Raw genomic sequence first — 72,089 nt, 5'->3', positions numbered from 1 at the left:
TTACAACAACAATATGAAAACTATCACAGAATCGAAATCACCAAACAGATTTAAAATTGGTCTTCTAGAAAAAAACACCGTATAACGATGTTTTAGAAAGGTACTGTTGTTTGTGTTTACATGATTACTTGACTATCTAAATACGCAAATTTCACCGAATCTTTCATTTAAATTAAAAAACAAATTACACACAAATGTTAATTAATACATGTCTTGAAGTAAAATAGAAACTTACGGTGTCTTTAGAGTCCCTTTCGCTTCACGAGCCGTCTTCTATAACAGCGGTTTTTTCTGAAGCGTAGCACCTGTATACAATATGGCGGCTTGTGTTATCGAGACTTCCGGTTCGGGTGCGCGCCGGTAAGACTTATAGGTAGTTTCCAATCTCTGTGTTATATACGTCTCTGATTCACTACACAACAGGAAGTGTCTAAATATGATAACGTCTTAATTTTTAAACTTGTTAACTTGTTATTGCTTGCATTTTTCCTGGTAGAAGGGGGATAACTCTTACTAAATATGTTGGTCTGTGACGCCATATATACCTACCATGATTATCGCTACGATGTTCAGGACCACTTCCACATAATTTAGTCTGAAATAAAGCGTAAAAAATCTTAGATAATACAGAAAAGTTTTGTTCATTTAGTTTTACTTGATAACTATATCGTGAAAGACCGTCACAGCTGCTCTTGGACCGATTACTAGGAACTAAACTATAACATATATGCATGTCTGTCTAATTTAACATAAAACAAATTCCGCCGAATACAGAACCTGTGTAAATTACGAATAGTGCGCATACAAAAAAACTTTTTAAAAACATAAAAAACTGATACAAATTTGATATACCTTATAAAAAATTGACCCAGCACATAATTGCATTAGTTAATTTTCAAATTATAAAAAGTATACCTTAAAAAAAAGATTAATTCACTTTACAAATATTGAGTGAACACAAAGTCTGTTTATCTTACAAACATCCCGATTATAAAATCTGCATACCTTACACACATTGCGGAAACACAAAATCTTAAAGCTCAGCTTGTACACATTATAGCTGCGACACTTACAAACTCTGGGCGAACACGAAATCGTCTTTGAGGTCAGAATATCTCTGGTCTACGGTCACGTAGTGTTTATCTACAATAGAAATATTACATTTAGATATGTTATTACTTTAACTGTAATGTATGCATGATCTTATTGAAAAAGATTAGTTTAACTGCTTCAAGATACAACATACAAGAATTTTTATTTAATGTGGCATATTTAAAACAACAAGAAAAATCGTGGAATGTATATCCCCCGCTTGCAGGACATATTGTAGGTAAACATGATTGAAGTTAGGTTTAAACATGTGAGTATCGTGCTGTTGAGACATAATGTATAGCTTGAAACTCGAAGAAAAAAAAGCCTTATACAAAAGTTAGACTTTTTATTGAACATGTAGGTATTACAGTGTAAATTAATCGTTTAATCCATCAGAGTTTACTTACCTCATTAATTATCCGTAAATATGCACAAATCACATCGGTTGGCAAACTTAGCATGAGTCGGATGTGCATACGGAATTTTGTTGAAATATCTGCACAATATTTACAACAATGTATCACATTATTGTATCACAAGAAAACCAAAGAGTGCCCGAGATGGGTGGAAAGACAGAGGAACACAAACATTGTTATCAAGTTTGAAGGAATTTGGCTAATATTTGATAGAGTTATTAAGCGGACACTGCAGATAATGACGTTTTTCGTTAATCACGGGACCATAACTCCGCCAAATGGAGTCCGATTAAAGTGGTCATCGAACTTTGCCGAGCCCTTAATTCGTTAAATCTGGTTACTAAGTTTGAAGACAATCTGATAATATTTGCGAGAGTAAATGAACAGAAACGGCAGATAATGACGTTTTTTCGTTATTCAAGGGGCCATAACTCCGCCAAATAAAGTCCGCTGAAAGTGCTCATCGAACTTGGTCGAGCTCGTAAGGCAGTTAACCCTGGTACCAAGTTTGAAGAAAATCGGTTAACATTTGTTGCAGCTATTGCTCGGAAACGAAGCGTGAAAGACAGACAGACGGACGGACGGACGGACGGACGGACGGACAAACCCAAATTAATATCCGCCGTTTCGGTAAAAGCGGGGGATAATAAAACATTAACACTGTAGTGCTATTCTTGCGACAAACATGAAGTATAATAACAATCACATGCAGGTAATTACAATAAATAGTTAAACGACAAAGTTATTGTTTTAGCTAAAACAAATTAGTGTAAAATCCAGTCGAAATAAAGATAATCGTGTCACAGGAAGGTTGGTTATTTAAGCATTTAACTGCTTTTGTATGGTATTTATGATCTATTTGAATGACACAGCTTTACAAGCAAACAACATAATGCACGCTATTTGAATGACACAGCTTTGCAAGCAAACATATGTTGTTTGCTTGCAAAAGCACGCATTATGTTGTTTGCTTGCAAAGCTGTGTCATTCAAATAGATCATAAATACCATACAAAAACAGTTCCATACTTAAATTTACATTTTATATGTCTATAGGGGTGATTTAAGTTTATCAATAGAACCCTGAGCTGAAAGTTATTGAAAATGTTTCGATTTTTTCCCGGAACAAATTTCGCACATGGATAAATGCAGTGAACACCGTAAATCCGACCTTGCCCTCCACGAGGGAGTTATTTTTGGAAGTTAAATGAGCAAAGAGAAAAGTTCCGATTTGTAAAGAATCCAGACGTGAATTTATTTGTTGATTGTATGGGAATCTGACTACAGTCGGTAGATTCTATAACAGCCTCGTTATTTGACATGTCGTCAGAAGCTGAGGAAACCGTGGCTGCGAGACGCGTGAAACTTATAGCGTTTGAAGTGAGTGATCTTTCGATCACAGGGGCACGCAACTACTTATAGGCTTTCAGTCGCTGGGTACGTATAACCTTATAACGTACCCAGCGACTGAAAGCCTAAAACAAGTCAATATTAATAGTAGTTGCGTGCCCCTGTGTTGCGATGGAGCACAGGGGTTCGTTACAAATGTCTGAAATGTTTATGTGTGCTGTGACTCATATCAGTAGGTCTGTAACATATGTGTCAGTAGGTCTATAGAATATGTGTATTTCAGACATGTGTAACGAACCCCTGTTGATCAGTGCAGTGTATCAGACGATATTTCCGATAAATTGCATGAGTGTTAAAATTGTTTCCATTGCCGGCATTTTGTACGATATTGCAGACCTTGGTCTTGCTTTTGTTGTAATAAAGTATTTTTTTATATTTTCTTTTTTCTTTTGCAAATAAATTTACAATAACATTGTCAAGTCTAACAATGCACAGCGATATTTCATCAGTCGTCATGTTTATTTACATTGGATATTGTAGCTCCGGTCAGTGTTGTATTAATGCGCGGAAATGCCCAATATTGGACCATATTTATATTCCGCCCATATGGCTAAAGCGCTCTCTCCAACTTCATTTAAAAAAAGGATTGTCTTGCCCATATGTTTCATACCGTAAACAGTAACAATCCATGCAATTCATCACGAGGAATGGGCCTTTATTAAATTTCTAATTTAAATATTTGTCTGATAATCTAGCTCTAACTTCCCTTGTCATACAATAATTCCCTGTCCTACTAATGTTAAATGCTACTTGGTACAGATCCATTAAACCCTTCTGGAGAAGGTAGCCTTTTGAAGGCCAAAATCCACCCAATTCTCTCTTTGTTGCCACGTCCTTCCACCCCAAGAGATCCTTTAAATAGCATTTGATTACATGATCCCAAAAATACAACTAAGCTAAATGAGTTGATGTCAGTTGTTCGATGAAGTCAAGTTTTACACGAAAATGTTGACGGACGGACTATGGACCGACAGATACTGCACCATGGCATAAGCGAAACATGGCAATCAAGTCAAGGGACATCATTTAAGCTGTAACTGCCAATCGCAACGTATCGGCCAATATCGTCAATGCCCGGATTCCGAGCTTTGACGGAATTGACCGAGATGCTGCGATTGGTAGCCTCGATTTAGTAGGTCAAGTACCTTGGTTGAAATATGATTTTGATTCCTGTCTGCATGATTGATAGCAGACAAGTGCAATACAAATGTAAATAAAAAAGATTTACAACTTAATTTACAATTCATGCGCGACTTATCAAAGTCGTCCACGGTCCAGTTGTGTTCAAAGCATAGTGAACTTTACTCAAAATTTTAGCCTTGTATATTTTTCTTAATTATTGAAGTCCAAAGCAGAAAATTATTTAAACACGTGTAATAGAAGCACAATCCATTTATCAGGCTCTTAGTGTCGCGTTAAGCTGTTCATACTTTACACAACGGGACCCATTAGTTTCCTTTTGCCAGGGTCGTAAAATGTAAATTTCACCTGAAGTGTAGACTCAATCAAATGTCGTATAGGTATAGAAGTTATACATATTTCAGTCGATAGGTGCAGGTGGTAGTAACAGGCACTGGAGAATCAATCACAGCTGAATGTTTCGTACCGATGCAATAAGTGTCAGATATGTCATGTATTTCGGGAGGAAACTGAGATAGTGTTTACGTAAAATGAACACCTTTTGGACGTACTAAGAAGGTTATCTTTTAATATAAACATTATCAATCTTTCAAACGATACAAAACATTTTTGTACAGTCACAAAAACGTGTGATTCACTCAGTTGTAGCGAGATCTTTAAATTGGGTCAATTTTCAGACTCCGAGAAAGTTTCCACACTCCTTATATCTTAACCTCTTAATCGGGGTAGGTCTAAACATACACCTTGTAACCGATCCTCGGGTCCCTGTGAATAGTAAATATATAATATGCACAATCAGAAAGAGACTTTGAACTGAGAACACTAACGTTATTTGTTTATTAGCTCCCGTACAGGACTCCGTCTACGTGAGCTATTACATGTAAAATAATTAAAAACTTGTGACGTTATTGTAGGGACATTATACGCGGCCACTATTATAAAAGATTCCCTACCCCATTAGTCGGACCACAGTCATTTACATTGCGATACAATGCGATAAAAGTATGTGCTTATCTGGCTTACCAGGCATAGACGCTACCTCCGGGGAGGCGTGTATATACTTACATAGGTACCAGATGTAGGCGAGGCTACCCCCGGGCAGAGAGTGGGGTCGGAAAACAATGAAGCTTGCATCCCAAGTGCAGATAGCGGCTGTTAAGTAGAACCAGATCAGAACCCAACCCGGCATCTGAAGAACACTCTCCATTGTTGGACCGTTAGTGGTTCGCCCACGCGCTGTGACAGTACCCGAGGTGGAATGTCAATACCACGTGTTCGAAAGTAGTTCACAAAGTCTGTGTTACAATCTCACACATACAAGCTTATTGGTGGTTTTTATAAGGTCGGGCTATCCAGGATAAGTCAAACCTGGAGTAACAGTTATAATGTAATATCCGGGTCACGCTTGTCTTCGACCTTAGGTAAATGTATGCTATATTTCTATTGGACACAAACGAGATAAATATTACGATGATATGGAGTTATCATCCAACGTATATCGAACTGACCTTGGTCGGATACGATAGCGTGGTCACGTGGTGATTGACCATTGAATTGATAACGCTTTGTTAGTTTGACGCGGTAAAGCTTGACACCTTGCTAGCTTCACTCTATTGTAAGCTGGTGCCAATTAAATCTACAAATTTAGAATCATCGAATTATTTTTCTTATCAGGGACCTTATATATTTCATTGGTTTATCACGGTGTCGTAAACACGTGCTTTAAAGTTAATACAGAGACGTATGTTGTAATATATACGTCTCTGGTTATACGTAAATAATGTGTGTTTGTTGACTTTTATCATGTAAGGTGGTATTACTTGAAACAGAAATTATATATAGTTGTGATAATTCAGGGTCGATGGAAACATGGTCTAGCTGTAACGTGACATAACTGTAACCTGAGTCGCACGGTTATTAAGTTACAACACGTGTTCATAGTAACAAAGATTTAGTTGTCTGATCGTACCAACGATAGGTTACCAAAACAGTGATATTTCATACCATAAAAATATACCGTGACCCTTACAAGATATGATTTTTTTTTTTTTTTTTTTTTTTTTTTTAGTTGGGATATTATCGGCTAACCAGCAGATGAAGATATGATTTCGTATGTGACAGATTTTAACTGTACATAAGAATACGTGTCGTGTACCCTCCCTGTGGTGACAGGAGAGTTAGAACCTGGGTTGTTGTGGTGTTCGAGACAAGGGTGGGTTGGGTTGGGTTTTTTGTTTTATTTCCCTTTAGCTAAATCGATAGAGCGGAGGCTTGATTTATTTGTTAAACGTCTTATTGACAGGTAAGGCCATTTAAGGACGTGTCTCCATTTTGTTGTGTGCTTGTGTGTATGTGTGCTGGTGGCAGGTTAGTGCTTACTCACTGAAATACCATGCCAAAAGCACCCAACACGGTATATACAAAAGGGTCACACCGTGTACGTCATTAAAAGCGGAGGGCTAGGAAGCTGGGAAAGCAAACTACACTCCTGTTACAAATGGTGTTCATGAGACAGGGAGTTCGATCCTGGGTTGGTGTGGTGTTCGAAGGCGAACACATCTAAATAAGGGGGAGTAGTATGGCAGGTTTTAATTGTACACAATATTACGGTCGGCTTCTAGCTTTCTACTGAGAATTTCCCCTTAGCTAAATCGCTAGAGCAACGGACTGGGAAGCTAGGGAGTTGCTGGTTCGATCCCCGATGGGCCTGTATCCCTTGGATTTTATGTAGGATGGGTTGTCAATAAATATACATGATTTATTTAATTATTAATATCTAAAACATAAACAGAAAATGATTACACAAAAGTGGAAAATGTTCATTTCACAAGCTAAATTGTAAAAGTTATCTCCCCTGCACTGTTAAATTGGATTGTTATGACAGAATATATGTAATGTTTGTAAATAAGTTTGGAAAGGGCTGAAATAAGCCTAGCCTGATGTCCAATTCAATCGACATATATAAAGTCAATAAAATCTGATGAAATGAAACACAACTGTACACAATATTACGGTCGCCTTCCAGCTTTCTGCTGAGAAATCCTTTAGCTCAATCGCTACAGCAACGGACTGAGAATCTAGGGGGCTACTGATTCGATCCCTGGTGGAAGCACACCACTCGCCCTCCTGTTCCGTAAGTAATAAATTGCAAAGAGGGGAAAATGTAAGATTTTGTGATAGCTTCTTGTATTCAGGTATCTTTTAATTTCCTGTTGTCATTTATAAAATATCATATTTTCGTGCACAAAGCACGGGGATACATTGAAAAACAGACTGTAAACTCATCATTTTGTGTTTGATAATTTAGTGTAAACACGTTCTTTTAATTAAGATTTTTTGTATTTCCTGTTCCTGATTATTAATATTTCACGATTCTTTTCTTCGTACAGTTTTCCCTTCAAATGATTATTCAAGAATCTGATAAAAGTTCACAATAAAAAGTGCATTAACGCATTTAATAAAAATGTTCTTTATAATCATGGTTTCCTGTTTTGGAACCTTTCGACGTTCTCCGTTTTCTAGGAGTTCTAGGGTTGTCTAGAACCGGAGCTTCCATCATGGGAATCTTCACCAAGAGACGAACGGGTTCTTCATTGTTTTCAACAATCCGATTTACCTCGGTCGCCATGCTAAGTTTCCCTTTATCACATATTTCATTAGCCATCTCTGTTTCGTCACACCTGCTGTTGTTTCTGATACTTTCGTTTAGGGGAGACTGGAACCCTTGGTACTTATGTCGTCTGCTGGGTTTGCCGCGGCCATAAACTTCCTGTAACTTCAGTGGCGGGAGTTTACACCCAGTTAACAAATTTGTAGGAGCTCTCGGTATTGCCCCCCTTTGAGTGTGAAATTTTGTCTTTTTCCTTTTCAATATGATATGGCCAGGTATAGGCGGAAGTTTCCTGTCGTCTTCACGACAAAGATCGGAAAGACGTAACTTCCGGTCCGAGGGTATGTGTTGGGGCAATAACGGAGGCAGTGAAACTCTTGGCGGACGTTTAGACTTTTTGAGATTCATTTGATGAGGTGAACAGGAGCTGTCGGGAAGGGGGTTTATAGGAGGGAGGTGGATACCCTTATGTTCATAACGTACATACGGGCCGGCACTAGAATTAATGCTATTTGACTTTTCCGGATGAGGCTCCGTTTTATTGTCATTTGTATTGGCAAGTTTCTTTTCCTTGACGCTACTCCTGCCAGTATACGGCTCAAGTCGATTTTGTCCGTTTTTAGAAAATGTATATTTTACATTATCTATTGAGAATATGATCTGACTGTTTGATCCGAATCGTTCGCACAAAGAACATTTCGCCAAAGCCGATGTGTTTGCTCCCTTTTTTACCGTAATCAATGCGTTTTTGGGCTGGAGACAGTCATCTGAGCCGGACAGGGCAACGAATGACCTTTGTGACGAGCTAGCCGTAGGAGATTCTTTCTCCATGATTGTTGGGAGGACCTCTACGATGCCACATCTTCCGTGACAATATGGCATGGACCCTACCTGATCGATGTCCTCCTCGTCATTCTTCTGTTGACGTTGTTTCTTACGTGTGTCCCCTGCCATACTGCTTTGCGAAGCATGTGGTGAACTCAGACCGTCCTGTTGGACTTCCGGTGTTTCCTGCAGGGTCATCCTACCGTCTCCATGGTTTGCCCTTTTCTCTTGGTATTGCTGCCATATAAAATTATCCCGGGGCGAATTCTTGGCCGACTGGTTCGGAGTCGTGTAGTGCTTAGTTTCCGCTCCCAAGGGTTTCAAATATCGCATCATATTAGCCGCGGCGTTTGTGTTCGATGACCCCTTTAAAAGCAGTAAGGAAGCTTCCTGGAAAATATCGCCAACGCTGACCCCGGCTTCACCTAGAAGCCCTCGGTCACCACACAACTGAAACTCGGAGAAACATTTCCGGATGGGCTGGCTGAGGATTTCTGTCACTCTAAGAGGTCGGAACTCCTTGCCATTTTTCCATGAGAGATTATTTTGAATGTTAAATGTTTTGCTATCAGATTCAATTAGGTTACAGTTTGTATACGACTTTGTTGTCCTGCTATCCTTCTCCGAGTCCTGACCGTTACCTTGTTCTAACACTTTGTTATTCCGCCATTCTTGGACGGCCTGCTGCGTCCTTGCTAGGTCCTCTTTGGCATCCAATATGGCCACCTGGTGTTCTGCCTCCGGAAGGCTCACCATTGACCTGTTCCGAGTAAGCACCTGATCTGTAGGAGAAACGAAATATGTACGTTTACGTACAGGCATAAGGAATTCCAGTATTTAAATATTCAGGTTTACAAGTCTGTCCCAAATTTTCGCAATTTGCTTTTTTTTAATTTTTTTTTTTATAACCAATGTAACCTCAAAAATTCAAAATAATAACAAGCACTAATTGTAATGGGAGACCATTACAGAAGTCTCCAAAACACCCCCTCAGCTATGTTCGCAGTGCCAAAATACACCTACATATGAAATTAGAGCAAAATCGACCAATATTTAATTTCGACCAATGAGAGGTTGTGGCGGCCATCTTTGTTGACCGATCGGAAAATATAAGATCATTTGCACACACCCTTACCATGATGAACACTTGTGTAAAGTTTCATTAATTTCCGTCCAATAGTTTTTGAGAAATGTGAAGAAGAGAAGAAGAAGAAGAAGAAGAAGAAGACTTATGAGAAATAAAATATATACTATCAAGCAATCGGCAACCGTTGGCACTTTCAGTAAACTACGACAATACATTCTTGTTAGCGGAAAGTGCCGTTGGTTTCCCATTGCGTAACAAGCAGACTTATTTTGATAACTTGAAAGTAAAGGTATTTTTGTAAGCATTTCAGCGACCGCGACGCTGTAGATGAATTGTCAACTTTTCAGATCGACCTACAGATGTACTTCCATTTCAAAACAAGACGATTACGATACATATGTATTGAGATGACAGAATTTGTGGAAACTACAAACGAAAATATCAAGTAAAAACAAGCATGTCCTTTAAGTGGACGACATAACAAATTTAAAAATAGGTTTGGAGAGAAAAAAAAATAAGCACAATGCTCATTCCCGTTTACGGAAATTGCCGAAGGTTCCCGATTGAGATCACAGAGGAACTTTTTGATCCGGACTGCGGTGATCCTTTCCTAAATTACAATACATACTTCATTAATCCGGAAAAGATAATCTTTGGTATTTTGTTCGGAAACTTAAGTGACTGGTCAAATCATGTCCCGCACTCAGTGATATTTTTCCGTGTACATGTACTTACATTTCATGGTCGTCTGCTGGTGGGTCAGGTCTTTTTACAGCCACCATTCACCTGTCACCAATAAATAAATATACTTATCAATGTGTAACAAAACTACAAGTGTCTCGTGCACATTCTCTAGTAATTGAAATAGATAAATATAAAATGTTGTTATAGACGGAAGATTTTTACTATTTGTTATACGACCACTGATGTCGAAGATAGTAATAATTTTGTATTATGGTTAATATCTACAAATAATTTGGGTATCGCAGTGAAATCCCTTATAGATACAATATTGTGTAAATAAACCTCTCTTTAGCGATAGCAAAGGCGAAATGGATAATTTGGTCAGAAACCACAGCTTGTCAGTAAGCTTGTCTTAATTTGGTCAGATACGACTGTATCATTTGGTCAGATACGACAGTGTGTAAATTAACCTGTCTTTAGCGATAGCAAAGGGGAAATGGATAATTTGGTCAGATACAACAGTATGTCAATTAACCTGTCTTTAGCGATAGCAAAGGGGGACTGTATCATTTGGTCAAATACAACATTGTGTCAGTTATTATGTAGCGATAGCAAAGGGCTGCTGGATCATTTGCTCAGATACGACAGTGTGTCTGTAAGGCTGTCTTTAACGACAGCAAAAGGGGGACTGGATCATTAGGTCAGACAGGACACTATGTCAATAAACATGTCTTTAGCAATAACAAAGGGGACTTGGTCATTTGGTCAGACACGACAGTGTGCCCGTTAGCCTGTCTTTAGCTAAAACAATGGGGAACTAATTCGTTTGATCAGAGACTGCAGTGTGTCATTAAACCCAGACAATTGCTAAAGATGATATAGATAATAGATACTATGAAAGAACAATGTAGTTTTTATCGTCTTTTCGAGAGAATATGATAGTTTTCAAACGCTTATTATCAAATGCCATGGTTATTCAACGTATAGTCTTTAGTGGTCTATATTTCCTTTTTCGCCTAGAAGCTAAGACTCGGATCAATAAGAACAAAATAATTACCTTTCGGGTCCCGCCATTCCTGTCAGCCTCCTCGCACAAATTGCTTAGCGACGACGTTGACGACAATACACATGACGTCACATTGTTTGTGACGCCTTGTCGATTGTACTGCGGAAGGATAATTAGCACTAGAACCATGGAATGTGAAAACTGTCGCTAGAATATCAAAGAACTCCGCATTGTTAACGTTTTTCAGGCGCTCTACATGCTCGTTTGTTTGTCTAATTCACGTCTCATGATTTTCACGTAAGATACGAAGGACGGAAGTGACATTGCATATCTATATAATACCAGACATACAGAGACGAAAACGACAAATCTAACTGTTTCATCCATAAGGGTCAAGAAAATATTATTTCTTCATCAGTTTGCCCGGAACTTAAAATAAACCCATACTTGTATACTTGACCCAGTCTTGTTTGTTGTCTGAAAAACGCCCGATAGTATCGTATGCAAATGAGGCGACAAGGTCAACATTTTGAAAAATAAAAGTTTCTTTTTTTTAAATGTACAAACAATATTTTGACACAAAAAAAAATGGCACAGCGAAACATTTGTCTGTACTCTATGGAAAATTTGTTTTAGTATACTTTCTTTGAACACTGGATAACAGTCGCCGCACCGAAACCGATGCTAGCCATTCTCGGCACTAAAGCTCGCCTAGAGATTGCCACGACTGTAAAAGAAGACATGAAGGTGTGAACAGCACAAGCCATTACAGCTATCCATTGTGTCTCACATAGCTTTGGCTGTCTTCCCATTACAGCTGTTTGAGACCGCGTCCCTTTTCGGTGCATATGCAGAATAGCAAGCAACCGCTGTGCAAAATAGTTAAATGAAAACGTGATAAATTTACATGTCAAACATGTTTCCTTGAAGCCGGCACATTTGGGAGATTAAAGCTGTATGATTTACAGTTTTTGTAAAGTGCTTCCTGACCTTTTGAAATATTTGTCTTGTGCGTTATTGGACCCACGGCATCGTCCCGACATGTTAGCCGCGCTGTCATAAACTTCATGTCAGATGTTTAAAATATTGGCCAATGCTATTTATCATTTCAATGTTTTGTAGTACTCGGTCCCAGTAAGCTACTGGCTACTTCCAGGGACTCTGGGACTTTTGGTTGTCAAAAGAAACTGTTAAAACATAATTGACTAATGTGATCTTGATTATCAACCAAACGTGTTAGCACTCACTCCATATCAGCACTGGAAACATATCAGCACATAACTGCAGGCCTTTTGGTTCTCCTTCAGAAGCAGTTTGAATTTATTAAGAGATTTGATTCTTGCGACCAAATATTGCAGCATGGACTCCATGTTAGCAAACAAGGAGCAGTATGTTTTGACTGTAAGCCTTTTCGTTCTTCAGACCACAGCAATCTTGAATATCTCTAATGACCATATTCTTTTGAAAACTTTGTAACTTTGCAAGCTACAGGCTATACTTATCATGATTCTAGGCCTGTTATTTCTTCAGAAACACCTCTTTGAGTATTTAAACACATCTGACCTTTGCAGCATACCATGCCAGTAAGTTACTGGCCAAATACCATTTCTTTTAGCCCTTTGGATTCTCAGAAAAATATGCTCAACTGGCCCTTTTTGCCAGGTAAACTAACAAATTGAGGGCCTGAAACACCACCCTTCACTGGATCCATCTAAGAGATGGATATCAATCAGATTTGGTTAGAAGCATTCTTATGTGGTACAGATTCAAAATTGTACTAATGGAAGGACCAAGGCGTTGGACAATTGGGCCATATTGCTCTTAGTGATTTTTTTCTTGAACAATGAGATGGATATCAACCATCTTTTGTTGGAAAAATTCTTTTTTTTTTCAAATATTTTATTTCCTCGGCAAGTGTTTACGGAGGAAGCCAGGGTTGAGGAGCCCTGGGATCTTCCCCCTTTACAATGTATTGTCCTCTCATAGGAGGGTTTTCGTTCAACATTCATCTTTCTGTCACTTTCTTTCATCATATTTCATAAATTTAGTAAATTTAGTTGAGATACTAAAACATTTGAACCTAACATAAAGGACGAACACTTACTTACACACTACATGTACATATAATAACATGTATACAAACAATTCTTAGGTGGCGGGGATTAAAATTTGTATCAATTGCATGACTGGCTCCTGTGCTGAGGGGTGAAACCAAAAAGAGTTTGGTTAATGTTAGATCCCGCCCTATGACCATATATACGATTGGCGAGTATATTGACATGAATACAAATATACTACAGAGAAGGCCCCACCCCTGGAGATGCCAAACCCCTTGTGACTTAGTTCCTGTGTCATACAATTGCTGGGCATAAAGCGACAAACACAATGGTGATATCAGAGTTGATCCTTGATTCTTGCCACACCCTAACAGACTTAGTTCCTGGGGTCACACTAAGAAGCAGTGGAGATTTCCACCCTCAACAATAAATACAGTTGCTGAGCATATAGACACAAATACACAGAGCTACCAGATTGGCCCCATACTTGGTGACTTAGCACTGTGTTTTAACTCCGATATGGTTGAGATTCCCATCACATGTTTTAACCATATACAATATGCAACTGTGTGGCATGAAAATTCTAAAACAGATAAGGTACCAGGATTGGACTTGGGATTTGCCCCACCCAACTTAGTCATACAAAAAGTCATGTACCACAGAAATGGTTGAGATCCACACCTTTAAAGCGGATATAAAATTGCTGGGCATGAAGAGACAAACACAATCGTGCTTCCAGATTACGCCTTGGATCATTAACCGGCTCATTAACATCTGAGATCCCCCCCCCCNCAGCATTAAGATTTGGACACACTGGGGATGGCTCCAGGGTCTGCCCGATCGATGGGATCCTATTTGCAACATTACTTTTCATGAGAATGTTTTGCAATTATTGCTTAAATATCAAGGTAAGGGATACTGGCACTCTTTCCCTCTTGTTGATAATATCCTCAAGTCCAACATCAGCCTTACTCACACCCGTGCTCATAAACAATTAATTTTAGAAAATCTCGTATTTATTTGTAGTAAAATGAAATCCATATTCTTTCAATATGATGATATTATTTATTAATGCTTATTGAAAAATATTTTGCTTAGAAATTCCCTTCTAAATCTTTGTTTTCAATTAGTATTTCTATCTCCAATTTGTACAAAATATGACAGAACATTTTTTGTGATTTTTTTGCTATTTTAATATGACATGATAAATAACAATTTGTATTTAAATGTTTACATGTCAGGACATACTTAGTAAACAACAACAAGACAAAATTTACTTACATGATAATATGCCACCTAATCATCTATTGTTAAAAAAAAAATCAACAGTAGATGCGATGAACAATAAGAATATTTTTCAGATCGAGGGGAGGTAACTCCTATTATTTAAACTACTAAAACTACATACTTTGGACAAAATTCATTTGTAATTTGGAAACCAGTCCAGCATGCATCATTGACAGACATTTAGCACTATGTCCTGTAGACATACAATTGACATTAATCATGAGAAATTTCCAGTCTTGAAAGCATACATATACCCAATTGTTTTTTTTAACTTTGTTAACTTAAAATTTCTCAGTTATCAAAGACTTAAATGTTTGAAATACCAGTAAATCAATTGCTTAAACACATTATCAGGATTGCACATGTGGATGCTATTTCATAAATAAAAACAACTTATTAATATCCAAAGACTATATATATAGCTTTTATACCAAATGAGTAAGCAATGTTATGTATTAACGTAGAAGGTGTTCTGCAGATACTGCATACGGAAATTTTTCGCCAAGTCAAACTTTAGCCCATGATATCAATTTTCACTTGATGTTAATTTTGCCCTCCACATCAAATTACTATGTTTATAATACTATTTACTTATATTCGCTATAATGATAAATTCGCCATCATTGAGGAGGGTGAAAAAGGCAATAATTAAACTGCAGCGAAAATTTCCCTGTATACAGTATTTTGTTGCATTTAAATAAGCCCAATAACAAAGCCACAATAAAGTCAATTCTAAAAGCCATTAAGCTCTTTCAAATGCACCAATAAGCTGAAATCAATAGTTTTTTCTTTGACCAAAATATTATCCAAAAAATGGAAGTAATATTTCAGAGTATAAATAAAAAAGTTGGTTGGTTAACTTGACCGTAATGATCCAGTGCGGAGGTTGTTGCCTTGTGAATGTTCCTCTGTATGGAAAACTTTCAAGCGATTGAGTTGTTTTCACATTGAAGTGGTTGCCTTGGTTTCTAAATCTTCTGCTATTTGACAAACTTTGTGGTGACCCAGCTTTTAAGCTTAAAGGTTTGTTGCTGGAGTGTAAACTTTCAACTGGTTGACAGTTAATACCTCCAGGTCTGGGTTAACAAACTTTCTGGTGACCCAGCTGTTCTAGTTTGGAGGTTATCACCTCCAGGTCTGGATTAACAAACTTTCTGGTGACCCAGCTGTTTTAGTTTGGAGGTTATCACCTCCAGGCCTGGGTTAACAAACTTTCTGGTGACCTAGCTGTTCTAGTTTGGAGGTTAATACCTCCAGGTCTGCAAGCATCTTGAAGTGTCCAATATCCACCACAAACACAGGAAAGTGCAGCAACTAGGCCAATAGACGACCTATAGAACATTGCAGTTTTCTCCCACCTTACACTTGGTATAGCTTCTAAGTTTTGCCAAATCTCATCATGTAGAGGTCAAAGTTCAATGTACACAGGGACAGAGGAAGTCTAGGCATCTGATAGGGCAGCAACACCTGGTAGGTTTTTACCTGGAAGACAAGAAGTGTATTTATCAGATCACCCTTTCAAGGTACAAACATTTTCTTTCACAGAAAAACAATGAATCATTTGTATAATAAATATATAAATATATTAGTGAAACCTGTCTAATCTGTCTCAAAATTAATATACAGAGTGTAACCTGTCTATCTGACCAAAAGATCAATATACATAGTGTAACCTGTCTAATCTGACCCAAAGGTCAATATACAGAGTGTAACCTGTCTTATCTGACCCAAAGATGAATATACAGAATATAACCTGTCTTATCTGACCCCGAGTATTCATAATGTCATGTTACACACAGCTGTAATCTGATTTTCCATTTTCTTATTTTAAATGGCTTTTCTTTTCACAAACTTCCTGTCAGAAAGCTACTGGCTAAATATTATAAAGTAGGCTTTTTTTGGTTCTTTAGATGTCAATTGGATATTCTAACAAATTTGACCCCTGTGACCTTGAATATGGGATAAAGTTACAGTTCTCTTAGCCAGCAAACTACCGGCCCTATATGATTTGTCCCTTTTTGTCCCCCATTCTCCTTTGCAAATCTGAAGCATCATCCCCTAGGGATATTTCCTACCAAATTTGGTTTTAATTGACCATGTGGTTTTTGAGAAGAAGATATTCATAGATAAGTATAAGTAAAATAAATAGATATATATTGTGTATTTAAGAAATAATCAACATAAGTATGTGTAATAGTGTGGAATATGTAACCAGGGTGAGAAAATGTTGGGAACAAATACTTAATTTATCATGTGATACCTTTATGTCGTAATTCCTAACAAGCTGCACGTTTTTATTATTTCTGACCTTGTGGGCAGTTGTCTTATTTTCTCTATTTAACCTGGATATACTAAGCAAGCATTTTTTTTCATTTTCAGTTGCCATTTGGTTGACAGACAGACCATTAACAATAATCACTGACGTCATGCGCTATGCCAGATGTTTATTTCAATCAATCAAAACCACCAATCTATTGACATCGCGCGCCAACACATAAAATCAGTATTTGACAGATTTTCAGACACTATTTCAAGTCATCATCGTGGTAAGTTAGGCAGACCATTTTGATCGTCAACTCAACAGTGTTTAAAGTATACCTAGAGGTTATATAGAAACCTTTTTTTGTTGATATGCTATCAAGTCAAAATTAAATACGTTGCCCTGGTTCAATAAAGGAAACCAGTCCTACGGTTCACTTGTTTACATGTGCAGGGGAGGTTTCTGGAAGAGTGTTAGTCTGTTGGAAAATAATACATGTATGCACACTGTCTATCGTCCAATAGTCCATGGTTATTGACCAATGAAAAGTGTTGTTACATCGAAGAAGACGTAGAAATCTGGATAATCTACAATTCATACTACGTTTTCCACCCTTCTTTGACCTCTAGATACCTAAACCATTTGTATTAATATTAGATTTCATTCATTTGACCTATAGATGACCTACCTTCCAACAGTTCGAGACTGGCTCCACCTCCAGTGCTGACGTGGCTGACCTTGGCCTCCGTACCGTACTTGGCTGCACATGTAGCTGTGTCGCCACCACCTGTTATGGCAAGATTCAAATTTTAAAACAAAAAAATATAAAAAATAAATATTACAAGCATTATGTTTTGTTTTCTCTTTCACCTTTTTACATTGTGCGTAGCCAATACTTTAAAATTATGACTGACAACTCATTATTGGGGTTTGAACTTTCAATATGCATCCTTCCAAACCCGATTGGTTGACATTTCAATCCTACCACTGGGTGTAAAGCAGGCTCCAGACAAGATTGAATTTGAAATCATTTACACATTGTGTTCCTGAATAATTAAAACAAGAGGCTCATGGGCCTTAACGGTCACCTGATATATTTATACAGAGAGTTGATGTGGTTTTTAACATGAACAGAAATATTATTCAAAGTGACAAAAAACAATAAAACCACCTTATTCAATATCTAGCATACAGATTTAAGACTAAAAAGTATTTGAAACTAGCACCTCCGATTCTAAACAAGGAAAATGAAGAAATTTTAGCACACTGACTCTTTTGGGCCCAACCCTACAGCCCTTGGGGTAGGGCTGGCTCAAAAATTTCAAAGTATCAAACTGTCAACTCAGGGTTATAATTCCAATCAAGTTATTAACATGTAATATTCAAAATATCATTTGCCATTATAAACCCTAATAAATTTTTCCCCCCCCCCCCCCCCTCCTTCCCAAGAGGGTAAACGTGAGACCCAAGGGTCATAAACCTTAAGACCCTTCCATCTATGAAGAGTGTTTGATTCTACCATATGTGGGTCTTGAGGAGAAGATTTTTTGAAATTTCAGTCAATTCAACCCTTTTTGGCCCCACCCATCAGCCCCTGGGGGTCAGTTAGGGCTCATATGTGCAGACTATCAAACTGCTACTTAATTCTGATAATACTAACCTAAATTGAATTACTTCCATTGGAAATTAAACAAATGTTGGTCCAAAATGTGATTTCCCTATATAAACTATAGTAAAGTTTATCCCCTCCCCAGGGGGAAACGTGAGACCCCAGGGTCAAGAAATTCACGATTTTGGTAAAGCACCTTAAGACCCTTCCATCTATGAAGAGAATTTGATTCAAACATATCTGGGTCTTGAGAAGAATTCTTTTGAAATTTTAGTCCATTTGACCCTTTTTGGCCCCGCCCCTCAGGCCCCTGTTTACGGACGGACGACGGATGCCGCCGGACAAAAGGCGATCGCAATAGGTCACTTGAGACGTTGAGCGGACCATATTGGAGATATGTAGGTGTAACTCACCAATGATGGTTGTGGCCCCACTTGTTGTTACCTTCACCACCGCGTCCATAACAGCTTTTGTCCCGGCAGCGAAGTTAGGGAACTCAAACACACCTGGGGGACTGTAACAGACAGGTGTGACTTCAGATATATTTAAATACTGTATACATTGTACCAGGAAACTTTCATCAGGTCAAATATTCACCCATTGCTGATAAAATCCATGTTTGCCTAATGTTAGTTTTGCCATTCACATGTAATTACTATATACTGTATGCTGTTTACTACTGTAATTACTATATACTGTATGCTGTTTACTACTGTAATTTTTATATACTACCGGAGCGCACTTCAAACTGATATTTTAGAAGAAAATCGTCACTTTCACACACATGTCGCACATGGATCGAACGATCTAATCTTTATGCACAAGATGAACATACATAACATGCCTCAAACAACCAATACAATCACTAAAAACATATTTTTTCTAACTTACTCTGTTTTACTCTAGTTTTTTGATAGCCCCGCCTTCTAATGCCACGTGACTAAAACCTCGCCGGCCTACGTCATAACGTTGGGAAATACCTTCGGTAACGCGAGATCTCGTCAAGTCATGTGACATTGCTCATGGCCTAATTTCCATTAAAAACATGGGTTGGTATAGAAAACGTTAGAAAATACTTTTCGTAATGATCTTTGAAACATGTTATTGATACCACCTAGTGCATAAAGAATAGATCTTTAGATCCATGTGCGACATGTGTGTGAAAGTGACGATTTGTTTCTAAAATATCAGTTTGAAGTGCGCTCCGGGCGCGGGTCGCATATTTCCCGCATATTATAGAGGGCCTGAGTTCTGACGTTAATCGACGACAGACCGATATGAAAAAGTCGATAAAACGTCAGAATAATTCGGACTACCCAACCAAATACTCATTTACAGCTGAGTAGACTGGAAAATGCGGGGTAAAGAATCTTGTTCAAGGATACGACACGGTGCCATTCCGTGCCGTGACTTGAACCCGCAACCCTTCGGTCACCTATAAGCTTTGTAGCTTATCACTTAAATACAGACAGGTGTAACAGCATTAAATTGTTACCAGAAGAGAAAAGTATTACTTCATTCATTGCAAAATAAAATGTTCCAGCTGCACAGAAACATAGAGAAATTATTTTTCATTTTTTTTTCTTCATTTTTCACCTTACCCGTTCCAGACGATAGTTTTAGCTCTTCCTATAACTTCAGTGAAATCTTTAGACGACTTTTCTCCTATGTCCAGCCCCTGTAACAATAAAAGATAAAGATATTTATATAAAAAAAACTCTGGTTATAAAACCTATTTAATATGCTTCATCTACACATTTCTTGCCAAAAACTCCATTTCATTGCTTTAGTTATTTCTTTTACTCCCTCCTCAAATTTAGAAGATATATATATATACCCTTTCTTTATTTATTTGCTGGTCTCGGCTACTCAATTTCCAGTATTTCTGAGTGAAAGAAGCAATCTTTTTCATGACTCTCCAACATGTGTGAATTTTTTAAACAAATTTATATGCTATGAAAATTTCGGACCAACCCACTTGCAGTAATAAATATGATACTCTGACAAAAAATTATTTTGATATATCAATTTGAGGCAGAGCCCCAGGGAGAAAGAAATTAGGAAGCTCTGTTATATTAGTATAACTTTTAGAATATCTTAAAAGAATAACCAAATCTAAGCATGGGAAACTTTTGTTGTTGTAAAAAAATAATAGATATTTAGTTTAAATATGTTTTTTTCCTACTGAAATTTACAACATCCTGTTTTTACATGAATTGGGAAAATATAGCAAAGTTTTATTTGAAGTTGGGATGAAATTCATCAGTTTTTCTTCATTTTGGAAAAATAAAGCACTTATTGCTGGGGGAAGCAGCCAGTACTCGGCTGCCCAACTGCTGTGTACAGGAAGGAAACACCAACTCTGCACAATGCTATGAAGACTACCATATGTCCTGAAGGGATTCCAGTGTCGACAGTAGCCTGACCAATGGCTGCATCCTCTGCAAACTTGTCGCCCGTCACAAAGTCTACGGGGAGGTGGATCTTCACACCTTTGGCCGCCGCCTTATCCATCAGCTTCTGGATAATCTTAGATCCCTCATCATCAAACAGAGAGTTCCCAATCTGTAACGTAAAATCACAATCAAACAGAGAGTTCCCAATCTGTAACGTAAAATCACAATCATACAGAAAGTTCCCAATCTGTAATGTAAAATCACAATCATACAGAGAGTTCCCAATCTGTAACGTAAAATCACAATCATACAGAAAGTTCCCAATCTGTAACGTAAAATCACAATCATACAGAAAGTTCCCAATCTGTAACGTAAAATCACAATCATACAGAAAGTTCCCAATCTGTAACGTAAAATCACAATCATACAGAAAGTTCCCAATCTGTAACGTAAAATCACAATCATACAGAAAGTTCCCAATCTGTAACGTAAAATCACAATCATACAGAAAGTTCCCAATCTGTAACGTAAAATCACAATCATACAGAAAGTTCCCAATCTGTAACGTAAAATCACAATCATACAGAAAGTTCCCAATCTGTAACGTAAAATCACAATCATACAGAAAGTTCCCAATCTGTAACGTAAAATCACAATCATACAGAAAGTTCCCAATCTGTAACGTAAAATCACAATCATACAGAAAGTTCCCAATCTGTAACGTAAAATCACAATCATACAGAAAGTTCCCAATCTGTAACGTAAAATCACAATCATACAGAAAGTTCCCAATCTGTAACGTAAAATCACAATCATACAGAAAGTTCCCAATCTGTAACGTAAAATCACAATCATACAGAAAGTTCCCAATCTGTAACGTAAAATCACAATCATACAGAAAGTTCCCAATCTGTAACGTAAAATCACAATCATACAGAAAGTTCCCAATCTGTAACGTAAAATCACAATCATACAGAAAGTTCCCAATCTGTAACGTAAAATCACAATCATACAGAAAGTTCCCAATCTGTAACGTAAAATCACAATCATACAGAAAGTTCCCAATCTGTAACGTAAAATCACAATCATACAGAAAGTTCCCAATCTGTAACGTAAAATCACAATCATACAGAAAGTTCCCAATCTGTAACGTAAAATCACAATCATACAGAAAGTTCCCAATCTGTAACGTAAAATCACAATCATACAGAAAGTTCCCAATCTGTAACGTAAAATCACAATCATACAGAAAGTTCCCAATCTGTAACGTAAAATCACAATCATACAGAAAGTTCCCAATCTGTAACGTAAAATCACAATCATACAGAAAGTTCCCAATCTGTAACGTAAAATCACAATCATACAGAAAGTTCCCAATCTGTAACGTAAAATCACAATCATACAGAAAGTTCCCAATCTGTAACGTAAAATCACAATCATACAGAAAGTTCCCAATCTGTAACGTAAAATCACAATCATACAGAAAGTTCCCAATCTGTAACGTAAAATCACAATCATACAGAAAGTTCCCAATCTGTAACGTAAAATCACAATCATACAGAAAGTTCCCAATCTGTAACGTAAAATCACAATCATACAGAAAGTTCCCAATCTGTAACGTAAAATCACAATCATACAGAAAGTTCCCAATCTGTAACGTAAAATCACAATCATACAGAAAGTTCCCAATCTGTAACGTAAAATCACAATCATACAGAAAGTTCCCAATCTGTAACGTAAAATCACAATCATACAGAAAGTTCCCAATCTGTAACGTAAAATCACAATCATACAGAAAGTTCCCAATCTGTAACGTAAAATCACAATCATACAGAAAGTTCCCAATCTGTAACGTAAAATCACAATCATACAGAAAGTTCCCAATCTGTAACGTAAAATCACAATCATACAGAAAGTTCCCAATCTGTAACGTAAAATCACAATCATACAGAAAGTTCCCAATCTGTAACGTAAAATCACAATCATACAGAAAGTTCCCAATCTGTAACGTAAAATCACAATCATACAGAAAGTTCCCAATCTGTAACGTAAAATCACAATCATACAGAAAGTTCCCAATCTGTAACGTAAAATCACAATCATACAGAAAGTTCCCAATCTGTAACGTAAAATCACAATCATACAGAAAGTTCCCAATCTGTAACGTAAAATCACAATCATACAGAAAGTTCCCAATCTGTAACGTAAAATCACAATCATACAGAAAGTTCCCAATCTGTAACGTAAAATCACAATCATACAGAAAGTTCCCAATCTGTAACGTAAAATCACAATCATACAGAAAGTTCCCAATCTGTAACGTAAAATCACAATCATACAGAAAGTTCCCAATCTGTAACGTAAAATCACAATCATACAGAAAGTTCCCAATCTGTAACGTAAAATCACAATCATACAGAAAGTTCCCAATCTGTAACGTAAAATCACAATCATACAGAAAGTTCCCAATCTGTAACGTAAAATCACAATCATACAGAAAGTTCCCAATCTGTAACGTAAAATCACAATCATACAGAAAGTTCCCAATCTGTAACGTAAAATCACAATCATACAGAAAGTTCCCAATCTGTAACGTAAAATCACAATCATACAGAAAGTTCCCAATCTGTAACGTAAAATCACAATCATACAGAAAGTTCCCAATCTGTAACGTAAAATCACAATCATACAGAAAGTTCCCAATCTGTAACGTAAAATCACAATCATACAGAAAGTTCCCAATCTGTAACGTAAAATCACAATCATACAGAAAGTTCCCAATCTGTAACGTAAAATCACAATCATACAGAGAGTTCCCAATCTGTAACGTAAAATCACAATCATACAGAAAGTTCCCAATCTGTAACATAAAATCACAATCATACAGAAAGTTCCCAATCTGTAACATAAAATCACAATCATACAGAAAGTTCCCAATCTGTAACGTAAAATCACAATCATACAGAGAGTTCCCAATCTGTAACGTAAAATCACAATCATACAGAAAGTTCCCAATCTGTCACATAAAATCACATTCATACAGAGAGTTCCCAACCTGTAACGTAAAATCACAATCATACCGAGAGTTCCCAATCTGCAACGCAAACAAAAACAATCATTATATAGTCGAACTTCGATGTTTCGAACTTTGCTGGACTATCTGGAAAAATTTGAAAAATTTGGACTTCGACTCACGAATATAAAACATCAAGATCCTGTAAAATGTTGAGGAGGCACGGTAATCTAGTGGTAGGACACGGGGCTCATGACCGAAGGGTAGGGAGTTCGAGTCACGGCACGGCACGGCACTGTGATGTACCTTTGAGCAAGATACTTTACCCTGCTTGTTCCAGTCTACTCAGCTGTAAATGAGCACGCGGTTGGGGAGTGCTAGAAATGTAGAATGATAGCTGTGAGCACCGAAATGGCAGCACCGGCTGTATGCTCCCCAGGGAGTTGAGAAAGATATTGGCTGGTTGCAAAGGCCCTATAACCACGGATAATAATTTGTGAACCACTTTGAGACGCCCTACCAACTAGGTTGTGATAAAGCGGTATATAAGAACCTCAAATCATTATTATTATTAAAAAAGACAGAAAGAGATTTTTTAAATATGTGATGAAACGCAGGCAAATACATTTAATTTTAAATATGAATATTGGATTTCTTATAAAATTCAACATTTCTTTGTCAATAAAATTTCTGAAGCCTATGCTATTAAAATAACCAGTGGACTATTTCACTTGGATTAATTAGTTGTAACTGTCAATGTTTTTATAACGAATGAGCCTTGATTAGTGACTATACTTTGAAGCAGCGTGAAATTTGAATTATAAAAAAATTGATTCAAAAAAGAATATTCGTAGTGGTATGTAAATGAAAAATTCTTGACTTTGCCATTAGTTCGACACATCGAGAAGTTCACCAAATCATTAATTTTTTAAATAATCACTTTTGTGTCATACATTTTCTATGGAAATATCTTTAATATTAATTTTTAATTAAAAGAAATAGTACATATATCTCAAATATTGTAGGTATCAAAGGTACTTTTTCATTTTTTGTTTGACGAGATTCAAACTTTGGTTTGTATGATTTGAGTCTCACCTCCATGTTTTTGAGGACCTTGAGGAAGGTGAAGGCCATACCACCACCCACAATCATCTCATTGACCTTGTCCAACATATTCTCAATCAGCTGGAGCTTGTCTGCCACCTTTGCCCTTTAACAACATTTGTCAATTTTTAATCATTCCGACCTATCATAAAACTAAAATCACTCCGACCTATCATATAACTTAAATCACTCCGACCTATCATATAACTAAAATCACTCCGACCTATCATATAACTAAAATCATTTCGACGTATCATCCAACTAAAATCACTCTGACCTATCATACAACTAAAATCACTCTGACCTATCATACAACTAAAATAACTCTGACCTATCATACAACTAAAATCACTCTGACCTATCATACAACTAAAATCACACCGACCTATCATACAACTTTAATCACTGCGACCTATCATACAACTAAAATCTCACCGATCTATCATCCAACTAAAATCACTCTGACCTATCATACAACTAAAATCACACCGACCTATCATACAACTTAAATCACTCTGACCTATTATCCAACTAAAATCACTCTGACCTATTATCCAACTAAAATCACTCCAACCTATCATACAACTAAAATCACTGCAACTTATCATTCGACTTAAATCACTCCGACCTATCATACAACTTAAATCACTCCGACCTATCATAATTTAAATCACCATATCATGAAATTTACACAACCATACAACTATTCATTCTGCCTATCATACACAAACACAATTTTTCAACTTCAACTATCATTCAATCCATGTTTCCATTCAACCTACCTTACAGCCTTAACATTCGTTCAACCGATCATACAACATACACCATTGTTCAACATACAACATCGTAAAGTCTAAACTATCATTTAATCTACATCACCAGTCTTATAGCCAAAATCATCATTCATACTCATAATATTTAGCACATTTCAACTTCACTAAAACCTTAACAAGCATTCAACAAATATCTTCATTCAACTACATTAAACCATTGCTAATTTTGGTTTCCAGATATGAATACATTTATATTGTTTTAATAATCATTAAATAGCAATAAATAAATCCTTAAGTTCCAACATCCAATCAAACTTACGTTGGTGCCTTTCTTTGAACACATGAAAACTGAAAATCATACCCTCACTGGGCTTTCCCTTAAACAGAAAATTCACCTCTATAGATGCTGTGTTAAAAAAATCTGCGGAACTTGATATTCTGTTAAAGTCTGGTATTTTGTACTTAAAACAGGTCCTTACCCTCCAAGAATGGCCAGGAAAGGTCTTTCAGGATTGTCCAGTGCCTTGGAGAAATAGGTGAGCTCTTTTGCAAGGAGAAATCCTGAAGCTCTCTTTGACAGCTGGCAACCTACCATAGAACTGCAATAGAATTTCAAAACTATCATCACCAAGCAATCATTAACATCGCTCATCTGCGGAGCCTACAAGTAGCCATTTACAGCAAACATGGACTTTCAATACTGAGTAAGAACTTATTGTTACCAAGACTTTGTCCATTGTATATCTCAGTAACTGTATTGTGGTTATCATGTGATGAAGACAATTTTGATGACGTCATAAAATTCAACTTAACAGAATCCTAGGTGTTGATGCTTCAATAGTCATCTACTTGCATTAAATATCTTGTTAAACAGATTTCATAAGAATTACCTGTGTGCTCTATGGGCAGTGCCGAAAGCATCGTTTACATAAATATCTCCGAGTTTAGACAGTGAGGCCCTAAATGCATCGACAGCCTCCTTTCCAGCCTTCACCTGTAATACCGTATATTAAAATTTCACCTGTAATACATTGCATTAAGATTTCACCTGTAATATAGTATATTAAAATTTTACCTGTAATACATTGCATTAAGATTTCACCTGTAATACAGTATATTAAGATTTCACCTGTAATACAGTATATTAAAATTTCACTTGTAACACAGTATATTAAAATTTCACCAGTAATACATTGCATTAAAATTTCACCTGTAATACAGTATATTAAGATTTCACCTGTAATACATTGCATTAAAATTTCACCTGTAATACATTGCATTAAGATTTCACCTGTTAAACAATACATTAAGATTTCAACTGTGATACAATATATATTAAGATTTCCCCTGTAATAAAATACATTTACATTTCACCTGTAGTACAATACATTCTGATTTCACCTGTAATACAATACATTCAGATTTCAGCAACTAGTTCAAAACAAGAGGCCCAGGGGCCTTAATAGCTCACCTGGTATTTTATTTTTCAATTTAAAACCTGCTGAGTACCATTCAGGTTTATCAAAGGAGTACAAGTAACAAAGTTGCATCTTCCATTTATAAATATTCAATTCCCTTTGCCCAAAGATTCTCTAAAACAAGTTTGGTTAGGTTAAAATCCCTTCAACGGTACAGAAGGAGAAGGATCTTTAATGTTTTCCTCTATTTCCCCTAATGGGCCCCACTAATCTGCCCCAAAGAAGGGGAATCCACACACCTCAGTTTAAACAAAATTGATTCTTTTCTCCCTAAGCATGCTTCAGACTGCATTTGGTTTAAATCCCTTCACTTGTATAGTAGGAGAAAAAAAATCCTCTATTTCCCCTATTGGGCCCCGCTCCTATGCCGCCAGAAGGCCCACACCCTCCGTTTATACAAACTTGAGTCTCCTTTGTCCAAAGATGCTCTAGGACAAATTTGGTCAAAATCCTTCAATTGGTTGAGGAGAAGATTTTTAAAGATTTACCTATTTTCCCCTATTTGGCCCCGTCCCTCTGCCCCCAGGGGGACCATACCCTCCGTTCATACAAAACTGAGAACCCTTTGGCCAATGATGCTCCAGACCAAATTTGGTCAAAATCCCTTCATCGGTACAAAAGGAGAAGGATATTTGATGTTTTCCTCTATTTCCCCTAATGGGCCCCACCCATCTGCCCTTAGAAGGAGGCCCACACACCTCAGTTTATACAAAATTGATTCTTTTGTCCCTAATCATGCTTCAGACTGCATTTGGTTAAAATCCCTTCACTTGTATAGCAGGAGAAAAAAAATCCTCTATTTCCCCTATTGGGCCCCGCCCCTCCGCCCCCAGAGGGGCCACACCCTCCGTTTATACAAACTTGAGTCTTCTTTGTCCAAAGATGCTCTAGGACAAATTTGGTCAAAATCCTTCAATTGGTTGAGAAGAAGAACATTTTTAAAGATTTACCTTTTTTCCCCTTATTTAGCCCCGCCCCTCTGCCCCGAGGGGGGGCTATACCGTCCGTTTATACAAAACTGAGAACCCTTTGGCCAATGATGCTCCTGACCAAGCTTCAGACTGCATTTGGTTTAAATCCCTTCACTTGTATAGTAGGAGAGAAAAAATCCTCTACTTCCCCTATTTGGCCCCGCCCCTCTGCCCCCAAAGAGGCCACACCCTCCGTTTATACAAACTTGAGTCTCCTTTGTCCAAAGATGCTCTAGGACAAATTTGGTCAAAATCCTTCTATTGGTTGAGAAGAAGAAGATTTTTAAAGATTTACCTATTTTCCCCTTATTTGGCCCCGCCCCTCTGCCCCCAGGGGGGTTATACCCTCCGTTTATACAAAACTGAGAACCCTTTGGCCAATGATGCTCCTGACCAAATTTGGTCAAAATCCTCTGAGCCATTCAGGACAAGTAGCATTTTAAAGGAAAAAGTTGACGGACGCCGGACGCCGAACGACGACGGACACTGCACCATGGGATAAGCTCACTTGGCCCTTTGGGCCAGGTGAGCTAATAAATAAATTATACAATGATAACATTTTTGAATTCATGAATTTAGGGTATATATATGATCGCCGTGGTAATTCCTTTCTACTTATTAAAGACAGCACAACGCTGATATACCTGAAAGTGTAATTGAAAAACTTGTCAGTGTTTTTGGTTACCATTCATGATCAACTTTTCAATGAATTAAGGTTCATATGATAACAACAAATCAATATTTAAACATTTTTGGCAACCTGGGGCTGAATCTGAGAAATTCTCATGATTTTTTCATCAGTAAACTGTGAATACAGGAACACATAAATAACAAAAACCACCGATAAAATCTCAAAATCAGGGAACACATAAATAGCAACAAGAGGCCCAAGGGCCTTAGCGGTCACCTGAGTTATATCATAGGTACTGGTAGCTTTATTTTATTGTTTAGATGTGATGTGGAAATCAGCATGTAAACTAAGTAAAATACAATACTTTTCATGTCATCAAAGGATAAGAATTTTAAAATATTGGTAAATGTTCCTTTTGGGGCCCCGCGCTAGCCCCTGGGGATCGGGCAGGAATCCTTATTTTACAATGTAATACCCTCATTCACCAAAGATGATTCTGACTACGTTTGAGTAATTTTCTGCTGAAAATGGATGAAATATACCCAAAAGTGTTATTTCCCTATATAAACTATAGTAAACTTTACCACCTCCCCAAGGGAGAACGGATAGCTCTGGGGTCCTGAAATTTACAATTTAAATAAAGCCCCAGATGATCATTCTTTTTATGCACTGAAATTGAATGTAGTACCTCTGAGTCTGGAAAAGAAGATTTTTGAAATATTGGTTAATTTTCCCTTTGGGGCCCTGCCCTGCCCTGGCCCCTGGGATTTGGGTAGGAATCGCAATTTTACAGTTTGAAACCATCTTCCTCCAACGATAAATCTCACCAAGTAAATATAATTTCCTACAGAAAGTTGTCAAAATATACCCAACCCAAAAGTGTTATTTCCCTATATAAACTATATTAAACTTAACCCCCTCCCCAAGGGAGAACGGATTGCTCGGGGGTCCTGAAATTTACAATTTAAATAAAGCCCACGATTATCTTTCTTTTCATGCAGAGAAAATTACTGTAGTACCTCTGAGTCTGGAGAAGAAGATTTTTGAAATATTGGTTAATTTTCCCTTTGGGGCCCTGCCCTGGCCCCAGGGGTTGGGGTAGGAATCCCAATCTTACAATTTGAAATTATCTTCCTCGTAGGATAATTCTCACCAAGTAAAAATAATTTCCTACAGAAAGTTGTAAAAATATACCCAAAAGTGTTATTTCCCTATATAAACTATAGTAAACTTAACCCCCTCCCCAAGGGAGAACGGATAGCTCGGGGGTCCTGAAATTTACAATTTTAATAAAGCCCCTGATGATCTTTCTTTCCATGCAGAGAAAATCACTGTAGTACCTCGGAGTCTGGAGAAGAAGATTTTTGAAATATTGGTTAATTTTCCCTTTGGGGCCCACCCTGGCCCCAGGGGTTGATGAGGGAATCCCAATTTTACAATTTTGTAGCCTCATCTACCAAGGATAATTCTGACCAAGTTTGAAAAAAATCCATCCACTGGTTCTTGAGAAGAAGTTGAAAATGTAAAAAGTTTACGCACGACGGACTACGAAACGGAAAGCGATTAGAATAGGTCACTTAAGCAAAGCTCAGGTGACCTAAAAATGGCCTATCTCATGTACCTTAGCACCTTCCTTATCCACGCCCTTGCCCTCTTCTTCCACATGGAATCGCAGATTCTCCAGTAGGATGACTGATCCTGGGGCAGGGTCTGCGCATGCGGCCTCCACGTCTGCACCGACACAATCCGACAAGAACTTGACATCCCTGTCAATGTAAACCAGTGAGGTAATTTAGAATTCAACTCAGATTTCCAGCAAAGCTGAAACAATCTATGAATAAGCAAAATGTCTAAAAAAAATATATAAATAAACTGGAAGCTTATTTTTTTATTAGTCCAGTATTTTGGTTTTTTCTGGAAAAATTATTTCTAATTCAGATTTATAAGATTCCACTATATAAGTTACTGTGGTTAGAGAGTTGATATTTTGAATTTGCATTGCAATTAAAGTAATTTGTTTACTATAGATTTTCTTCTGTTGGTCAAAACCTTCTGATATGGTGCTTGATGTCATGTCCATACCTGCCGAGTAGAGTTTTTAGCTGCTCTGCAACAGGAGCCAGTGAGTATTTTTCCTGGTGACGACCATCAGGACGTCCAAGATGACTCATCAAAACAACACTTTTAGCTCCCTTCTCCAAAGCATGTTTTACTGTAGGCAAAGCTGCTACAATTCTGATAAACACAACTACAAGTTGAGTATGGACATCAAAATGTGTTTTAAATGAACTAATAAAATAACATTTAGCACAAACTCTTCTTGGATATGATTCAAACACTTTAAGATAATCCAGGGTTCTCCCCGGGCCATTGTACTGAAGCTGGTTTTTAACTCAAGACAAAAATTCCTAAGACTAAGGTTAATTTTACAAAAAACTAAACGAGAGAAACTCTTCAATCGATTGGAAATGAAGAAAATTTTGAATCCATCTTATTATGATTGCTGTTTGAAAACCAAATTATTTATGTTTGAATATCTTTAAAGATGGTCAAGAATCTGCCATGTGATTTCCCCTTAATATTGCCATGATGAAATATGGTTTTACGCAACCAGTGAATAAACACTTCCGCTAAAACACTATTTCAAACACTGTCGAGAAACAATGAATATGCACACAACATAATAATACAGCTACAACAGGGTAACAGTACGGGTACTTAATGATACTGCCGTTAAGCCTAGAATTATCTGACGTCTGGCTGACACCTTCATAAACACAATGAGCATAGCAGACTCAAGATGTTTTTGACAATTATCAGCTTATATAAATACATATTTGCTTTGCATTTCTTTTACCTTTAACCTAGAGACGAATGTTCCGGTGACCTGAACTTGGTGCACTACACACCTTTTGTGGGTGATGCAGTCGGCATTGTTTAAGTTTCACAACAATATCATCTATGGTTCAAAATTTACAGTCCAGACAAGATTTTATTTAACTTCTGCATTTAATCGACTTTTAATCTGGAGGTGAAAGTCATTGTGTCCAAATTATAACGTACTGCGCACCTTGGTGCTCGGTTTGCAGAGTGGAGAGCGCACTCGCCTTTCACCAAGACAGCCGGGGATTGATTCCCCAATCGATCAGAAATGAAAAGGTTTGGAAACCAGAGTGTCCGACCATGTGGGGTTTTATCCAGGCACTCCGGTTTCTTCAGATATTTAGACCCCCTGTGTACTTCACCAGGCACTCTGGTTTCCTCAGATATTTATACCCCCCTGCGTGCTTACATCCAGGCCAACAAGAGAGCTTAATATAGGTTATAGTACTTGTTTCATGATTGTTATAAAATTAAAATTAAATTATACGGTGCACCTTATGTTGCTGATGCAACCATACCTAAGGTTTCATCAAAATATCTTCAACAGTTCGAAAGCTGTAGCTTGGACATTATTTAACTGATGATTTGACACTTATTTGACCTTTGACCTCAATAATGTTGCAGGAAAATTTGCAAGATTATGTTTTTATAGAAAAACAAGCACCCATACAATATCTCTCGAATAAGCGATAGCTCCTTTTGACCAATTATGTTGAACGCATATCAGTATCAATATGTACAAATAATTAACAGTAATATGCTTTTGAAAACCAAAGTAGAAAATATACACAATGTTATTCAAGTTTTATCAGAACTTACCTTTGAGTGTTAGTGATTTTCCCATCTTTCAAAGGAACATTGAAGTCAACTCTGAAAAATGTCAAATAGATACATTGATACTGGTGAAACACCTATTTATAAAATGTACAGACATCATTGTTACATTTCAAATCAGGACGCAATCGACTGTGCAGGGGTGTAAAATAAAATTTCAGAGTACTTGCCCCCCGCAAGTAGACCTTAGAAATCCACTTGCCAAAAAACATTTTCTCCTTGCCCCATGTAAAATGCATATTATATACATGTACAGACATAAAACATATTTTTCAAAATAATAGGATTTTTTATTTCTTTCCCTATTTGCAATTATTATAATACAAACTATTCACTATTTAATTGCAGTGATGGATGTATTCATTTTTCTTTTTTTTTCTAAAATTATTTACTTTTTAATATTCTTGATAATTGACAATTCAGATCCAGATTTTTCCGGTTATTAGTCACACTAATGCAAATTCCTGTTTTAAAACGCTTTTCAGGCCAAAATGATGTCCTTCTGTAGTTAACTAGTACTATAATCATTAAATAGGCAAGAAAATCCTGCATCTAATCCTATTCTATGTTTTAGCTAGAGTTTCAGTTATTTTCATCGGCCTTAAAGTCTTAAAACTTCTCTGAATTGAATTTTCTACCGGCAACTTTAGTGTTTTCCACTAAAATACAGCCAATTAAGTTAATTATTATTTGGGAAAACGGAGAAACACATGTAAAAACATGTGTTAATTACTATTCTAATGCACTAGCCACCTTTTGGGCACTTGCCCGAGCGCCAAAATTGGTTGTCCCAGGCGTTGGGCAATTGGATTTTTTCACCCCTGCTGTGGGTCCTTTAGTTAATGTGTCATTGTTTATACTACGATATTCGCAATAACATGGGCATTGACTTATCAGTGACGTCAAATGTAAGTTATGAAAGAAAAAGTTGTGCAATTTAACTGTTCTTGTCACGAAAGGACATTATGAAATATTCAGGTGTGGCTGGAGGTTACTTCATCTGCTTAACGGGAAGTCCGGCCATGATCACCCGACATAAACCCTTGCTTTAAATTTGAAGTGTATACATGTACTATGAATCTTTGACTATATGTAAAGGCCCAGTCAGTTCTGTGAGGTCTATAAAATTTCAATTTTTCCTGAAAAAGGGACAGAGGCTTTGGGCTCTTGTAGGGAAAGGGTGCTAATGACGGCAAATATGGTATGTATATAACAAAATATCATATATGAAATCCTCATGTTTTATAGAGCAACCATAACTGACCATAAACAGTCGACCGCTCATAATTTTGTAGACTGCAATTATGGTCATATTTAGTGGACTTCCTGATCACCAGCAGTCACCTGGCCCGGTACATGCAAATTATATATAATATATCGTCTAGTCATAGGTTTCCGTGCGTTATATATTTCCGCACAGCCATTTTATCAAGCTATATCTCATTACTACGTGACCACCTGGAGACTACACAAGGATATTTTAGACGTTGGACCATCGTCTGTAAACTAACACAAAAATTACCGGAAGTTTGTCTGGAAAACATAAGAATTAATCACTGATTAAAAAACACGCACAAATATGCAGTTTTGCTTAATACACTTTTTCTCTTGCTCAAAATGAACCCATACCTGATAAAACAGTGCTATATTTTATTCATGAACTGGTCTTTTTTGTAGTCTGACAAATGTACGAAAAAATCATATGCAAATGAAGCCACATCTCCTTGCAATTTTTTTTCCACTTTCAAAGGAGACATTTTAATATTATTATCGATAAACACTGTTTCAGTGAAACGTAAACCTTGTAATGCAATGAACTTTCAATTTTCACCAATTTTAAACAGAATAAAATGAGAAATAACTTACCATCAACGAACACCGATATAAGACTGCACAAAACATAAAAACAGATTCTATTATAACTAGATAAATTAAATAAATAAATTTATAAAATTACATGAATTCGTTCAAGTTGACATATATATTGAAAAACCAATAAAAAAAAATGTGATATTTAAAAAAAAGAAAATTGATAATTAATTTGACGATCAAAGATATATTTTTTTTATTCCAAACAAAGCTTTTGTTCGTGCAAGCCGCTGTGGAGAATTCCTTTTTATTGTATTCGAGTTATCTATCTTTGAACACTAAATCAAAATAGACACACGGAAACATATGAGAGCTAATTCCGACGGGAGATTTTGTTAAAAAATGTTTGTTCCAATTTTTTTTTAAATACAGTTTTATGTTGCTAGTTTTTTGTTTCTTTTTGTAGAAGGTGTACATGTCTATAACAGTCATCCGTAATTTCAATGGTTTTCTACCGATATGTGCTGCTTCTTAAGTGCGCAGAAACCGATAACACGTGGATACCTAGTGTTACCGCTGAACCTGACCAATCATGAGTTCGGTTTAAAGTAGGCACTAGTGGACTTAGTACTAATATTAATACCCGGCCTCCTCTGCCCCGGCCGGGTATTAAATCGATCCCATGCCTTGTAATGGAGCGAGCCCGGTGTGAATCACACCAGGGCGATTTTAGAATTAATTGACAGCACATTGGTCCGCATCCATAAACAAGGTTTTAGTATGAACTATTTCTGTTGATATCCTGCACAACTTTACCTCTGCCGAAAATGTCGTTAAATTATCAAGTTAACGTAGCAAGCGTAATCGAAATCTGAATTGACCGCCATGTTGGAAAGTTCGTCTCTCTTCCAATATGTGTCAGACGTCCAAATATGGGTATCATGACCCAATATGGAAATTGTAGCAAACATGGCGGCATCAGTAGTAATACTATATTTGGCCATGCAGGCCATATATAGAAAGGATAATTGAGATAACATCACGCGTTATCTGTCATGGCGGTCGTTTCTATTTTTTTTCCCAAGACGGACTTTGTTTATTTTGTAAAAGAGTTTTTACATGGGTAAGGATTCGATTTTTCAACAATTATGCAATATTTTGATAACATTATACTCATATGAGGCGTGAATTATATGCAATCTTACAGATTAACACTTTTGATTTTGCTCCATTAGTTGGCATAGGACCGCTTCCTAGCTCTGACGACGCAATATATAAAAAAAAATCTCTCGTCGTCAGAAAACTACGTTATCGCAGCTATAGTGGACTATACAGCAGTGCTCCAGATAGCTTGCGTGAATGCGTATTCACGCACGATAGTTCACAAATTACGCAAAAGAAAAAAATGAACTTGCTTAATTCACGCAAGCAAAATCCGGAACATTGCGTCAGTCTCTGGGACCAATTTAGCAAATTATAATACGCTTACAAGTGAGTCACTGAGACGCTTGCATAGTACTCCTGTTACAAACGCTTATATGAGCGAGAATTGAATCATGGCGCTTTTAAAACAATCGCTATTTGTCACTTGGTCTCATCTCTTTCGCTGCGTAGTAAATTGTCCTAAATACAGAATTAGCACAGTCATCTGTTTTACTCTCAGTATCTTCAACATCGTCGATGTCTTCCATTAATGTTGTGACCCGTTTCACGAAGCGTGTTTCTTTTTTTAATTGAAGTTTCTTTTGTGATACTTTCGATAGCGGACAAGTGATACTCTGATTGTTCATGTCGGGTAAGGGCACTTTTTTGAATATTCGAGCAGCCCTATGTGAAACGTTGTCCTTCTTGTGTTTGGAGCACGACGAACATTTCAAGTTCAACAAGGTTTGGCCATCCGTTTGACCAACAGTCTGGACCGTGACGTCAGCCACGGGAAATGTTTTTTCCATCCTCACCCTATTATGATATTTTCCGACCCCATTTTAAATAGATATGCGTCATTTTATTTCCATTTCACTGTGATTGTGTTCACAGTGAAATCGAAATAAAATACCACATGTCTAGACAACACAAAAATATGAATTTGAGTCATTCTTAACCCTATATTAAAAGTTTAACACATACAAATGATTCAACGTCTTTCAACATTTTCAGGTAACGTTGCTTTTAAAGCACTTCATCTTTCAAAATTTAAGTTTTCACCCCTCCACTTTGGAGAGGAAGGGGTAAAAAACCCTACATGTTCAAAAGTTATCTGGAGCACTGGTCACATATTTTCCTACAATCTCAATGGTTGGATCATAGGTAATCACGTGGAGGTTGCCGATTTGGGATATTGACTTGATGTTACTATTTTTAGAAAAACAGCAGGTTAATATTATTCAATTATAGCCTTTGGCTGAGGTCGATACCTGGATTTATCGACCCGAGAAAAGTTATATTGACAGAGGACGCAGNGCGGGTGAGGGGCAGGATATATTCTTGTCTGCAGTAAAACTAAAACTAAACTAGCACTTAAAAAACACTACATGTTTGGGTCTATGATCGTTTTGATTACTATCCAGTCCACACTCGTTTTTTTAATCCCGAGTCTGACTGGGGAAAGAAAACAATATAGATATCATATAAAGCGTGTTTCCCCGTGCAGAGCCCCATGTAGATGACATTCAAGCCGTCCTTGATGGAAGTCAAGGTCAGAAAGCCGAGTGCATCCTCAAAATATATCGTTTCCTCGTGCAAATAAATGTATTAATTAACGGATCACCACGTAAAATACGGAAATTATACAAACCGCATTAAAATCCTCTGATTCTTTAAATCCAAAGCATTGATTGGCAATTTGTTCAAAGCCATTGTTCTTCTTTTTCTTCACAAAAAATGAAATGCTTCGCTAAAAACAAAAATACTGCCGGCAGAGTATACCCTTTTCTCCTTCAAATGAAAACTTCTCCCAAGAACATTAACTCTGCATACAGAAAATGTTGTATGCGGTAAATTTAAAAATATCGAAAAACTAACAACAGATTATTTTTGCCGACAAATTAGACTTCGAAAACATGTCAGATGATACATTTTGTTTAACTTTATGCCACAAGACAAACCTACCTTTATATTTGTAGCAGATTCCAATTGTACAAAGGATAACGGTCGCCTTCTAGCTCCTAGGGAATTACCTTTAGCTCAGTGGTAGCAGAGACAATATATATAAGTCTCTGGGTCTGGTCAGTGTGTTTCCTGTGATAATTCGATCGTGTATTCATTAGTTCGTGTCAACATGTCACATATCCTAGACATATATGGCATGGATTAATATCTGCATACGTTTATGAAATTAAATAATGAACGAGAAAGGAGTGCCGGTGTCATGAAAGAAATAACCCTCACACATCAAAGTCGCCATTTCAACTTGTTTATTCTTAAAATCCTGTATTTTCAGAGCTAAATTATGTTTTTTTATAAGTATTGTGACAACCTTATTTTAAAAACCTGGTTAGAAATATGATCAAATAATTAATTTCTGAAGACTTTTTTGAAAATGTCTAAAGAACAAAAAAGTAGTTCCTGTTATAATACGTCTCTGCAGTGGTAGGAACCTTTGGATCGCAGGTTCGATCCGGTGGAAGCACACCACTTTCTTCCTGTTACCAGAGACGTATACTAGCTGTACATCACTGTTTTATAAATATAAAAAAACAATGAATCAAAGTAAACACGCGATCAAACACGCCATAAAAAGTGTATGTCCCATATAATCAAACACTGTGACTACAGGCGATATTTCATAACAACTCTTCGAATTCTTCCAAATATAATTGCAATAGAGCTCTGTGTCGGCCAAATACAGGATTTCATTTTACTGGAAAGTTTGTGATTAGAAGCGAATAAAAAGAAAATGAAAAAAAGACGTTTGACAGAAAGACATAAAGCCAAAGTTTGTAATGCTAAAAAATGTATTTTGCATTTATCGGATGAATCTATACATAACTATCATACATTTGTTATTATTTTCAACAGGTTCTTCACATTTCGTAAAACGATCGCGCTTTTAAGTGACCCATCTTTTTATCTTTGCGTGTTTTATTTACCTTGCATTGGCCCTAAGACCTCTTCTGTCTTGGTGGGCCGTTAATAACTCAATAACTAACATAACTCCCACATGGAAGACCCTAGAAGGCCGCTTAACGGTTGTCTCAATGTAGTTTGAGAATACGACATATATCGACAAACATGTCTATAGAAACATTACGGTTAAATTACATGATTGATCAACTTTCAAATGCGACGGAAAAAGTATTGCGTGAACTTTAATTTAGTCATGGTAAAGCACTTAATATACACATTTTTTAGCCAAAAAAGGATATCAGACGTCTTCATCTCAAACCCTCGATTTTTGTAGACAATTAACATCACGTGCTTTTAATTGATGACGCAAAGTAAAGTATGACGTCATAATTGGCTCCGACATTAGTAACGGAATAGGAGGACTTGCAGAGCCATGATTCCGGCAACACACGGACGGCAACAAACAGTCAACAACCGCATACCCAGTGATTCCGGGGCATGCCTCCCGTCGGTTACCCAATGTGGGGACACTGACGAGGACTTCCGGTCAAGGCGGTTTGGAACTCCGTTGGAGCCCTATACGAGAGACACCGCCTCTTACTGGAAGTATGAAAATGGTTGTTTCCGCGTCGATCGGAACCAGTTTGAGGATATTGAATTTTCATTCTCGCCTGAGAACCTCTTCACTTCAGATTCATGGCGCCAGCGAGAAGAACAAAAGAAGCAACAGGTACCTCTTGTCTTACCTGTACAAGAACCGGTGAGAGAGTTAAAAGTCAAAGGACGCAGTGTCGGCACAGACGCGGAACAAATTGATGACAGTATCGACAACGATAGAAGATCCAGAAATTCACAGCCCGGAAAATTATGTGGGATACAAAATTATTACAAGCTCGACCCTGCTGAATGTGATGTAGATTACGCTACCCTATGTATCAATGGACAAAGGGCTGTTGTAAATTCCAACACCAATGATGATAATGGAATGGGAATAGCGACATCCATCGTAGTAGAGGGAGAACAAAAGTTCTTGTTTTCGTTCGGTAAATGCGGGAGAGTTGCAGTGATGACTCCCATCACAGAAGTTCCCTCGCAGTGTGGGACCCCCTATAAAACTTTAGTGAGCCCTTCTTTGTCTGAGGAGACCCTTTCCCCCGCCAGCAGCATGTCGTACAAGTCTATATGGGACTGTCCCCTCAGGAAGAATGAGTACCTCGCGCGAGATCAGTATATGCACCAGTATGTCACTTCAAGAGGACATATACCATACGACTATGAAATATATTCTTCTTCAGAGAGAGGAGATAGCAACGTTTATGACAACAATGTTAGACTGAAGAAATGTGTATCAGAAGTAGCCCCAAAGGACCCTCTTGTGAACCAATTGGAACGTTTATCGGTGCTTCCGGAAAGGACTAGAGCGGCCTACAACTTGCCTCGAGTTCCGGTGTCGGAGTTCGGGGTTCCGGCTCTGTCGGTTTCCACGGCAACTATAACCAATAGGTACTGCATCAAGAAGATCATGGATAAGCCCCCCAATAAGTATGTCTATAAGTCACTTCCGCCATTATATCCGACAGCACACCTAGAAAAAGGCGCCAGTAATACTCGTCTGCCTATGTATCGCTCACAGAGCCTTAACGGGTTAAAATATAACACAGCAAAATCCGAGGAGAGTTTAGCTTCAGATGCAAGCAAATATTTCGACAGCATAGCTGGCAGTTACCAGGCAAAGTCTAACACCAGGAGAAAATCCGACTCTGATCTCAAAGCATTAAGAACCAAACTACCGCCATTGCGGAAATCTGCGAAAAAGAAGACCTCCAAATCTAAAAAAAAGACTACCGGATCCAAACAACATTCGAAGATGCGAAATCTGGAAACAAAGGTCGATATCGATCCATCTCCATGGAAGGATTATCCTAGTAACGTCAATGTCGCCAGCGAAATCGAAACGATCGTTAGTGAGAAACTCCAACACACTTTTGACAGAGCGGAACCGGAAACGGATCAAGAACCAGATGGCAAATTACAGAGCACCAGTTTGATCCTCATGCGTTCTAACGTGAAACCATCGAAATCAAAGATGCGTAGCCCTTACATGTCACAGAGCATGTCTAAAAGCAGCCTTACAAAAAATAAAAAGCGGAAACGAGGATTCAAGAATAAAAAGAAAAATGAACGCAGCACAGATAAATGAGTAAAATCTACAAACATATCTTGTTCATCTATCTAACAATTTTATACATTATTTAACAAAATCTAAATTGCTTTTAGAGAATATTTTATTACTATACAATATAATACAATACTTTTGTCCTACTATTGTGTCATCAATAGAGACCGTCATAATCCAGTGATTGAAAAAAAAAAAGATGAAAAATCTATGTTAAAAATGTATGTTGAAGAAAGCAATGTTGAATTTGAAAATAAATAGTAAGTAAATAATCTTATCCTGCTTAGGTGTTTTTGTTAGCAGTCCTTGTTATCCTTCGTCATCGTCGAAACCATATTTGACTAAGGGTTCTCTTCTGACCATTACGGGGTAGAATACGGAAATAGTCAAATGATAACCGTTTCATTAAATACTTTACGCTGTAGCCTTGGCTTGACAATAGTACTTAAAGGATCAGACCGAGCCCATGGTAGCAGTGTATAGTAGCGTACGATGGCCGTGATATTTTTTTCAATGAATAACCCCTGTAATATAACATGCATCAAAATAAAAAAAATAAAAAAACCAGCACTCAAATTGCCAGTAACATAATGAAGTGGACTATACGGGCTTCATAATTTTTCAACAAAAGATAATCGAATTTGGTTTGAGACTACAGATTTGGGCATTTACAAAGCTAGCTTTTCATGTAGTCTTTTTTTTGTACTCAGCACATGCGTAAATATTGTGAAAAATCCTCTGGAAAGACCTATGCTTAAACGTGAGTATTCCTGTTACCGAGTAGGCGATATTTAATTTCAGACAGGATTTAAGAAAAATACTACTACTTGTGGGGGTCAAATTTTGGGTTAAAAATCATTTTTTTGCATGTTTTGGTGTTTTTTGATGTGGTAACCATGGTTTTCACAAGTCCCAAATCTGGGGGAAAACAGTTTTTTTAAGAAAAAAATCAGTCTTCTAAACAAAATGAACTAAAATGTAGTTTATAAATATGTATATATATGTAGGTGTGTTGTGCAGGTTGAATTCACCACTCATGTTTATTTGAGACATGCCCTTTATTTTTAGGGTCAAGCCATTTCTACTGTACACTGCTACCCATATTCATGAACATGTTACTTGCTCAAGCAGTGATTTGTGCTCAAACCAACTTACTTAAAACTCAGTAAAAGTACGTGACACGGCAAAAAAGTCAAGTCAAGACATTGAAAATGGAATACGGTTTCAAATATCTCCAAAATTCTTGCAAAATCATTGACAAAATGTGATTTGTTTTAAATTGATAACCGGAACAAAAAATTGGGCTTGGGCACATAACCTGAGTTTGAGCATGAGGACGGTGGCATGAATACGATGAACACGGCGGGCCCAGGTATTACGGAAGGGTTAACGCCTTCCCCTTCATCGACGACACACGCCGTGTAAACGAAGGTAAAATCTATGTAATGTCACGTTCTTGAAGTGAGAACAAGGGTAGTGACAAGGCACACGAACGGGCATAATTATAAACATCGACCTTCATATCACACATGGAAATAGCACATACCTCAATAGGTTTATAATGGCGACAATAAATGCTCGACATCTACCATGGAGCTTAAGATATGCGGAGCAAGCTTTTGAATATCAATTTTTTCTGGTTATAACTCAATAAATAAATCTAACTTTGTCAATGCTTTGGAAACATTTTGAAGAGACTTAAAGCCAAATACTGTTTTCAATGTTTACATTTGACTTTTTGATTGTTTGACATGATCTAAGCGAGTTACCAGAAAGTTGGTTTGAGCACAGATTCCATGCTTGAGCATGAGAACAGTTCCATGAATACGGGCCCAGATGTTGTAATCGCGAATATTATCTGATTTAACAATTTGATCAAAACAATTTTAATTGCAAAGTGATTTAATTGACCCACTGCTCAAACGTATCACATATATTTCATATAAATATCATGTACTTACTAAACCTAACGTTGATGTACCAAAAACGGGTGTCAGACGATTCGCCCCAAAACCTTAACGCCACAAGCTGTTTACGCCCCAAATTATATCGCCCCAACCAATTCGCCCCCCAAAAAACATAACGCCCCAAATATTTCGTCCCAAAAACTTCAACGCCCATAAAAAGTCTTCCATAAAAGTATTTGAAATTTTTTAAAGTGAAATATCTACCTTTTATGTAATAATCTTAAAGATTAAAATTCAAAAATTACCATCTGTTGCAATTCGTTTGATGTTTGGGGTGCTAACTGGGGTCCTACTCGTTATGGAAGTCGGAAGATTCCAATAGCCAACCCCCATTTTTCAGTCTTGACTGTTGTCTTGCCAAAGTGATAATCGCTAGCGCTAAATTGAAATTGGAGGAGTGTGCTAGACTTTTGAACACAGTTCACAAATGGTCAGAGAGGAAGGGAAAGTCGTGGGATGCAAAAGCCATGAAACTTGCTAAACGTTACCAGATATACCAAATCATCAGTAGGGCTACGGGCGCTAACAAACCGATTATGCTTAATATTATGAAAAACGTTTTTAAGTAAGATAAACAGTCATGGTTTACAGGGGAAAATATCACATGTCTAAATATTTAAAAATGAAAAAATAAAAAATGGGAACCTGAACGTGGATTCGAAGTTGCACCGTTCATTTCGTCTGGTCACAAGTTTACTGCGTTACACGTACATAGACGAAAATGGAAATACAAACTGTTTTAACCAAAGAAACACCTGTCGCAGTTAAAGAAACTCGCCCACCTCTGTTCCAGCACTTTCCCAAAGGAGGACCACTTTTCCGGAATACAGTTTGTTTTTGGAAATTACATCACGGAATATTTTTTTTATTCACAATTATGTCGTCCTTACATAATGTCGATTGGAATGAACGGGTTATGTATGTCGGCAGCTTACAAAATAGCAAAATTATAAAGATAATGTCGGTACAACTTTAAGTACATAGTTACATGTAGCAAGAGACTTACTTGTCATGTATTCTTTGACAGCAAAACGTTTGTGTCTGATCATAATCTTGCCCAAACTATGTTAAAAAATTACCTTTTAACTTGAACAGTAAATACAAGTGAGCAACAGAAATACCGTCTCTAAGTCATTAAAGCGGAAATCTAAAATTAGTATATTAAAGGTAAGAGCGTTCTTGGAATTAACGAATTTTCGTGATAATGGGGGAAGAAAGTGTACTGAGTCAACACCAGAATTAACTTCTTCCCCTTTCTTTCATTTTCAAGGATGAAACAAATAATATATTTCTAGTATCGACACTACACTAACAAATACATGTCTGGCATGAAAACTATTAGATGATTAAATGTAGTCGACGGACAACTGCAAATCCATTGTGCGTGATTTTCTCTAAAACAATAAAATCATAAAGGAAATGAAAAGAAAATTCCAATCTAAACGTCGCATTTTTTTTTTAAATGCGTTTTTAATACTTTTTATTTCAGAGCTGACTGTCAAAGGATTGTATCTATGAATCTATCTATGAAATAGTAAAATACAACAACAAAGATGTCCTACTGCATTATAATAAAAAAAAAAAGTAAATATAATTTGAAAGTGGGCTAACCAGAGACCGGCGTGTATATGTACATGATAGAGTTGTCTTTCTTAGTGTAGTTCTCCTACAGAAGATATAACTTTTTACATTTCCTGCTGTCAAATGCTCCCCAACAAAATGAAACTTTAATGATATTATCAAGATAAAGTTAGGTGCCTTATATAAGATGGAAGGCAAGGAAGGACACGGATTGTTTCCAGAACCGAAGAATCCACAAGCGGCCGCAGCAAGCAGCGAGTCCATCTCTACGTCAGATCGCTCTGCTTCATTTCCACATGAAACATCGAGCACAAGTTCCAAAGAATCCGAATCGCCGTCGAAGTCGTTATGTTCATCGTCCTCTACCTCCTCTGAGCACGTCCCTGCTGAAATGATACCTCTAAAGGTTTGTTAAGTATACCACACTGACAGAGCAAGCATAATTTTCTCGGTGAGCTAGGCCTACTGTATGAAGCCAAGATTATAAAATTACAGTGTGTCAAATACACAGGACAACACGCCCCATTTCTGAGTTCAGCAATAATGATATCAGAACACATAGGAATAATCAAATCGTATTTTATGTTACATTCAATCCACACATATTTTGCTCTATACAACAGATCTAGGTTTCTGTCAACATTGAAATAAAACTGAAGTTTTTAAATAATTAAAACGATTAATTCGTTTTTCAGTAAAAGATTCTTCAATTTCATTTTTTTGAAAAGCAATGTATTGCATTTCTGTTTCTGACAGGTTCTGAGGGATTCTACTAAGCTTGGACAATCTGATGATCCACCTGTTCTTCAGGGAGAAAAAGTCCAGGGGATAGGTAGGTCACCATCAACACACATGTTCACCTCACAGTCCTATCATTTACATCGGTGTTGGGTCTTTTCACCCCTAAATCCTGTTCGTCAGGGGTCGTTTAACATTTTAGTTCCGTTCCGGTGTGTATAGCCATAGCTACTGCAGCCTCATTTGAAGTTTTCCTAATTATAAGTCTTCCTTAGTCTTTTTTGTTGTTAGACTTGTTAATTAGGTTTGTACGTGGTTGACCAGATCTGCTCTTACAATTAATTGTAGCTACATCTGCATGAAATTCTCCTGACAACACACTTGCTTGTGAAACATGAAAACATGAGGTTTTTCTATCAATAACAACATTTCAACTGATATTTATAACTTGAAAATATATGTATTTATATTAGGGCGAAGCAGCCTTAAACTGGGTGGTGCGGACAGGATTAATGGGTGAATGATGATCATATCATACCGGCTTCACACCTATTCTATTTCCTATTATTTTCAATTTACGTGGCCAGTTGTCACTCTGTCACTGGCTGCATAGATGAATGGTCATGGTCACTTACTGCTTTCCCCTGCACAGATCCATGGTCTTTGGACGCAATAAACGTGGTTTAACCATGCAACCTCATACCTGCCTTACTTGATTTTTGGCGAGGGTTACAATGACAATAAATTTTGCTTGGTATTTGATTTTGGACTTACTGAGTAACAATTTCACTATAAAGAAATTATATACTTTGAATATAAACAACTATGCAGTAATTTTTTTTTTTTTGCTAATATCATTGAAGAAAATTTAGTGAACTTGTATATATATATTGTTTTTAACACAGGGAAGGATGTGACCTATCTGTGTCCTTACAGTGGAGCGGTGAAGGGCACCCTTACTGTCACAAACTACAAACTTTATTTTAAAAGTTCTGAGAGGGTAGGTAATCTATCATTACATTGTTAGAATCATTTTGTATCAAACTGTATAGGTAGGACCATTCATTTTGAACCCCAGAACATAAATGTTTTGATTTTAGTTTTAATGATGAACAAATAAATCTGGAACTATCATATTTTAAAATATATCTTCACCATTAAACTTATGAAAGTTGAAACAAACAACACCTAGTTTTGAGTTTATGATAATGTTTCAGCCGATTTATGGCCTCTGCCTTATCCCCACTAAAAGAACAAGAAAAAACAAAAATTACAAAATTAATACCCTTTCATCATAAAAGAGCAAACAAAAAACCCCACTGCTTTATCAATACATAATTACAGACTGGAAAACAGCAAGAAATACTTCAGAACAAAAAAATGGGACATATATTTCTGCTAAACAAAGTTAGAAATTTTCTATACATATGAAACTACCTTACATCCTTTGATTGAACTACTTTGCTGCATGAAAGGGTTAAATGGTTATTGTTTAATAGATAACAAACAAATATTGGATAAAATAAAGAAAATCTGAAAACTGTATTCTAAAATCATGCTACTCTGAGATGCGATCTAACAAAGAATTATACAGAATTGGTCTTGGTTATGTGTGGGAAGCCCTGAGTCTAAATAATGATATATTTTTTATAATTAAGGAACGCATTTCTGATATATTCAAACAAGAATGTTTTGAAAAAATAACATCTTCTGCAAAAGGTGCACTTTACCGATATATTTGTAATTTTGGACTACAGTTTTATTTGGCCAAATCTATCAATATTAATTATGTAAAACATCTTTGTAAAATAAGATTATCAGCACACAAATTAAATATTGAATGAAGCAGGTATAACAATATCGAACGAGGAAACAGATTGTGTACATTATGTAATATGAATGAGGTAGAAGATGAATTTCATTTCATTTTTAAATGTCCTTGTTATGCTGACATACGAGCTAAATTCAACAAAAAATATTATTTAAACCGTACTAGCATGTTTAAATTTATCCAACAGCTGCTAAACAGTAATAGTTTATCAGAAATTAGAAATTTGGGTAAATATCTAGTGCATGCGAACAAGAAAAGGTCTCAACTTCTGTAATTAGTGGTTACTGTTCACTCTCCACTATATTATGTACAAATATAATACCTAGACATATTATGTTTGCATGGATGTAAATTGTATTGTACTGTATATATAATGTAACTGATAAGTCGGATGACTTAAAGTAATAATAAACTTAAACTTAACTTATGTGCATAAGTTGATTCTTGTTTTTCTAGTGTCATATTTTATTTGTGATGAAGGTAGAACAGTTTTAAGTCCACCATCATCTGATGGTGGGCTATTCAAATCACCCTGCGTCCGTGGTCCGTCTTCCGTCCGTCGTCCGTCCTTAAGCAATTCTTGTTATCGGTATTTCTCAAGAAGTGCCGGAGGGATCTTTCTCAAATTTTATATGTACGTTACCCTTGGTCCTTAGCTGTGCAGGGCAACTTTTGAGACTGATCGGATAAACAACATGGCCGACAGGCAGCCATCTTGGATTTTGATAGTGAAAGTTTGTTATCACTATTTCTCCGAAAGTACTTAAGGGATCTTTTTTAAATTTATATGTAGGTTCCCCTTGGTCCTAGCTGTGCAGGGCAATTTTAAAGACTGATTGGATAAACAACATGGCCGACAGGCAGCCATCTTGGATTTTGATAGTGAAAGTTTGTTATCGCTATTTATCGGGAAGTACAAGAGGGATTTTTCTCAAATTTTATATGTAGATTCCCCTTGATCTCTCGTTGTGCATGTTATATATTTATGACTGATCATAAAAACAAAATGGATTAAAAGAACTATACAGATCTTTCTCATATTGCAATGATTGATTCTATTTCTTTCACATTAAGTACTGTACTAGTAAATATGTGAAATGACAAACTCACTTTGAAGGTTGGCTTTCATACACATCAGTATTAAGTTTAGATCAAAAGTTACCTCAAGGGGCATTTACTGTTAACATGACTCGATCAAACAGATTAGAGGAAAGAAGAGAAAAGATCGAACTGAATTAGAATTTTTTTGGGTTTTACAAAGGTGGCGCCAAGATCCCTCTGGGAACTCTTGTTCTTTTGATCTTGAGGTAAAAAAAACTGCAATCTGTAGATATTGAAGAAGTTAAGACACACCAAAGTTAGTGTACTATTACTGTCTTACAGGAATCTCCATTTATCCTTGACGTGCCACTTGGTGTCATCAGTAAGATTGAGAAGATAGGGGGCGCCACCAGTCGAGGGGAGAACTCCTACGGGATAGATCTCTTATGCAAGGTAAGAATTCCCATATAACCAAAGGCTTTGAGAAAGTAATTTTTAAGGACAATTACCCCCCCCCCCCCCCCAATTTTTTTTTTACTTAGGAGATGGCATCTGTAATTGTTATACATGTAGCGGATCTGAACTGGGTCGATAGTCGGCGACCAGGTATAGCTCAATCGATAAAGCAGTGGCGGATCCAGAGGGTTTTTTTGGGTTTCAGGAAACCCCCCCCCCTGAAAATTTTCTTTAAAAATCATGTATTTTCACCATTTTCCTCAATTTTTCCCCACGTGGAAACCCCCCCAGGAAATTTGGAAACCCCCCCAGATAGGTCTCTGGATCCGCCACTGTAAAGAGTCCATCGAGAATTAAGAGGGTCCCTGGTACCAACCCCAGTCTGCCTGTGCATTTTTCCACTCCTACTTCAGTGGTGCCTGTGACGGTCTAGATGTCTAGAGTTCGGAGGGTCCTGGGTTTGAATCCTGGTCTGGTCATGCATTTTCCCATCTCCCATTATATACATATGTATTCAGTTTCCAAAAGTCAAGCTAAATGACAAATTATTTGTTAGCTTTACTTCAACATTTTCTTTTTCAAATACATGTACAAAGTTATACAAAGGTTGTTACAATTCAATTACTTGAGTTGTGTAGATCGTTGACAGATTATGTGAACCTTCAATATATTTTTGCCCTGCAAAATGTATTTTTCCTCCCCAATGCATTCAATGTTCCGTCCCAATACCAATATGAAATAAATCTTTTAAGAAAATTATCTTGAAGGAAAGCATTCCCAAACTATATAGGACAAGTATTGTTAACTTAGACATTTGACCAGAATATAAATAAAGTTATTTTGTCGTCTATTTGATGTGGAATTTGATTTCAATAATTAATATCGAGAAATTCACAAGAAACCATGTTTACTTGGGGTTTTAAATCAGTTACGAAGAAATCCGTAACTGTACAGCCATACGTTTTAGTGGCAAGTGTCTTTGAATTTCTAGCTAATAAAAATGTCTTTCCAACCCTGGAAAAAAGGTAAATTCTCGCTTTATTCACCTTCTGTAGCTTCTTTGGAATACAAGTGCAGGCCTTTATTCTGAATCAAAAACATCCTCCTAACAACATCTCAATCATCGTATAAATAAGATTACACCTATGATAGTGTACTGTCTGCAGTTTGAAATTCTTACTGCGGTACTATCTCAGTGCGTGCATACTGTCATTAAGCATGTTTCTTTTCATTCAAATCCAACTGTGAACAGACATATATTATTGGATTTATATATTATGATACCTTTAACTCTTGCTTGCTTCAGAGCGACAAGAATGTGTTATGTGTAAAATCAGACTCACTGTATTATTGGTCGACAGTGTGGTATTGTACATGTTAACCTCTCAATGAAAGGGCCGGATATTGCACTATTTCGGCCATAGCTACATTTATCACGGCTTTCCCAAAACTTGCTGGAAGTTGGGTTTAGGTCATGTCATTAGCAACTACGTAAAATTTTATTTAAGATATATATATACATATATGTATATCAGAATCTACTCGAGTTTTAGGGTGACATTTGACTAAATAGCTCCTTTAAATTGAGAATTTCCTGATTCAAAAATTTTCAAATATTTATCAAGTAATATATTTTTGTCCCATTTAATGCTGAAAACTGCCAAAATAAATTATTGGCAGAAGTAAGTTGTGTACATTAAATATTTCTCACATCATCTCAGCTTATGTAAAGGTGAACTATCAGCAGTTCAAAGTTTAGAAAAAAAGAAAGCCTGACTTGAACTGTAATCCAGGCTGCTACACAATTCAAATGTTCTTTTTTCCAGGACATCAGAAATTTAAGGTTTGCACACAGACAGGAAAACCATTCAAGAAGACAAGTGTTTGAAAAAATTCAACAGTATGCATTTCCCATCACGAATAAACAGGTAATATTGTACTATAATACTCAAAAAGTTATGACTGACATACTGGTTCTACATTTGTAACAGAATCCCATACTGCTGGGATTTGCTTTTTGACAAGGTGATGCCCCAAATTCGTTCAGATATTTTGGACCATGTTGCTGTATGCCAGTAATCATTTTGTAATTGAAAGCTTACCTGGGCACTATTTTAGAATAAATATTGGAAGTTCCGCTTTGATATTGGTGTTTGCAATTAACATAAATTTATAATTACTTTTGGAGGGCGTAATTTAATGTATAGGTGAACTGAATTGTTTTATTGTTAAATTTTGTTTATAAAATAGGTTTTAGTACCAGCGTAGATAGAGACTTTCCCCACTGGTTGGATAGGGACTTCTTTGACTATGGCTTAAGTTTGTTTTTGAGCAGGAATGTTAACACAGCAGTCCATGCGAAATTACAATTTTCTTACAGGCATTTGGTCAGGTTAGCTTGAAATACTTACCAGTCCAAAGAAAATGAAAAATAACCTTACATAAAATTGTTTGATGTATACAATAATTAAATAAAAACATTAACTGGGTTTAGTTTTGCCAGTGGTTTGCCCAAGTCACGTTACAAAGCATTATTCTTCACGCCGTCATTGTCAATACAGGTTACCACAGCGCTTGTCTGCTTTGAATGTTACAGGGGCATTTAAAATGTTTTAGTGACATACATGACTCAAGACGACTCTATGGTAGAAAATGTAAGCCAACATTTGGTTCGAAATTACGAAAGTGATTGCTGGACTGCCAGTAATTTTTCGGAGATATCTGTCGGACCGGCATATTATATATGGACTGCACAGCAATATGGAAGTCTAATTTAAAATTAATTGCAGATTAAGATGCTTCACAAATATTCATTGGCTGATGTTTCATGTAGATCCTTAATTTTGATTGAGTGTGTGACTATTAAAACCTATATTGTCTCTTAACAGCCCATATTTGCCTTCGATTTGGCAGAAGATTACGGAGAAGATGGTTGGAAAGTATTTGACCCTATTGCAGAATTTAAACGACAGGTATGTTGACTTAAGTATTACTGATGAACATAAGTAATCATGGTATTTTGCAATTATCTATTCCATTTACATCAGTTAAGTGTTTTACCAAAACCTCTTTTCTGAGTAATATCAGGTTTGTAAACCAGTAAGTTTTCATGCAGTTACTGCAGTCTTTAATTTCTTTAGGTAAAATGTACATATTGTAAGAATTTTTCTATTAATTATAATCTTGAATCTTGAATTTTGCCCTTAAAAAAGGCCAGGAGGCCTAATGTTTTAGACTGAGAGTGATAATTGTTTGAATTCCAGGGTCTACCAAACGAAAGTTGGCGCGTTACCAGAATCAACGAGAATTATGAAGCCTGTGACACTTACCCCTCTTTGGTAGGTATCACTAAACCGTAATTCCATTTAGTTTTCTTTTAAATTTAATTTGTGTTTAAATATCAGTTAAGGAAGGAAGCATCAGACTGGGTTAGAAAGGCGGAATAACAAGTACTGTTATCAGTGTAAATCCATAGGTGTCAACCTCTGAAACCTCCAAGGAGGGAGATCTCCTTCATTTCACATTTACAATGAGAGAGAAAGTGTGTGAAACACGACTGAAACTGCTTTGCTCAATTTATCGTTCCCTTTTTATGTATCAAATAATTCCAAAAATATTCCTTTGATATAGACACCCATGTTATGATCATTACACACACCCTGCAGTAACTAGGAGATCATTTAACCACAGGGTGTAGATTTTGAGTTTGTGTGGGTGTGACTTGAATGAGTCTCGAGGTAGATTGGTAAATTTTGGTTAAAATGAGGGAGTCTCCCTCCTTATGAGAGAGGTTTGACAGCTATGTAAATCATTGGACAAGAAGTATGGATTTGGATCCATGTCTGTGTTGGTTAAGAAATACAGATGTATTTTGACTTAAAAATTTGAGTAAATGTGTCATTACACTTATAAACAGCGATAGAAATTATACCAAAATATTTGTTAGTAAAATCTTCATGACATCTAATCAATCTTATTGTGGTTCCGACTAATTATTATACAGAAATATTTTGTGTCTAATAACAATTTTCGATTAAAGGCTTTTAAGTCAAATATTTGCCTGATGCTGGTAGAAAACTTTTCGCCGTCAAATATTTGCCTGATGCTGGTAGAAAACTTTTCCCCGTCAAATATTTTCCTGATGCTGGTAAAAAACTTTGCCCCGGCAAATATTTTCCTGATGCTGGTAGAAAACTTTTTCCCGTCAAATATTTGCCTGATGCTGCTAGAAAACTTTTCCCTGTCAAATATTTGACTGATGCTGGTAGAAAACTTTTCGCCGTCAAATATTTGCCTGATGCTGCTAGAAAACTTTTCCCTGTCAAATATTTGCCTGATGCTCGTAGAAAACTTTTCCCCGTCAAATATTTTGCCTGATGCTGTTAGAAAATTTTTCCCCATCAAATATTATCCTGATGCTGGTAGAAAACTTTTCCCCGTCAAATATTTGCCTGATGCTGGTAGAAAACTTTTCCCTGTCAAATATTTGCCTGATGCTGGTAGAAAACTTTTCCCCGTCAAATATTTGCCTGATGCTGGTAGAAAACCTTTCCCCATCAAATATTTTCCTGATGCTGGTAGAAAACCTTTCCCCGTCAAATATTTTCCTGATGCTGGTAGAAAACTTTTCCCCGTCAAATATTTGCCTGATGCTGGTAGAAACTTTTCCCCTTCAAATATTTGCCTGATGCTGGTAGAAAACTTTTCCCAGTCAAATATTTGCCTGGTGCTGGTAGAAAACTTTTCCACGTCAAATATTTGCCTGATGCTGGTAGAAAACTTTTCCCAGTCAAATATTTGCCTTGTGCTGGTAACATTTGTATTTGTCCAGTGTTCATTTTGCCCTTCACGTTTTATTACCATTTTGATTATGCTGTTTACTAACGTTCACTCTAAAGATAAATTAATCCTCATTACAGAAAAAGGCAAAAAGTTAAACCTTTTCGAAAATTTCCCATTACATAGCCTTTCAATTTAGACATTAAGACAAACCTGCATTCTTTTTTATGTGATCTCTAGATGAAGAAGTAAAAAGACCTTGCATTTTTTATTATATTTATTTCTTTAAAGGTTTTAAGATCTTCTTTGAAGATCCCAAGTTATCTTCATTTTACTAGTCTATAGCCCACTCTCTTCTTAAAGATATCAAATGTGGCATACCAACAGGTAAACATAGTGTTTAATATCTTGCTGCAAGGATGGGGAGGCTGGATAAACTTCATATGGATGTCAATACATGATATTCAATAGCTTTCTGTTTTGATTTACTAAGTAAAAACATATTTTCCTGAATTGACATAAATATTTATATGATAAGTTGATTTCTGATTACAGTTCGTTGTGCCAGCTGCTACAACAGACGATGACATCAAAGCGGTGGCCAGTTTTAGAACAAAGGGGAGACTACCTGTAAGTCTATAGTACAGAAAAAGGAGTAAAACCTTCGGCTCCTTTCCCATATCCGGTTCAAACAGTTTGCCTGTTTTTAAATGTAGAATTTTAGGGTATAACTCCTGCAAATGTTTATGCAGGCCTTACAAGGCATAGTCAAGGCTCTCATGAAAGCAGCATCAGATTACTAGGTCCTACGTTATTTCATAAGCGAACAACTCTGGTACAACCGGTCCAACTGTTTGGAGCGTGATAAACAAATTCGGCTTTGGTGACGTTTTGTAACAAACTATGCTAAAAGTTAGTTTCTTGTAAAGTTTGATCAAATAATGGTTATAAGAGACATATTTGCAATTTTTGTCCCTGAAAATATATCATTGAGATATTGTTACTGGAATATTTTGATTGATGTTGTTGCATGCATTTTCTAGCTATTCACAGTCATGTTTGTTGTAGCAATATTACATTAACCAAAGTGTGCTATTTCTTGTGCTAGGTTTTGTGCTACTTGTAGCAATATTACATCAAGTGTGCTATTTCTTGTGCTACTTGTAGCAATATTACATCAAGTGTGCTATTTCTTGTGCTACTTGTAGCAATATTACATTAACCAAAGTGTGATATTTCTTGTGCTAGGTTTTGTGCTACTTGTAGCAATGTTACATCAAGTGTGCTATTTCTTGTGCTACTTGTAGCAATATTACATCAAGTGTGCTATTTCTTGTGCTACTTGTAGCAATATTACATCAAGTGTGCTATTTCTTGTGCTAGGTTTTGTGCTACTTGTAGCAATATTATATCAAGTGTGCTATTTCTTGTGCTACTTGTAGCAATATGACATTAAGTGGACTATTTCTTGCGCTAGGTTTTGTGCTACTTGTAGCAATATTATATCAAGTGTGCTATTTCTTGTGCTACTTGTAGCAATATGACATTAAGTGTGCTATTTCTTGTGCTAGGTTTTGTGCTACTTGTAGTTATATTACATAAAGTGTGCTATTTCTTGTGCTAGGTTTTGTGCTACTTGTAGTTAAATTACATAAAGTGTGCTATTTCTTTTGCTAGATTTTGTGCTACTTGTAGCAATATTACATTAAGTGTGCAATCTTTTGTACTAGATTTTGTGCTACTTGTAGCAATATTACATTAAGTGTGCAACCTTTTGTACTAGGTTTTGTCATGGATCCATCCCCAAAGTCAGGCCACCATCTCACGTTCAGGACAGCCCCTAGTGGGCGTGGTCAACAAACGCAACAAAGATGACGAACGCTACATACAGATGATCATGGATGCTAACGCCCAATCACACAAACTCTACATCATGGACGCACGTCCGAGTGTTAACGCCCAGGCTAACAAGGTAATAAACTGGATATCATGTTACGAGGGTTTACAATACATTGTAATTATAAGTTACTAACATTTGATACCAAATAAGAGTATGGAATTAAAGGGTGTTTAAGGGATTCTTTTTAAAGACTCAGACTGGTACGATCTGTAAGTTCTCGAGTGTAAATCTGAGTACAGATATTTGAGTACTGTTCTGGAGTTCAAATCTGAGTATACTGATATTTGAGTACTGTTCTGGAGTTCACATCTGTGTACTGATATTTGAGTACTGTTCTCGAGTGCAAATCTGAGTATACTGATATTTGAGTACTGTTCTGGAGTTCAAAGCTGAGTATACTGATATTTGAGTACCATTCTGGAGTTCAAACCTGTGTACTGATATTTGAGCACTGTTCTGGAGTTCAACTCTGAGTATACTGATATTTGAGTACCATTCTGGAGTTCAAACCTGTGTACTGATATTTGGGTACTGTTCTGGAGTTCAACTCTGAGTATACTGATATTTGAGTTCTGTTCTGGAGTTCAAATCTGATTATACTGATATTTGAGTACCATTCTGGAGTTCAAACCTGTGTACTGATATTTGGGTACTGTTCTGGAGTTCACATCTGTGTCCTGATATTTGAGTACTGTTGTTGAGTGCAAAGCTGTGTACTGATATTTGGGTACTGTTCTGGAGTTCAACTCTGTGTACTGATATTTGAGAACTGTTCTGGAGTTCAAAGCTGAGTATACTGATATTTGAGTACTGTTCTCGAGTGCAAATCTGAGTATACTGATATTTGAGTTCTGTTCTGGAGTTCAAAACTGTGTACTGATATTTGGGTACTGTTCTGGAGTTCAACTCTGTGTACTGATATTTGGGTACTGTTCTGGAGTTCAACTCTGAGTATACTGATATTTGAGTTCTGTTCTGGAGTTCAAAACTGAGTATACTGATATTTGAGTTCTGTTCTGGAGTTCAAATCTGTGTACTGATATTTGAGTACTGTTCTGGAGTTCAAATCTGAGTACTGATATTTGAGCACTGTTCTGCTTTGTTCATCAGATTACTGGTCAGTTGGAATTAACAAAGGTCGATTAAAATTAACTTTTGGTTAATTGGAATCGACTATTGTTAGTAAGCTTAGAATATCAGAGTTCTAGACAGTTAAGAGCTAAAGAGGAGCTTATATCAACCTCAGTCAGTGAAGAAATGTCTGCCATATGTGTTTCACAGGCAAAAGGCGGGGGATATGAGCGAGAGGAGAACTATCAGAATGCGGAGGTCGTCTTCCTGGATATACACAACATTCATGTCATGAAGGACAGGTAATACAAATATACTACAAGATTTCATTTGACCCTTGACATTTAGCAATTTCAAAATTCGGATCACATTTTCCCTGAAATTCAATAGGTCAAAACATTTTTTATATTGATTAACAACTAGCCCCTACTGGTTTAATTGCTTTACAGTTCACAGTTCATGCTCAAATCCTTAGATATGGCACGTATGAAAACACATGTCAAATATTTGTCCTTTCAAATCCAAAAGTCAAAATTTTAGTTAAGGAGAGAAAACCTTATTTTCAAGAACCTACTGAAATCTGTGCTACAATACTCTTCTTTAATCATTAGTTAGTGTTAGCTGACTCAATTTTTATGTTGTAACAGGTTAACTTTCCTGTTTCTCAACTAGAATTTGTCCTCTTCTAATTTGCTAATACCATATTTAACCTGCAATAAACCAAGGGAGCCAACATATCAACCTTTAATCAACATATAGGGATGGGTATATTGCAGGACAATGAAACGAAGTTTGTTAGTGTTTCTACTTAACTGGAATTGAAAAGGATGGGCTTATTACCAGGCATGTACTTATCGCTGGATAAATCTGGTTGATATATTGTCACAAGCAAAACTTGATGAAGAATTTGATAAAAAGTATAAAGAAATTCAGAAAGTGATGTGCTGATTCAGCTTTTAGGGTGTTTAATACGGAATGATAAATGTATCTTTTGTATTGTTTTTAAAAGATAAATCAGGCCTGGTGTGTAGATTGCATCTGTTGAAATCAGGTTATTTAGGCACTTAAATAAATGTCCCATGTGTATGGTCCAAATTCAAGGTTTACAAGATTCTGCTAACATTTTTGTTAACAGTCTAAGGAAGTTGAGAGATGTGGTGTTCCCTACGATAGACGACGCCCACTGGCTGACAAACATTGAATCAACACACTGGCTCGACCATGTGAAGGTAAGGGAAGTAACCTGTATATCAATAAAGGCTCCCACCACCACGGGCACAGTACCCAAGGGCTGATTAACACATATGTGGGTGTCATAGGCAATGGACAACAGCAATGTTCAAATAACTACAGCAGAATTTTGTAAATCGAGATGTGGTAGAAACTCATTATAAAAATATTATCTTATTTAATTTTACAACAATTATGAAACAAGTCATTTCAACTTATATTAACCCCTTTTGTTGGCCAAGATGTTAGCCAGCGGAGGGTCTTAATGTGGGAGGAAACTGGCCTAGACTTGGTGAAAGGCTAGTGTGTTATCCACTGCGCCAACCGACCACCCGACCACCCGACCACCCAAACTCATTATAATGCCACCATTTATCTAGCACAATGTTGGCATTGTAAAGGAATGTGGCGATACATTGAGGGAGATATAGAGAAAAAAGTTAAGAACATTTTTCAATCCTACTAAATGCTACAATGCTACGATGAGCTTTGTTTCCATCTCTGCGCGAAATAATGATTGATAACTGCAACTACCAGTGTATATTAAGTTCTTGATTACGTGCCTGGAAAAGAGATTTCCAGATTATCTGGAATCTGAATAAGCAAACTTCGTCATTGCTGGCAAATGTTGAAATAGGGCATTTTGACAGAAAAAACATGCTGAACCTAAATATAAAAGGACACGTGAAGTTAAAGTTTCATGTTTGAAATGTTAAGTAGGAAAACACACAATGACATTAAGTCAGTTATGCAAAGAATGGGAGATCCAACATCTGCTAAAAAAGTTCCATTTAGTCCTTGGTTGATAACTAATTACTGGGTTCCTTATGGAATATGTAAGTCTTGCTGTCAGAAATAGAGGATTCAGTTAAAAGAAAATGACAAAGACAACATAAAACTAGGTTCCATTTTTGTACAAAGACATTTAGTTTGACTTCTAAATATTATATTCCCTCTGCAGTAAAATCTTGAAACTTGCTTCGTTATTAAATGAATATTCTTTATTCCAGCAAATTTTGTCTGGTGCACTGAGAATAGCGGACAAATTGGAGTGTAACAAGACTTCGGTACTGGTGCACTGTAGTGACGGTTGGGACCGTACAGCCCAGGTATACAACAGAAACATTTAGCAGGATCAATGTTATCATCATCTCGTGGTCTTTGTTTCTAGAAGAGGAATAAGTTGTTGTAGGTGGTATGATAGACAAATATGAACTAATATTACAAACTTCAAAACGCCAAGCGTTACTATAATTTATTAGGTTATGTTTTATATAGCGGCCTATTCTAGTTTTGGTCCTCTTTTAGATGTTGCATGTTGTTCATACTAATTGAAACTTTTGTTCTAAATCACAAATAATGTTCAGGTTCTTGCTCATTCAAGTCCAAACTTCTACAAACTCAAAATCTATATCCTGTGGTCAAATGATTTCCTAGTTACTGCAGGGTGTGTGTAATGATCATAACAGGTGTGTCTGAATCAAATGGATGTTTTTTTAGAGTTAATTTGATACATAAAAAGGGAAAGATAAATTGAGCAAAAGCAGTTTCAGTTGCATTTCACACACTTTCTCCCTCATTGAAAATGTGGAATAAGGGAGATCTCCCTCATTGGAAATGTGGAATGAGGGAAATTTCTCTCATTGGAGGTTTCAGAGGTTGACACCTATGGGGGTGGGGGGAGGGGTCCTCTTTGTCCCTACGTTGAAGATGTTATAGAGACCCACTTCATTCCTTCACTCTGTTGTTATCCTTCACAGTTTCCCCTCTGACACCGTAACAAGGTCATATGACCTATATTGTGTTTCAACAACATAAAATGCCAAACAAATAGAAATAAAACCAACTGCATCATGTCTGAAAATATATAACCATACCTGTATAGGATGTAGGAATGGGGAAAGATACAATTTCTTGTCATAAAATGGGTATACAATTGAAGCTTGCTGGGTACGAGACTTTATGTACATTTGCATGATAAACAAATATATTTTGAACATGTCCTCAGGAAGTATGTGTATACTTACAGCTGACCTGCCTGTCAATGATCATGTTGGACCCTTACTATAGAACTCTGCAAGGCTTCGAGGTCCTGGTGGAGAAGGAGTGGCTTAGCTTCGGACATAAATTTGCACAGGTAAGTAAAAAAAAAAGGAAAAACTTAAAAGCAGTATAACAAGAAGGGGAAAATAAATCCTTCATCAAGAAAAATCTGACAGTTATTATCCTATTTGTGATTATTTCTATTGTTTGATGATGACAGAGAGTCGGCCATGGAGAAGACAAACATTCCGATGCTGACCGCTCTCCAGTGTTTCTTCAGTTCATTGATTGTGTGTGGCAGATCATGAGACAGGTAACTTAGCCACGTTTTATGGACCAATTAATTTGAATTCTATACTTAATGTTTAATTCTATATCTGATACTGACTTAAAGTGAATGATAAATGAATATAATTGCATGGATGAATAAAAAAGGGAGTTATAAATAAATGTATTTGATGAAAATTTATTGAAAAAAAATATTTATATAAGAATTGAGCTATACCTGCAATTAACCATTAATTGTTAAATGAAGAAAAATATGGTTTATAGCTGTCTGTCACATAATTTTAATGCTTAAATATCATGTTGGTTTATTTTAAGAAATTTGATCAGTGATTTGACTGTGTGACCTACTGTTGTATAAAGTAAATAATTTATTTGAGTAACAAGTAAAGCTCAATGCAAGGTACTGTAATCTGTCAAAACTACACAACTATTACTGCAAGACCGCTAGGTCAATTCACAAAACCTTCATTCCAAAACTTCATTCCAAAACTTCTTATTCCTGCTTCAGCAACTTCAATATCTCAAAATTACTGTAGTCCTATTTATGAATTTATTTCAGTTTCCAAATGCCTTTGAGTTTAATGAGCATTTCCTGATAACGATTATGGACCATCTGTACAGCTGTCTGTTCGGAACCTTCCTCTGTAACTGTGAACAACAGAGACAAAAAGAGGTAGGCTGTAGCCCTGTAAAAAACGAGAGGCCCATGGGCCTTAACGGTCACCTGAGTCCTACAGTATTTATTTTTGTTGTTGAAATATGTACCAATTTGAGTAAAAAATAGTTAAGTATAATGTTAACTTAACTTTGTCAGGACCATGAGCTGATCATTCCTAGCCCGACTTTCAGTGAGATCGGCCTATTAGAACTTGTTTTTAAGTTTGAAATAGGTATTTACAAAATAGCGGCCATGGCAGCCAAATTGTATTTCTAATTGACCCGAAAAATAACAACACTTTGTCAGGACCATGATTCGATCATTCCTACAAAGTTTCAGTTCAATCGGCCAAGTAGAACTTTACTTTAAGTTTGACATAGTTTTTCAAAATGGCGGCTGTGGCGGCCATATTGGATTTCTGATCGACCCGAAAAATAACAACACTTTGTCAAGACCATAAGTCGATCATTCCTACAAAGTTTCAGTTCAATTGGCTTAGCAGATCTTGACTTTAAGTTTGAAATAGTTTTTCAAAATGGCGGCTGTGGCGGCCATATTGGATTTCTGAGCGACCCGAAAAATAACAACACTTTGTCAAGACCATAAGTCGATCATTCCTACAAAGTTTCAGTTCAATTGGCTTAGCAGAACTTGACTTTAAGTTTGAAATAGTTTTTCAAAATGGCGGCCTAAAGCTCAGGTGACCTAAAAAGTATAAAAATCAGCAGATGCCAATGATAGAAAAGTTTACACAAACAATGTACATTTTAAACGTGTCGCAACGTTTCAAGACCGACTGGTCCCTTTGTCAAGCTATGACAATTGTTTGTGTAGAAAGTAAAACCGTTGCCAATATTTACCTTTGCTCACATTTACACGGTTAGGGTTGAAAAGACCCTTAAAGGGTTGGCCTTGAAAAGACCTAAAATTGATGAAAAGGACCTAAAAGCCCTTAAATTCAACTAAAATGTCTTGAAGGGATGAAAATGAGCCTTGAGTTATACTAAATGAATTTTAAATTATAATTGAATAGTAAATTTGGTGGTTTGTGGTGTTATACTCATAAAAGTGAGTTAATTTATATATTTTCATCCAGGTTTTCACAATCAGATCTCTGTATTTTTAGAACTTGTAAATGGCTAGAGATTTAAGGCCTTAATTTAACTGAAAAAAAATCCCTTAATGGCCATAAAAAACTCATCAGATTTTATAGTGAAATTCTTGTAAGAACCTTGATTTAAAATCAAGTGTTGTAATGAATAAATACATTTTAAATTGAATGTTGATTTAAGAAAAATAGTAGTGACCACATTTTACAAAACAAATGTTACAAAGTATTGTAATACATAGTAATTTTTAGCTCACCTGGCCGGAAGGGCCAAGTGAGCTTATGCCATGGCGCGTCGTCCGTCCGTCCGGCGTCCGGCGTCCTGCGTCCGGCGTCAATATTTTACTTTAAACAACTTCTTCTTAAAAACCAAAAGGCCTAGGTTGATGATATTTGGCCAGAAGCAAACTAGGATTAAGGCTACCAAGTTTGTTCAAATAAATGACCTTCACCTATTTTCAAGGTCACAGGGGTCAATTGTCTTAAAAAATCTTTATACAGCTTCTTCTGAATAACTAAGAGGCCTAGGATAATGATATTTGGCCAGTAACATGCTAGAATGAAGGGCTACCAAGTTTGTTCAAATGAATGACCTTTACTTATATTCAAGTTCACAGGTGTCAAATATATTGAAAACCTTTAAACAACTTCTTCTCAATAACCAAAAGGCCTAGGATGATGCTATTTGGCCAGTAGCATGCTGTGATGAAAGGCTACCAAGGTTCTTCAAATCAATGACCTTCGTCCATTTTCAAGGTCACAGGGGTCAATTGTCTTAAAAAATCTTTATACAAATTCTTCTGAATAACTAAGAGGCCTAGGCTAATGATATTTGGCCAGTAGCATGCTAGAATGAAGGGCTACCAAGTTTGTTCAAATGAATGACCTTTACTTATATTCACGGTCACAGGGGTCAAATATGTTAAAAACCTTTAAACAACTTCTTCTCAATAACCAAAAGGCCTAGGATGATGCTATTTGGCCGGTAGCATGCTGTGATGAAGGGCTGCCAGGTTTGTTTGAATGAATGACCTTGACTTATATTCAAGGTCACATGGGTCAAATATGTTTAAAACCTTTAAACAACTTCTTCTGAATAACTTAGAGGCCTAGGGTTAAGGTATTTCACCATTAGCATGCTGGAATAAAGGGCTACCTATTTTGTTCAAAAGAATGACCTTGACTTATATTCAAGGTCACAGGGGTCAAATATTTTTAAAACCTTTAAACAACTTCTTCTGAATAACTTAGAGGCCTAGGGTTAAGGTATTTCACCATTAGCATGCTGGAATAAAGGGCTACCTATTTTGTTCAAAAGAATGACCTTGACTTATATTCAAGGTCACAGGGGTCAAATATGTTAAAAACCTTTAAACAACTTCTTTTGAATAACTAAGAGGCATAGGGTTACAATATTTGGCCAGTGGCATGCTGTGATTAAGGGCTACCAAATTTGTTCAAATCAATGACCTTCGTCCATTTTCAAGGTCACAGGGGTCAATTATGTTTGAAACCTTTAAACAACTTCTTCTGAATAACTAAGAAGCCTAGGATAATGATATTTGGCCAGTAACATGCCAGGATAAAGGGCTACCAAGTTTGTTCAAATGAATGACCTTTACTTATTTTCAAGGTCGCAGGGGTCAAATATGTTTAAAACCTTTAAACCACTTCTTCTCAATAACTGAAAGTCTTAAGATGAGGGTATTTGGCCAGTAGCATGCTGGGATAAAGGGCAACCAAGTTTATTCAAATGAATGACCTTTACATATATTCAAGGTCTCAGGGGCCGATGATATTTGGTCATTAACAGGCTGGGATGAAGGGCTACCAATTTTGTCAAAATGAATGACCTTCGCCCATATTCAAGGTCACAGTGGTCAATATATGTTTAAATCTTTAAATGACTATTTCTGTATAACCAATAGGTCCAGGGTTATGATATTTTGCCAAAAGCATGCTGGGTGGGAAGACTTTAAACTCTGTTCAACCTAATGTCCTTGTTCGTCATTCAAGGTCACAGGCGTCATATGTTTAAATCTTTTAATAGGCTCTTATGAATCAAACACTGATATTCTTCCTGTAGCTGCATGTTAGTCCACTTTTAAGATTACAAGTGTGAGATTAATACCAGGTGAGCGATTCAGGCCAATTGGGCCTTTTGTTTTATTTAAGATATGACAGCAGTTGTAATGAACGGTAGTCTTGAATGATGGGAGAGTTACCGCAGCGTCTGTCGTCCATCGTCCGTCCGTCAACTTTTCCTTTAAACCGCTACTTGTCCTGAACGGCCAAGTAGATTTTGACTAAATTTCGTCTGGAGCATCCTTAGGCAAAGGGGACTTAATTTTGTATAAATGGTGGGTGTGGCCCCCCCCTTGGGGCAGAGGGGCAGGGCCCTAGAAGGGAAATAGAGGAAAAACCTTTAAAATCCTTTTTCTACCGTAGGGATTAAGGGAATTTATCCTGATTTAGTCTGGAGCATCCTTAGGCCAATGAGACTCAATTTTGTATAAACCGTGGGTCTGCCCCCCCCCAGGGGCCTGAGGGGCAGGGCCCAATAGGTGAATTAAAGCAAATTCTTTAAAATCCTTCTTCTGTAGGAATGAAAGGATTTGGTCCATATTTAGTTTGAAGCATCCTTGGGTGAAGGGGAACCAATTTTGTATAAACCGTGGGTCTGGCCCCCCAGGAGCCTGAGGGGTGGGGCCCAATAGGGGAAACATAGCAAATTATTCTTTAAAATCCTTCTTATTCTGTAGGAATGAAAGGATTTGTTGTGGAGCATCCTTGGGCCAAGGGGACTCGATTTTGTATAAATGGTGGGTCTGGCCCCACTCGGGCCTGAGGGGCAGGGCCCAATAGGGGAAATATAGAAAATTATTCTTTAAAATCCTTCATCTTCTGTAGGAATGAAAGGATTTGTTCCATATTTAGTTTGAAGCATCCTTGGGTGAAGGGGAACTGATTTTGTATAAACCTTGGGTCTGGCCCCCCAGGAGCCTGAGGGGTGGGGCCCAATAGGGGAAACATAGCAAATTATTCTTTAAAATCCTTCTTATTCTGTAGGAATGAAAGGATTTGTTGTGGAGCATCCTTGGGCCAAGGGGACTCGATTTTGTATAAATGGTGGGTCTGGCCCCACTCGGGCCTGAGGGGCAGGGCCCAATAGGGGAAATATAGAAAATTATTCTTTAAAATCCTTCATCTTCTGTAGGAATGAAAGGATTTGTTCCATATTTAGTTTGAAGCATCCTTGGGTGAAGGGGAACTGATTTTGTATAAACCTTGGGTCTGGCCCCCCAGGAGCCTGAGGGGTGGGGCCCAATAGGGGAAACATAGCAAATTATTCTTTAAAATCCTTCTTATTCTGTAGGAATGAAAGGATTTGTTGTGGAGCATCCTTGGGCCAAGGGGACTCGATTTTGTATAAATGGTGGGTCTGGCCCCACTGGGGCCTGAGGGGCAGGGCCCAATAGGGGATATATAGAAAATTATTCTTTAAAATCCTTCTTATTCTGTAGGAATGAAAGGATTTGGTCCATATTTGGTGTGAAGCATCCTTGGGTTAAGGAAACCAATGTTGTGTAAACGGTGGGTCTGGCCCCCCCTTGGGGCTGAGGGGTGGGACCAAATAGGGGAAATAAAGCAAATTCTTTAAAATCCTTCATCTTCTATAGGAATGAAAGGATTTGTTCCATATTTTGTTTGAAGCATCCTTTGGTGAAGGGGAACCGATTTTGTATAAACCATGGGTGTGGCCCCCCAGGGGCAGTGGGGCAGGGCCCAATAGGGGAACATAGCAAATCATTATTTAAAATCCTAATTCTTCTGTAGGAATGAAAGGATTTGGTCCATATTTTGTGTGGAGCATCCTTTGGTAAAGGGGAACCAATTTTCTATAAACAGTGGTTGTGGCCACCCTTGGACCTGAGGGATGGGGCCCAATAGGGGAAATAGAGGTAAAACCCTTTAAAATCCTTCTTCTACCATAGGGATTAAGGGATTTTATCCTAATTTAGTCTGGAGCATCCTAGGGCAAAAGGGACTCAATTTCGTATAAACAGCGAGTGTGGCCCCTCTTGGTGTAGAAGGAAGGGGCCCAATAGGGGAAACATAGCAAATTCTTCAAAATCCTTCTTCTTCTTTAGGAATGACAGGATTTTGTCCAAATATGGTATAAAGCATCATTTGGTGAAGGGGAACCAATTTTGTATAAACGGTGGGTATGACCCCCCTCCCCTAGGGGCATAGGGGTGGGGCTCTTTTTGAAAAAAATCTTGCTTTATCTCAAGTACTGGATGAATCTTTCTGAAATTTCATATGTACTTACAGCACCTACAATGGTGTGATATATTTTTACTTCATACCAATTAATTTAAACATATTCAGGTGAGCGATACAGGCCCTCTGGGCCTCTTGTTTGCGATGTCCCAGTGTTGTGTTTTTCTGTTTAGAATCTAAAGGTCAAGACAGTGTCACTTTGGTCGTTTGTGAACTGCCAGAAAGAGGAGTTTATTAACCCACTGTACGCAGCCTACATCCACCAGCATGTCCTCTTCCCGGTGGCCAGCATGAGGAGGATTGAACTGTGGACCGGGTACTACTGTCGCTGGAACCCTCGCATGAGGCCACAGGTAACGCCTCAACAGCTTGTCAACATTCATTGAAGACCGCAGATTAGAAAATGGGAAAATCGCAGGTGTGCCAAAAAAGACATGGGTATAAAAGTGTAGAAATGTGAAACATGAAGGGTCTGAAATATTGTAGTAGATGCAGCTGATCTATTTGGTTTCTTCAATGTTGGGAGTAGACACGAAACCCTAATTCTGTAGGGGGGGGGGGCCATACATCATTTGGCACATACAAGTTTTTCTATGGCCAAGTTTATGGATCATGATGACTTCTTACTTAAATCTTATTTGTGCCATTGATCACATAAGGCATCCACATAGTCTCTGTATGTGTGTCTGCCTCAGTAGTCAGATTGAACTGCACGAGGGGTGACTAGCCCTTACTGCAGGCCTGATCCCCTTAGCGGGCATGACCCGTATCCACTTCCTACAACAGGGATGTGGGGCTTAGACTTTAGGAGGCTTTATGTACCTGTTACAAAAAGCTCAAGAAATTTTGAAAAGTTAACAGTGTCATCTGAACCTTTACACATGTCTTTCTACTTCAGATGGCAGTGAAATAACATCTTGGACATACAAAAAATATTGCATGCCTGCAAGGGAAAATTTAAGTCTAATTATTTCATTTTTTCTCACAGGAACCCATACACCTGAGGAACAGAGAGTTGATCATACTGAAGGCTCAACTTCAAAAGAACGTAGAGGAACTACAGCAGGAGCTGGAGGCCAGAAACTCGGGAGGTGGACTTTCTCCGGGACGTCAAAGTCCTCCGCGGATATCGGCTCCCATCAATGTATAACTTTGGGGGAGATTTAATGGACTTACTCATTTACAACAGCATCTTCATCATTGACCTGCAACAAGATCAGGCAATCTCAATTCAGGGGAGATAATCTATGTAAAAGGGGACATAATTCGTACCCAACATAGCTACAAGATGAGGTGAATAGGAGTTGGTCTATTTGCAGAAGGATCCAATCCATAAAAGGGAAGGAGGGCATACCCACTGCATCATTTATCATGTTCTAAATACTGTTTGGACCAGAGGCTTTTGTTCATGGACCTTGTGATCTTGTTGTGAACCTTGATGTAGACTTTTGAGGCCTTCTAATCAAATCTTATCTAATTGAAAACTTTGGAAGCTTCATCCCTGGAAAATATTACATTTAAAGTAGACAAATCAGTCTGCACTCATAACAAGAACCTTGGAGTTGATCTTTATGCAGGTAGAAGTAAAAATTAAACATGAAAACTTCGACAGAATCCATAAACAGGGAAGGTGATACATAGTATTTGCATATTGCAACTGGTGGAATCTGAAAGAAATGACTGGCATAGATTCAGGCCAAGGATTAAATCTGGAAAACTTTGTATGTGCACATTTAAAGGTTCGAATGTGCCTGTCTGAAACTATACGGTTGACTATTTCTAGTTTGCAGTCTTTCTTCAGGAAATATATTTTCAGACATGTTATTAAATTAATTGCATGTATGTCCTTTATTGAGTGAAAGAAGCACCTAGAATATTTGATTTATTGTTTTTATTTGTCACAAAACTCTGAAAGATCATCCCATTTCTGGTCTGTGTACCATCTAGAACGGTGTAACCACGATATGTGAAAGCAGCCTTGTAAAGGATGAAAGGGGAGGTTATCCACACTAAGGGGAGGTAATTCATTCATATGATAGATAACCATTACATAGGGGCCAAAACCTTCATTTACCAATATGAATTCAATTGTCATATCTTGTGAAAGGGGTACACAGATATACGAGGGAGTATTGGGCAGATAAGGGAAATAAGAAGTCTTCCAGATCATTAATCATAGTCGTAAGGATATTGTCTCGAAGAAAATCTTTTGCTTGTCAAGAAAAGTGATATGACAATTTTATATGGACTAGAGATCTTGTAATTGTAGTAATAAACAGTAAGTAGGTTGTTTTTAGGCCAACAGAATTGAAAAAAAACATGTTTTAAGGGAAATTGTGGTTGATATAGTTGTTACATCAACGCTGGTTGCATGTACTGCATAGATGGTAGACATGTTCAAATTGGTGGCTTGCTTTTAAATGCTCTTGTTAATTTTAACCTTTTGTTTCTGTTCAGTGGACGCATTGGCCCAATTGACAAATGGATGTTTTGAGAAACAGTATTGATAGTAATTATCTTTTAATTTGGAAGGGGAGGGTTGGGAGGGGTCATTAAGTACCTTAATTCACAGTATATTGCTTAAACATGTATATAAATTGTTAAATAAGGCAATGTCCGAGACATTAATATGTGCAATACATTATTTGATGTAAATTTAGTAAGAGTTTTTTTTTGTAAGATGTGAGAGAGTGGATGGGTCCGTTACCTGTGACAATAGAGAGAGCATGTCTGTAGGAGAGACCGTTTCTGTATGCGGGGGCATGTCTGTAAGGTGTGACAATAGAGAGTATATATGTAGGAGGGTGTGTGTCATTACGAAGGAGCGTGTCTGTAAGGTGTGACAATAGAGAGTATATTTATAGGAGGGGGCGTGTCTTTACGAAGGAGCGTATCTGTAAGGTGTGGCGATAGAGAGTATATATGTAGGAGGGGGCATGTCTTTACGAAGGAGCGTGTCTGTAAGGTGTGACAATAGAGAGTATATATGTAGAAGGGGGCATGTCTTTACGAAGGAGCGTGTCTGTAAGGTGTGACAATAGAGAGTATATATGTAGAAGGGGGCATGTCTTTACGAAGGAGCGTGTCTGTAAGGTGTGACAATAGAGAGTATATATGTAGAAGGGGGCATGTCTTTACGAAGGAGCGTGTCTGTAAGGTGTGACAATAGAGAGTATATATGTAGAAGGGGGCATGTCTTTACGAAGGAGCGTGTCTGTAAGGTGTGACAATAGAGAGTATATATGTAGGAGGGGGCGTGTCTTTACGAAGGAGCGTGTCTGTAAGGTGTGACAATAGAGAGTATATATGTAGGAGGGGACGTGTCTTTATGTAGAAGCGTGTCTGTAAGGTGTGACGATAGAGAGAGCATGTCTGTAGGAGGGGGCGCGTCTGTACGAGGAGACGTGTTTGTTTGGTATTACATTAATGGATATGCCTGAGGTTTGAGATCTGTGTCATTCCCCAACTTTGGGGCAAATGATTCATTTTCTCTCAATTGTGTATGAATACTGCATTAATGCGGAGTCAGATACTTCACGGCTTTCCACCTTACGAAATGCAGTTCTTTATTGTAGACAAATAATATCGACAATACCATGGCTTGATAAATTATGTATATATCTTAAATGAAAATGATTTAAATAAGCATACAGATCAACAGAGGGACATGTGTAAAAGTGTGAGACCTCAAAAAGGTAGAGGGTGTGCATCTTTAAGGTATGAGACAGAGGAGGTTTGTCTACGGAGAGGGTACATATGTAAGATGGAGAGTGTGCATCTTTAAAGTATGAAATTAAGGAGGCATGTCTATGGAGACATGGAGGGTGTACATCTTTAAAGTATGAAATTGATGAGGCATGTCTATGGAGTGATGGAGGGTGTACATCTTTAAAGTAGGAAATTGAGGAGGCGTGTCTATGGAGGGATGGAGGGTGTACATCTTTAAAGTATGAAACTGAGGAGGCATGTCTATGGAGACATGGAGGGTGCACATCTTTAAAGTATGAAATGGAGGAGGCATGTCTATGGAGTGATGGAGGGTGTACATCTTTAAAGTATGCAATTAAGGAGGCATGTCTATGGACACATGGAGGGTGTACATCTTTAATATATGAGATGAAGTAGGCATGTCTATGGAGACATGGAGGGTGCACATCTTTAAAGTATGAGATTGAGGAGGCATGTCTATGGAGACATGGAGGGTGTACATCTTTAACGTATGAAATTGAGGAGGCCTGTCTATGGAGAGATGGAGGGAGTACATCTTTAAAGTATGCAATTAAGGAGGCATGTCTATGGACACATGGAGGGTGTACATCTTTAATATATGAGATGAAGTAGGCATGTCTATGGAGAGATGTAGGGGGGCATAGTTAAGGGATGAGATTGAGGAGGCATGTCTATGGAGAGGTGGAGAGTGTACATCTTTAAAGGATGAAATTGAGGAGGCATGTCTATGGAGTGATGGAGGGTGTACATCTTTAAAGTATGAAATGGAGGAGGCATGTCTATGGAGTGATGGAGGGTGTACATCTTTAATATATGAGATGAAGTAGGCATGTCTATGGAGAGATGTAGGGGTGCATAGTTAAGGTATGAGATTGAAGAGGTGTGTCAGAGTTGGTGCGTCTTTTAGAGGACTTATAAGATTGGTGTTTCTAGATCCAATCTCCACACTGAGATAATACTTTTCATCCATCCCAGTTTTCATAAGCAGTATGCATGCTTTGTTACCCTTTAAACGGGCTTTAAGTTTGTAACTCTAACAATGAAATATGTACTTTTGAAAGTCGACAGTTATACACTAACAAATGGATGGAATGCAAGATATCTAAATGTGTGCAATAATTAAAATTAATTGAACTTTTCTTACCTGTTAATTAGTCTTTAAAAAGTATAATATTAATCAATTTCATTTAAGTTAAATGTTCAGAAAATTTAGTATTCTATTCTTTTCATAGCCTAGCATTCCCCTATAGACTTTATACAGTGTGATAATATAATCATACATCTACACCGTGCATGTGATCCTGTAGTTGTTCTTTCAAGGAAAACATTTTTTGTACTAGCATCATGTTCTATTTATCATGTTTTTTAATGTTGTACTCTTTTGATAGAAATGATTAGTAAGGTTCTGTTCGTTCATTATCGTCTTGATGAATCCCATTTAAGAATTTCTTTTAGGATAAATTAATATGCAAGTAATAAATGATAGAATTAAAGATTTGGTTTGTTTTATATCTTTTGAAACAAAGGAGTTTCAAGGAAAATATCTGTTTTGTATTGTCTGTGAAACGAAGGTAGCTTATAGTCCGAGTGTTTTCTACACAAGGATTTCCATGTAAATGTTCTTAAAGGAACACTTTGATTATGTGTAACTTCCTACAAATATTACTCAAGTTTGGATTTTCCTTGGTTCTGACTTTCGATATAGACATCATTGGTAGCTATCTTGGATTTTGGTACTTAAAGTTGTTTCCATGCTCTAAAAGAAATGCTTTGATTTTCATGAAACTTCCTGCAAATATATTAGGAGTTTCTATTTTATTCAATTCTGACTCTGTCTGATATGAAAATTAATACGATGTGCAGTGGCCATCTTGGATTTCTTCATGTGCGGTGGTTTAAGTGCATCAACTCTTGAACAAAAAGATTGATTTTAGCTCACCTGGCCCGAAGGGCCAAGTGAGCTTATGCCATGGCGCAGCGTCCGGCGTCCGGCGTCCGGCGTCCGGCGTCAATATTTTACTTAAAACAACTTCTTCTTAATAACCAAAAGGCCTAGGGTGATGATATTTGGCCAGAAGCAAACTGGGATGAAGGGCTACAAAGTTTGTTCAAATAAATGACCTTCAACTATTTTCAAGGTCACAGGGGTCAATTGTCTTCTCAATAACCAAAAGGCCTAGTATGATGCTATTTGGCCAGTAGCATGAAGGGCTGCCAAGTTTGTTCCAATGAATGACCTTGACTGAAATTCAAGGTCACCGGGGTTAAATATGTTTAAAACATTGAAACAACTTCTTCTGAATAATTAAGAGGCCTAGGGTTAAGATATTTGGCAAGTAGCATGCTGGGATGAAGGTCTGCCAAGATTGTTCAAATGAATGACTTTGACAAATATTCAAGGTCACAATGATGAAATATGTTTAAAACCTTTAAGCAACTTCTTCTCATTAACCATGAGTCCTAGGATGATGATATTTAGCAAATAGCATGCTGGGATGAAGGTCTACCAAGTTTGGTCAATTGAATGACCTTGACGTATATTCAAGGTCACATAGGTCAAATATGTTTAAAACATTTAAACAACATCTTCTGAATAAATAAGAGGCCTAGGGTTAAGATATTTGGCCAGTAGCATGCTAGGATGAAGGGCTACCAAGTTTGTNGGGTTCCAAGTTTGTTCAAATGAATGACATTCATCCATTTTCAAGGTCACAGGGGTCAATTGTCTTAAACAATATTTAAACAACTTCTTCTGAATAACTAAGAGGCC

The 72,089-nt window shown here is 37.1% G+C and overlaps 4 protein-coding genes across 4 annotated transcripts in view; 1 reads left to right on the top strand and 3 right to left on the bottom strand.

Annotated features, from left to right (window-relative positions):
* LOC110447184 overlaps window positions 1-5,533 on the bottom strand; it is a 19,342-nt gene extending 13,809 nt beyond the window's left edge. The window contains exons 1-3 of the mRNA XM_021492710.1: window positions 5,123-5,533; window positions 1,074-1,143; window positions 550-595 (exon numbers count right to left, since the gene is read on the bottom strand). Coding sequence (XP_021348385.1) covers window positions 550-595; window positions 1,074-1,143; window positions 5,123-5,264 — 258 coding nt within the window. The 5' untranslated portion in view covers window positions 5,265-5,533. The remainder of the gene's footprint in view (window positions 1-549; window positions 596-1,073; window positions 1,144-5,122) is intronic.
* Window positions 5,534-7,246: 1,713 nt separating this feature from the next.
* Window positions 7,247-11,387, bottom strand: LOC110447182. The gene is made up of 3 exons (XM_021492708.1): window positions 11,321-11,387; window positions 10,315-10,365; window positions 7,247-9,274 (listed from the first exon to the last, which is right to left on the bottom strand). Exons 2-3 carry the CDS (start codon window positions 10,319-10,321, stop codon window positions 7,512-7,514), a joined length of 1,770 nt encoding a protein of 589 aa, XP_021348383.1. The 5' UTR covers window positions 10,322-10,365; window positions 11,321-11,387; the 3' UTR covers window positions 7,247-7,511.
* Window positions 11,388-15,848: 4,461 nt separating this feature from the next.
* Window positions 15,849-37,310, bottom strand: LOC110447183 (probable phosphoglycerate kinase). Its single transcript, XM_021492709.1, has 12 exons — window positions 37,169-37,310; window positions 32,551-32,601; window positions 30,931-31,083; window positions 30,470-30,614; window positions 26,659-26,762; window positions 26,248-26,367; window positions 24,987-25,101; window positions 20,868-21,047; window positions 20,084-20,160; window positions 18,896-18,996; window positions 17,562-17,660; window positions 15,849-16,095 (listed from the first exon to the last, which is right to left on the bottom strand). The coding sequence occupies exons 1-12, from the start codon at window positions 37,228-37,230 to the stop codon at window positions 16,055-16,057; spliced, it is 1,248 nt and encodes a 415-aa protein (XP_021348384.1). The 5' UTR covers window positions 37,231-37,310; the 3' UTR covers window positions 15,849-16,054.
* A 6,938-nt stretch (window positions 37,311-44,248) lies between these two features.
* Window positions 44,249-70,812, top strand: LOC110447181 (myotubularin-related protein 2-like). The gene is made up of 17 exons (XM_021492707.1): window positions 44,249-44,569; window positions 44,920-44,995; window positions 45,807-45,901; window positions 48,116-48,226; window positions 50,056-50,157; window positions 51,118-51,201; window positions 51,493-51,567; window positions 53,564-53,638; window positions 54,792-54,980; window positions 56,190-56,281; window positions 57,115-57,208; window positions 58,220-58,318; window positions 59,239-59,346; window positions 59,473-59,565; window positions 60,100-60,213; window positions 65,764-65,943; window positions 66,579-70,812. Exons 1-17 carry the CDS (start codon window positions 44,351-44,353, stop codon window positions 66,738-66,740), a joined length of 1,968 nt encoding a protein of 655 aa, XP_021348382.1. The 5' UTR covers window positions 44,249-44,350; the 3' UTR covers window positions 66,741-70,812.
* Window positions 70,813-72,089: the final 1,277 nt, after the last annotated feature.

Source organism: Mizuhopecten yessoensis, unplaced genomic scaffold (genome assembly GCF_002113885.1).
Source record: "Mizuhopecten yessoensis strain PY_sf001 unplaced genomic scaffold, ASM211388v2 scaffold3229, whole genome shotgun sequence".
Lineage (NCBI taxonomy): Eukaryota > Metazoa > Mollusca > Bivalvia > Pectinida > Pectinidae > Mizuhopecten > Mizuhopecten yessoensis.
The sequence above is the reverse complement of the archived record's forward strand: the minus strand, read 5'-3'. Positions and strand labels throughout refer to the sequence as shown.

Coding starts and splice junctions, on each gene's coding strand:
- LOC110447183 (XM_021492709.1), bottom strand. CDS start 37,230: ATGGCTTTGAACAAATTGCCAATCAATGCTTTGGATTTAAAGAATCAG. Junction 20,161..20,867: donor GAATCCCTTCAGGACATATG/GTAGTCTTCATA, acceptor TTATTGTTACAG/GGGCTGGACATAGGAGAAAA. Junction 18,997..20,083: donor AAAACTATCGTCTGGAACGG/GTAAGGTGAAAA, acceptor TGTCTGTTACAG/TCCCCCAGGTGTGTTTGAGT.
- LOC110447181 (XM_021492707.1), top strand. CDS start 44,351: ATGGAAGGCAAGGAAGGACACGGATTGTTTCCAGAACCGAAGAATCCA. Junction 50,158..51,117: donor TTCCCATCACGAATAAACAG/GTAATATTGTAC, acceptor GTCTCTTAACAG/CCCATATTTGCCTTCGATTT. Junction 59,566..60,099: donor TGTGGCAGATCATGAGACAG/GTAACTTAGCCA, acceptor AATTTATTTCAG/TTTCCAAATGCCTTTGAGTT.